Here is a 72,089-nt window from a genome sequence, read left to right as displayed (position 1 = left end):
TTTTAAGTAATACACCCGGCATCTGCATTGCCAAAATGCACACAACGTCCAACAGTACGAAACACACGAAATCGTTACAAGAGTGCGGATAGAAAAACAACTAGGCATCCGAAAAAGCCATAGGAGGCAAAATCCTGCGATTATGCAAACACCTATATTGGGTAACAAACTCCCCATTTCTTCCAACCGTATAAACACATCCGTAAATAGATCGCAGTCCTCTAAGCACTGGAGTGACAACTATGAATGAAGCAAAGCCGTACACTGATAGATGACATGCATAAGAGAAGAAACTTTATCATCAAAAACTTTGTCATTCCTACACAGCCACGACGATCATATTATAGCAATCGCTCTCACTCTGATAAGAACCTTAAACCTAGAATCCACCCCGTTTAGCCAATTGCCAAAAATATTTGCAATGCTTCGTGGATGGTATAAGGTAGAACCTATCTGAATGATTGGCCATATAGACCTAGCAAACCGATACTAGAAGAAAAGATGTGTTATTGTCTCCTCTTCATGACAGAAAACACATTTCGTACAACCATGCCAGTTGCGTTTTGCAACGTTATCCTTAGTAAGAATAATGCATCTCCGCCAGGAAGTAACTCAGAGCGAGGATGGAGGCGGGCGCTGGCGACTCCGCTCTCCGCGTCTCCGCCTGGCCGTTCATGGGCCGTTCGTGTCGTCCTCATGCCCGATGAAGGCGTGCCACCGGTGTCCGACCCTAGTGTCGAGTCGTCGTTGGAGGACGAAGAGTCGCTGGAGATCTTCATGGCATAGTCGAGCCATGACGAATGCCATGTGCATCCCGTGGATGTCTATGTTTCATTAACATAGCACCGTTTGCGATCTTCCTCCACTGATGGCCCAACAAACAAAAATTGTATGTGAAAGTTTTTACCGCACACGGTTAGTAAGAACAAAATGTGTGTTCCTAGCCACCTGGCATACGAGGAAATTAGACATCACAAGCAACTTTGTTCCGACAAAACCGTGTGCGATGTGCACGTCTAATCTTCAAATAGTGGACCCCTTCTTTCAGCCTTGTCATTCGTTTCTAGCCATTACTTTGGGTCAGATGCTTTGGGGCCCCGTTGCCGAATCCCTGCGAGCTGGTACTGCTGGCCGTCGCCATGGTCATGGCACCCACAGAATCTGTCGGTAGCGACGACACTGCCGATTGGACTGAGGTACAGCTCCGGACTTAATTAGGGATATGCTCTAGTTCGGTATTTAGGTTTCTAATTCCAATCATTTCCATTCTAGCTTCCCCATTACGACTGTGAGGATCTGCATGATGAGATAAAGCTATGTGTTGAAGGGCTACGAGAAGAAAACCAAGATCATTTGTGATCCTCTAAAACGCAGATGCTCAAGAAAGAAAACTCGTTTGCAAAGGACTAAAAGTTCGCACAGGATTAGGTGCCATAACCTGTCATCCACCCTTGCATAATAAAAATTAGGTAAATCGTGTTTGACTGGCATTTTTAACCGTATGAAGTGTTACTAGTGATCCTTTGTTCTTGGACAGAATAACACAACACAACTACTTCTTTGACCATACTGTTTTATTGGATTTATATGTAACTAACTTATACCAATATTCTCACACGTGTACATTGAAGTCAAATCACATGTTAGTATCTCTGATTATTTGACCCATCCCTGTCGCAATTTTATTGGACTAACGGTTGACTAATTTATAGCACTCTCACGTGTTCAAGTGAGACGGCAATACGTCATTTGCTTGAACGTTTGGAAAGCTCGGAACGACTAGCAGAACAAGGATCGCCCTTCTTGTAGCAAGAATCTTCATTCGGTAATGTGTAACTTTAAAAAGAACCCCATTTTTCTTAAAATACATTTTTCTCTGAACATTGTTGTTTTTGCTCAGTTAGAGATGGAATGCAACAAGCGGTGGAAAGATATCTCCGAAAACCTCTGAAAGTACCATTTCCCCCGTCAGGGTACAAGCTTTTAACATCCAAAACAGTGCAGTTTTAGTGTCCGTCTCGGATTAAAAGTCAGCCATGGCATGCGGTACCCATTCTTCCTGGCTGATGCTCACTCATGCATGCGGAGGAAGTTGCGCAGTAGGTACTATATCTTCATGCATCTGGCTTGGATACTCCTTTGAAACTGTGGCACATAGAGAAGAATGTTAGCCATATTCTTGACATTAGATTCGTGGAGCCGGACGTTGCGGCCCGCCGAACAACAAAAATTGTCTCGATTATTGTTTCTCTCTGAGAGTAGGTAGAAGAAAGGGGCTGCGAGAGCAGCCCCAACAAAGAACTAGTCGCTGTATTACATGTGCAAGAGACCGTGACAGATTGGTATCCATACTTTGCCGGTCTGCCTCCGCCAATGGGTTTGACCAGTCGTTTAGCCTCACTACCTGCTCTCTTATGAATGAAAATAATAGACCACGCTGGCCTTACTATTCCCCCCCCCCCCCCCCCCCCCCCCACACACACACACACACACACACACCCCACCTCTATAAAAAGCAGCCATAATAAGCCCAAAGAAGCAATCAAGCTGATCTTAGTAGAATACCACGTCTCAAGTTTAGCATGTCTCCAAGCACAGCCATGGCCTCCAAGCAGATAGTGTATATGAATAACGGACAGGGGGAAACAAGCTATGCCTGCAACTCCCAAATTCAGGTATCTTTTCCTATCTTGATTAACCCACCATTCCGTAGCCTGTAACATATGACTATTGGCTTCTTAAATTAAATTGTTTCATCGCGATCAACTTCACAATATAGCTTATTATACTACTGAGGTTGAAAGGAAATTCTTTGTAATTTAAGAAGCAAGGCAAAAAAGAACATTTAGCAAACAGATTAAACCAGATTTTCTAAAGAATTAGAACTCGACTGCAGGGCGGTGCGCAGAACAAGATGAAGCCCCCGATAGAAGCGGCCATCAACGATTTGCGCAGCAGCACCACCAGCTTGCTCCCCGCACAGATGCTGATCGCGGACTTGGGCTGCTCCTCTGGCCCAAACGCGCTAGAACTGGTATCGGTTGCCGCTGAGGCCATCAAGAGACACTGCGATAAGCTCCAGCAGCCACCGCCAGAAGTGTGCTTGTTCCTAAACGACCTACCTGGCAATGACTTCAACATCGTGGTGAAGAGCTTGCACACACTCCGCCAACGTAGCAGTTCTACTGTTACGACCGGCGTCATACCGGGGTCGTTCTACGAGAGGCTTTTCACTACTGGCTCAATGCATCTTTTCTGTTCGTCCAACAGCCTGCATTGGCTCTCAGAGGTATGCGTTTGGTACACTCCATGGATTTATTTTTTTGCATTAGTTGTCCATTATGTAAGAAAAACATATTTTACAGGTGCCTGAAGTTCTTTGGAAGAACCAGATTCCGGCATACGACATCGATGAGAATGTTAGGCGTGAAAGGCTCCCTATAGTCATTGAAGCTTATGCCCAGCAGTTCAGGAAAGACTTCAAAAATTTCCTAAAGCTTAGAGCCACGGAATTGGTCGAAGATGGCCATATGGTTCTTTCCCTTATAGGCAGGCGTCCTAATGACTCCACCTCTGAATTCTCTGATCTTTGGGAAATCGTTGCTAAGATTCTACGTGCCATGGCCTCAGAGGTACATCTCTTTATTATTATTTTCTATCATATCATTCTATCGTTTGGTAACAACTATTTAGACTCCTATCTTGTTTTTGGAAATTTACCTTTGTGTTGTATTGATAGGGTGTGATCGACAAGGCAAAGTTCGAATCTTTTTATGTGCCGATGTATGCACCTTCCGACCAAGAGCTGAGGGATATCATCCAAGAAGAGGGGTCCTTTTGCACCAAGGATTTGATGGTGCATGACTTAAAAATATTTGTAGACAAATCGACCATCAACGCAAGCTGGGCACTAAACCAAATCAGGGCCGTATTTGAGCCGATAATTGTGCAACACTTTGGAGACGTGATGGATGAGTTTGTGAGGACCGCGGAGCAGCGCTGGAGCCAGGAGGGAAGCTTGCAGGACGAGTTTGTCAGACACCAAACAGTCGCGTTTATCATGTCATTGACGAAGGCATGATGATGAGCTCTGGCGGGTTCTTTACTGCTTGTTTTCCGATGGTACACCGTATTGATGAGATTCAACATTTACCGTCTTTCAGGCAACAACTATAGAAACAGGAGGCATATTGGATGCAATAGTCATTAGTCATTAGACACGTAAGGTGTACTAATGCACTAGGACAGCTTACTAATTCCTGTATTCTAAATAAGACATGAAAATGTGCTATACGCTTATGTTTTCCTTCCAAATGATACAAATTCAGTTAAATTAAGACACAGAACATCTCGAGTTACGTACCGAAGATATCCACATGCTTGCTCTCCTTTCTTTGAATTTCTCCAGATTCAAGAAAGTGGGTTAAGTTATGTGTTGTGCTTACAAACATGTGACGAGCGGTTAAGCTTAAAAGCATGCAGTTGATGGTCAAACTTCCAAACCACTTTTGGTCTAACCCTCTGCAAGTCATAGAAAGTATGACGTATCAGCACACTAGTGGAGAATGGGCCTATTGTCGTGGGCCGTAAGAGCCTTTTATCTCGACCGGCCAGCCGGGACAACAGGAGCGCGACAAAAGGCCCAACATTTTGTCCCAGCCCGCTTACCAGCCGAGACATAAGGTCCACCACGTGGCAGCCGCGGGGCGCGCAGGGGACACCCCCTTTTATCGCGGCTGGTAACACATGCCGGGACAAAAGACCCTCTACGTGGCGCGTGCAGGGCGCTGCTCCTTTAGGGTTTAAGGGATGCAGCCACCCCCAACACCCCCCTTTATTTCATTTTTCATTTCAAAATAAAAAATTCATATATTTGTACGCTACTACAATCTGTACACGTTCATGCATTATATACAGATCGAGCAAACAAATATTCGTAGCAAAAGTCTATTCGTAGATTTTCCTTACATATTCATGGAGCTCACGACTACCGGGACTAGAGCCCGTCGTCTATTCGAACTATTACACGGGGATCATCAGAAGCGCCTATTTGGATTAAACAAGATGTTTTCATCTATTATTTCTCTCATCAGAAGTCCCGCCACTTTCTCCGCAATTGCTAGTAGGTGTTGGTGTGGTTGGAGCTTCTCCCGCATGAACTCGACCTATATAGGAAAATGAGATGAATATGACTATATCAATCTTGATAACGAAATATTGACGATAATAAATTAAAGTTGTGAAGTTATTGCTTACGTTGAATCTATTATCGTCATTCTCAGTGGTTAACATGTGAATGGATTCGCAAACGTAGTATCCACATAGATTTGTCCCTTGTGGCTGGGCACACGGTACATGAGTAAATGTTAGATTCTCTGCGAAGTTACCCTTACCTTAACCACCTTCTTGAAGCTTCTCCAAACCCTGCCAGGCAAAAAAAATGATTGAATGAGTGGATAATTAATTGATATCTCACGAAAGATATAGCGCGACAATGATTGAAATTACCTCTGGAGCAACTGCTGCAAGTTGCGGAACCCTTCCAGGCCTCTACTCAATGGGTCCCTTACTTCAACTACTCCCTTATCAACTTGAATGTCTAGCAGAATCCAGTGGAAACTGCACATATTTTTATATATATACGTCATGAATTACACTTAACATCGATCGATAAAAATTGAATGTCTACAACAGAGTAAGACCCTCAGTTGTAGTTGTAAGGAAACAATATTGAATCACATAAATTTTGCTCCATTATAAACCTTAGTAGGTTTCCCCCCGTTTCTTCGTCTTTATCCCTTACCGTGTTATGATGTACTTTATCTGGGTATATAAACCCAATATTGGTTATCTTCTTTCTTCTACATTCATCGATTTTCAGTCTACATAAGAGAGTACATAAGGATATAATGAGTATATGCAATGAACATGAACAACTGAATAAACGGGAACTTATATGTAATCAACAACTTACAAGCAATAGCAACTCATGAGAGATTTGTCGAGGGCGTCTAAATTGAATAACTGTCAGAGTTTGGAAATCTCGATATGGAGATCCTCCCTTCGGAAGTAATATTCATACGAGATATTCGCCACGATGTATCTTTGGTTCTCCTTGCACGCATCAAGGTACCACTGATGCAAATTCCGCATATATGTTAACAGTTCTTCTAGCCACTTTCTGCTGACCAAGTCGACCATGTATACAAATTTAGGGGCTATATCAGCAATGGGTAGTGCAACATCTTGGGAACTCGGCAATTCTTCCACAGTATAATTCATTTGAGCCGCTAGCGCCGCAGCTGCTTCCATATCGAAACCACCATGTCCCTGGTACACCGAGGGAACATCTAACACTTTGAGGGGTGGGATTGATTGAGTGGCTTGTTCTCCGAGCTGGGGAACATCCTTTATTTTTCTGCTTGTTGTCGCTTGTTTGGCCTTGAGGGGTGCACTTTTTGTACTTGATTTCTTCCCGGCTACACTTTTAGTTGATGATTTGCTCGTGCTAGCACTATTCTTCTCTTTGCTCTGCTCAATTACCTTCGCAAGTGTGCATGTATAGTCATCCTTCTTCTCATGTAAGTCATATTGCGATGGTGTGTTCAGAAAATTTTCAAGAGCATATGCTTTTTGCTTGTCGGTGTATGGTGCTGGGGGCTTGGGTTTTTCCTTATGAAAATGTTCATGCAGTTGTTTCTTTACAACGGCCTCATTTTCCTCGATAGTAAGATCGTAAGGATGGGGGGAGGAACCTTTGGTACTCTTGGGAGGGGCGACAGTCGACGGATAGGACTCTTGACACGCTTCCGCTTGGGTGCCTGCCGAGTCTTAGTGGGCGCAGGCGGCGGCGAGGACGGCTGTGGAGATGGAGATGGACTAGGGATGTGGTGGTCGTACTCATGGGGTGATGGCGACATGTGACCACTCGGAGGAGGTGATGGTGACTTGCGGCCACTCGGAGGAGGTGATGGTGACCTGCGACGACAAGTAGGGGGTATCCAGCCTGGAAGCCTTATGTTTTTCTTCTCCCAAAGAATGATGTCACCCAGTACGTCTCCGAGTGTAAGCTGACCTTCACGTCCAGGGATTTCAAGCTGCGATGACTCAAACAACGGTACAATTGAATCCACCCCGACACGAGCATAGCTAGCTGGAATCTCATTGCCATGACATAGTGCCGGCTCACCTTCAGATCCTAATGTAGGTAAAACAAAGCCGACCGCCACCTTAAGAGATAGGTTCCTGAACACCTCATGGAGATCACAAGGTGTATGCTCCTTGATTCCATCCACGGGGTAGCCAGGACCGCCATCTATCATCTGTGTACATTCAGGCGGGGCCTCCGAGTCAGCCACGCTGCTTTGCCGCTGAGATATGCCAGCGGTATTATCTGGCTCGCGCCGTCCTTTAAGTTCGTCAATCTCCCGCTGCTGATGGTCAAGTCGGCGTTGGAACTCGGTTAACCGGTCATTCTGCACCTCCTGCTGGCGTTGTTTTGCTCTCGCTCGGCTTCTATAAGTCTCCACGCTGCTGGGAAACCCAATTGACCACAGATATCTAGGGCCGAGGCCTCTTGTTCGTCCTCCCTTTTCGGGATTCCCAAGGACAAACGTCAGCAAGTCATTCTCTCTATCGGAAACAAACTTCAATTTTCCTGATTTAATATCTGCCGTCACTTGAAGCCATTTTTCCATGGGTACCTTAACCTTGCTGTCACTTTGAACAAGGTTCCATGTCCGCATGTCATACTCACACCTCCGGTTGTGCATAACCAAACCGAAACCAAAAACTGAACCGAAAAAACCTAACCGCAACCGATTTATGGTTTTTATAGTTTATGGTTACAGTTTCAATTAGTAAAACATCAAACCGAAAGTCCCTCGGTTAATTCAGCTTTTAACTAAAAAATCGCGGTTAAACCGAAAGAAAACCGAACACCTAGCCAGCAGAAAATCCCAATTTTTAGGCTAGCCCAACTTCGCGTATAACATTAATATAATGCCTAAAGTGAGTGGACTACACGTAAGCTGCATCAGCGTGGTGGCTATGGTCTTGATTGTACGCATGTGCAGCCATACAAAAATACATGTATATTCTGTTTCGTTCGAAATTCCTTTTTTTTTTCTTGTCTCTCTTGCAGAATCTTTTGTACGATCTAACAAAACATAAAAAATAAAACATATGACCATAAAAGTTAGTTTTGAATCCAAAATTCGTGTCAACTTTGGTTAGTTTGGTTATTACCGAAACCAAACCGTAGTTTAATGGTTATTACCGAAACCAAATCGTATTTTTATACGTAACCGTATTAACCGAAGTATTGAAACTATATTTACCGTATAACCGAACTAACCGAACTGAATTAACCATATTAAGCGAACGCATTGCCGGACTCACACCCATGCGCAAGGAACCAATTTCGAGCCCTCAGGTCCCAGTTTTCTCGGATGGGTTCTGGAGTGACCCCATTCCGCTGCATCAAAGCCTCTTGTTCAGCCCACTTAGGCATGACTTTTTTGTAGCCCCCTCGCCCCGTTTTATGGTGATATTCCTTTTCACTTGCATTCTTCTTGTTTTTCTTTGACAATGCCTATCGTACTTCACAAATGCATCCCAGTTATGCTCCTGCTAGGGCTAGATAGCCTTTGAATTTTGGAGGTGCGTTGTCCTGCTTATAATTTGCCCATAATCTTCCACTGCCAGAATAGTTCCCCCAACTTCTGAAGAGCCCACTTCTTCACTAGCGTCTTCTCCTTGTCCATCTCAATCTGCGATTGCAATTCTGGCAGGGTGAAATGTGCCATGAGGTCGTCAAAAAGCTTGCCTTTGAACCTATCAGCAATAAACTCACTTTCGGGCATCTCTTTGCTCTTGTTCCATTCTGTAACACTGATCGGGATGCGATCCCTAACCATAACTTCGCACTGATTTTTAAATGTCGTTGCGGCCTTTACGGGTTCCAACGGTTCGCCTTTAGGTGATATAAGTGTAATTGTGAAGTGGTCATTTTTGCCCAACTTCTTTGCCGAGCCTCATTTGTCCAACTTATCTTGGGAGGCCTAAAAGAATAAACATTAATTAATTCATATACATGGTCATATAGAATTCCATTAATGGCTCTAGTGATCATATACATGTATATATACCTCGCCATCACCGGAGCCCTCGGCTTCTGCATCAACGAAGTCGTCGTCTTCTCCATCAACGGAGCCGTCGGCTTCGCGGATTATGTCCTCGGCAATGTCTTCCTGTTCGAATTCTCGATGGAATGGATACATTGTTTTTGCAAAATATTAATCGATAAGTACATGATTAATTTTGAGTAGGGGTTCATAATAATAATAATGTCGGCGTAACGTAGAGGAGAGAGGGATGCCGCTGACGATGTAACGTAGGGGGTCATCGTAATGTACAGGGAAAGGGGGATGCTGGTGACCACATAATGAACGCAGGGGGTCGTTGTAACACACGGGGAGAGGGGGATGTTAGTGACTACATAGCGATGGTGAAGCGGGGTAACATTCGGATCAGGGGGAACAATTTTACATAGGGGCGATGTCACGGATCGGGGGAACAATTTTTACATAGGACGGCGAAGCGGGATAACATTCGGATCGGGGGAACACCTTTTACATAGGGGCGATGTCGCGGATCGAGGGAAAAAAATTTACATAGCGACGGCGAAGCAGGATAACATTTGGATCGGGGGAACAATTTTTACATAGGGGCGATGTCGCGGGTCGGGGGGAACAATTTTTATATAGCGACGGCGAAGTGGGATAACATTCGGATTGGGGGAACAATTTTTACATAGGGGCGATGTCACGGATCGGGAGGAACATTTTTTACATAGTGACGGTGAAGCGACCACATAATCAATATCCCTAAGTAAACTAACCCCTAACCCTAACTAAACTAACCATAACCCTAAAAAATTAAACTAACCATAACTAAACTAAAACTAACCCCTAACCCTAACTAAACTAACCCTAACCCTAATTAACCAAATTAACTAATTAAACTAATCACAAATTAAAAATGGGGGCCGGCCGGTGGCCTACCTGCGCGTGGGGGCGGCGACCGGCGGTGGCGTGGGGCGGTGGAGGAGGGTCGGCGTCGATGGAGGCTGGCGGTGGCGTGGGGCCGCGGCGGAGGCCGGCGTGCGGCGGAGGCCGGCGGTCGCGTCTGCGTGCGCGCGGAAGGCGCGGGTGCGCGCTGCAGGCGGCCGGTAGGGGCGGCGGCCGGCGGTGGCGTGCGTGCGCGCGGCAGGCGGCCGGTGGGGGCGCCAGCCGGCGGTGGCGCGTGGGCGGCGGTGGTGGCGTTAATTTCAGCAGCCTGGAGGCGTCAATTTCGTCGGCTGGCATCCAGTGTCGCGGGTGGTTGCTCGGGCCGGGATGGTGGGAGCTGATGTCTACGCCCCCTCCTTTTCCTGTAGACAGTGTTGGGCCTCCAAGAGCAGAGGTTTGTAGAACAGCAGCAAGTTTTCCCTTAAGTGGATCACCCAAGGTTTATCGAACTCAGTGGAGGAAGAGGTCAAAGATATCCCTCTCATGCAACCCCGCAACCACAAAGCAAGAAGTCTCTTGTGTCCCCAACACACCTAATAGGTGCACTAGTTCGGCGAAGAGATAGTGAAATACAGGTGGTATAAATAAGTAGTAGCAACGGCACCGTGAAAAGTGCTTTGCCCATGACAAGAAACAAGCAGTAGTAACGCAAGCAGTAGTAACGCAATAAAACAAGAAACAAGCAGCGATAGCGGTATTTAGGAACAAGGCCTAGGGATCATACTTTCACTAGTGGACACTCTCAACTTTGATCACATAACAGAATAGATAAATGCATACTCTACACTCTTTTGTTGGATGATGAACACCATTGCGTAGGATTACACGAACCCTCAATGCCGGAGTTAACAAGCTCCACAATTCAATGTTCATATTTAAATAACCTTAGAGTGCATGAAAGATCAACACGACTAAACCAAGTACTAACATAGCATGCACACAATCACCTTCACACTATGTAGGAGGAATAGATCACATCAATACCATCATAGCAATAGTTAACTTCATAATCTACAAGAGATCACAATCATAGCCTACGCCAAGTACTAACACGGATGCACACACTGTCACCATTACACCGTGCAGGAGGAATAAAACTACTTTAATAACATCACTAGAGTAGCACATAGTTGAATTGTGATACAAAACTCATATGAATCTCAATCATGTAAGGCAGCTCATGAGATCATTGTATTGAAGTACATAGGAGAGAGATTAACCACATAGCTACCGGTACAGCCCCGAGCCTCGATGGAGAACTACTCCTCCTCATGGGAGACAGCAGCGGTGATGGAGATGGCGGTGGTGTCGATGGAGGAGCCTTCCGGGGGCACTTCCCCGTCCCGGCGGCGTGCCGGAACAGAGAGTCATGTCCCCCAGATCTTGGCTTGGCGATGGCGGCGGCTCTGGAAGGTTTCTCGTACCGTGGTTTTTTCGTATCGAGGTTTTAGGTCGAGGACCTTTATATAGGCGAAGAGGCGGCGTCAGAAGGTCAACGGGGCGACGACACCATAAGGCGGCGCGGGCCCCCCCTTGGCCGCGCCAGCCTATGGTCTGGTGGGCCTGTGGCCCCCCTCTGGCAGCTCTCGGGTGTTCTGGATGCTTCCGGGCAAAATAGGACCCTGGGCGTTGATTTCGTCCAATTCCGAGAATATTTCCTTACTAGGATTTCTGAAACCAAAAACAGCAGAAAACAACGAACTGACCCTTCGGCATCTCGTCAATAGGTTAGTTCCGGAAAACGCATAAATATGACATAAAGTATGCATAAAACATGTAGATATCATCAATAATGTGGCATGGAGCATAAGAAATTATCGATACGTCGGAGACGTATCAGCATACCCAAGCTTAGTTTCTGCTCGTCCCGAGCAGGTAAACGATAACAAAGATAATTTCTGGAGTGACATGCCATCATAACCTTGATCAAACTATTGTAAACACATGTAATGAATGCAGCGATCCAAACAATGTAAATGACATGAGTAAACAAATGAACCATATAACAAAGACTTTTCATGAATAGTACTTTCAAGACAAGCATCAATAAGTCTTGCATAAGAGTTAACTCATAAAGCAATAATTTAAAGTAAAGCCATTGAAGCAACACAATGGAAGATTAAGTTTCAGCGGTTGCTTTCAACTTGTAACATGTATATCTCATGGATATTGTCAATGTAAAGTAATATAAAAAGTGCAATATGCAAGTATGTAGGAATCAATGCACAGTTCACACAAGTGTTTGCTTCTTGAGGTGGAGAGAAATAGGTGAACTGACTCAACATAAAAGTAAAAGAATGGTCCTTCAAAGAGGAAAGCATCGATTGCTATATTTGTGCTAGAGCTTTGATTTTGAAAACAAGAAACAATTTTGTCAACGGTAGTAATAAAGCATATGTATCATGTAAATTATATCTTACAAGTTGCAAGCCTCATGCATAGTATACTAATAGTGCCCGCACCTTGTCCTAATTAGCTTGGACTACCGGGGTTATCGCAATGCACATGTTTTAACCAAGTGTCACAAAGGGGTACCTCTATGCCGCCTGTACAAAGGTCTAAGGAGAAAGCTCGCATTGGATTTCTCGCTATTGATTATTCTCAACTTAGACATCCATACCGGGACAACATAGACAACAGATAATGGACTCCTCTTTTATGCATAAGCATGTAGCAACAATTAATTTTCTCATTTGAGATTGAGGATATATGTCCAAAACTGAAACTTCCACCATGGATCATGGCTTTAGTTAGCGGCCCAATGTTCTTCTCTAACAATATGCACGCTCTAACCATAAGGTGGTAGATCGCCCTTACTTCAGACAAGACGAACATGCATAGCAACTCACATGATATTCAACAAAGAGTAGTTGATGGCGTCCCCAGGAACATGGTTATCGCACAACAAGCAACTTAATAAGAGATAAAGTGCATAAGTACATATTCAATACCACAATAGTTTTTAAGCTATTTGTCCCATGAGATATATATTGTAAAGGTAGAGGATAGAAATTTAAAGGTAGCACTCAAGCAATTTACTTTGGAATGGCGGAGAAATACCATGTAGTAGGTAGGTATGGTGGACACAAATGGCATAGTGGTTGGCTCAAGTATTTTGGATGCATGAGAAGTATTCCCTCTCGATACAAGGTTTAGGCTAGCAAGGCTATTTGAAACAAACACAAGGATGAACCGGTGCAGCAAAACTCACATAAAAGACATATTGTAAACATTATAAGACTCTACACCGTCTTCCTTGTTATTCAACCTCTTTACTAGAAATTGTCTAGACCTTAGAGAGACCAATTATGCAAACCAAATTTTAGCAAGCTCTATGTATTTCTTCATTAATAGGTGCAAAGTATATGATGCAAGAGCTTAAACATGAGCACAACAAGTGCCAAGTATCACATTATCCAAGACATTATAGCAATTTACTACATGTATCATTTTCCAATTCCAACCATATAACAATTAACGAAGCAATTTCAACCTTCGCCATGAAAATAAAAAGCTAAGAACACATGTGTTCATATGAACCAGCGGAGCGTGTCTCTCTCCCACACAAACATTTATTCAAACAAAAACAAAAATAGAAACACACAGACGCTCCAAGTAAAGCACATAAAATGTGACCGAATAAAAATATAGTTTCAAGAGAAGGAACCTGATAATTTGTCGATGAAGAAGGGGATGCCTTGGGCATCCCCAAGCTTAGACGCTTGAGTCTTCTTGAAATATGCAGGGGTGAACCACCGGGGCATCCCCAAGCTTAGACTTTTCACTCTTCTTGATCACATTGTATCATCCCCCTCTCTTGACCCTTGAAAACTTCCTTCACACCAAACTCAAAACAACTCATTAGAGGGTTAGTGCATAATCAAAAATTCACATGTTCAGAGGTGACACAATCATTCTTAACACTTCTGGACATTGCTCAAAGCTACTGGAAGTTAATGGAACAAAGAAATCCATCCCACATAGCAAAAGAAGCAATGCGAAATAAAATGCAGAATCTGTCAAAACAGAACAGTCCGTAAAGACGAATTTTATTGAGGCACCAGACTTTCTCAAATGAAAATGCTCAAATTGAATGAAAGTTGAGTACATATCTGAGGATCACTCACGTAAATTTGCATAATTTTCTGAGTTACCTACAGAGAATTTTGCCCAGATTCGTGACAGCAAAGAAATCTGTTTCTGCGCAGTAATCCAAATCTAGTATTAACCTTACTATCAACGACTTTACTTGGTACAACAAAACACAAAACTAATATAAGGAGAGGTTGCTACAGTAGTATACAACTTCCAAGACACAAATATAAAACAAAGTACTGTAGAAAAATAAACACATGGGTTATCTCCCAAGAAGTTCTTTCTTTATAGCCATTAAGATGGGCTCAGCAGTTTTAATGATGCACTCGCAAGAAATAGTATTTGAAGCAAAAGAGAGCATCAAGAAGCAAATTAAAAACAAGTTTGAGCCTAACATGCTTCCTATGCATAGGAATCTTGTAAATAAACAAGTTCATGAAGAGCAAAGTAACAAGCATAGGAAGATAAAACAAGTATAGCTTCAAAAATTTCAGCACATAGAGAGGCATTTTAGTAACATGAAAATTTCTACAACCATATTTTCCTCTCTCATAATAACTTTCAGTAGCAACATGAGCAAACTCAACAATATAACTATCACATAAAGCATTCTTATCATGAGTCTCATGCATAAAATTATTACTACCCACATAAGCATAATCAATTTTAGTAGTAATAGTGGGAGCAAATTCAACAAAGTAGCTATCATTATTATTCTCATCATCAAATATAGGAGGCATATTGTAATCATAATCAAATTTATCCTCCATAACAGGTGGCAACAAAAGACTACTATCATTATAATCATCATAAATAGGAGGCAAAGTATCATCAAAGAAAATTTTCTCCTCAATTCTTGGTGGACTAAAAAGATCATGCTCATCAAAACCAGCTTCCCCAAGCTTAGAATTTTCCATAGCATTAGCAACAATAGTGTTCAAAGCATTCATATTAATAACATTCCCATTAGCATGCATATAAAGTTCCATGGGTTTTTTAATTCTCTCTTCAAACACATCATGTCCTAATTCAAGATAAAGTTCATAAAGATCTCTCATATTTTTGTTGTTTTCCATTATGCCTAACTAGTGTAAACAAGAAACAAAAAGATGCAATTGCAGGATCTAAAGGAAATAGCTTCGAGTACTTACAACGGCGAAAATAGCTTAGTAGCCAAGATCCGGAGTGTGAGTACCTTTTACCTTTCCTCCCCGGCAACGGCGCCGTGAAAATAGCTTGATGTCTACGCCCCTCCTTTTCCTCGTAGACGTTGTTGGGCCTCCAAGAGCGAGAGGTTTGTAGAACAGCAGCAAGTTTTCCCTTAAGTGGATCACCCAAGGTTTATCGAACTCGGGGAGGAAGAGGTCAAAGATATCCCTCTCATGCAACCCTGCAACCACAAAGCAAGAAGTCTCTTGTGTCCCCAACACACCTAATAGGTGCACTAGTTCGGCGAAGAGATAGTGAAATACAGGTGGTATAAATAAGTAGTAGCAACGGCACCAGAAAAGTGCTTTGCCCATGATAGTAAACAAGCAGTAGTAACGCAGCAGTAGTAACGCAGTAAAACAAGAAACAAGCAGCGATAGCGATATTTAGGAACAAGGCCTAGGGATCATACTTTCACTAGTGGACACTCTCAACTTTGATCACATAACAGAATAGATAAATGCATACTCTACACTCTTTTGTTGGATGATGAACACCATTGCGTAGGATTACACGAACCCTCAATGCCGGAGTTAACAAGCTCCACAATTCAATGTTCATATTTAAATAACCTTAGAGTGCATGAAAGATCAACACGACTAAACCAAGTACTAACATAGCATGCACACAGTCACCTTCACACTATGTAGGAGGAATAGATCACATCAATACCATCATAGCAATAGTTAACTTCATAATCTACAAGAGATCACAATCATAGCCTACGCCAAGTACTAACACGGATGCACACATCGTCACCATTACACCGTGCAGGGAGGAATAAAACTACTTTAATAACATCACTAGAGTAGCACATAGTTGAATTGTGATACAAAACTCATATGAATCTCAATCATGTAAGGCAGCTCATGAGATCATTGTATTGAAGTACATAGGAGAGAGATTAACCACATAGCTACCGGTACAGCCCCGAGCCTCGATGGAGAACTACTCCCTCCTCATGGGAGACAAGCAGCGGTGATGGAGATGGCGGTGGTGTCGATGGAGGAGCCTTCCGGGGGGACTTCCCCGTCCCGGCGGCGTGCCGGAACAGAGAGTCCTGTCCCCCAGATCTTGGCTTCGCGATGGCGGCGGCTCTGGAAGGTTTCTCGTACCGTGGTTTTTTCGTATCGAGGTTTTAGGTCGAGGACCTTTATATAGGCGAAGAGGCGGCGTCAGAAGGTCAACGGGGCGATGACACCATAAGGCGGCGCGGGCCCCCCCTTGGCCGCGCCAGCCTATGGTCTGGTGGGCCTGTGGCCCCCCTCTGGCAGCTCTCGGGTGTTCTGGATGCTTCCGGGCAAAATAGGACCCTGGGCGTTGATTTCGTCCAATTCCGAGAATATTTCCTTACTAGGATTTCTGAAACCAAAAACAGCAGAAAACAGCAACTGGCCCTTCGGCATCTAGTCAATAGGTTAGTTCCGGAAAACGCATAAATATGACATAAAGTATGCATAAAACATGTAGATATCATCAATAATGTGGCATGGAGCATAAGAAATTATCGATACGTCGGAGACGTATCAGGAGCCTTAAATACGCCAGACCCTTTTATCGCGGGTGGTGGCTCCGGCCGGGATAAAAGGGTGCCTTTTGTCGCGGCACGTGCCAACACCCGCGACAAAAGGGGGGCCTTTTTTCGCGGCCTGTGCCACCACCCGCAACAAAAGGGGTTGATCTGTGGCATCTCGAATCCAACAGATCTGGCCGTTTTGATCCAACGACCTGGAGCTCAATCTGTGTACTTGGGCTCCAGGCCAATGGTAGCCTTTTCTGGTTTTTTCTAGTGCTTTTTCTGTTTCTTTTCTAGTGCTTTTTCTGGTTTTTTCTAGTATCCCGCCACGACGCCGGCCGCGCGGGAAAGTTTCCCGCCACGACGCTAGCCGCGCGGGAAAGTTTCCCGCCAAGACACCACGCGGGAAAGTTTCCCGCGTACACGCCTCTATAAATAGCTCCTACGTCCATGTCTCCCACTTCTCTCACCGAACCCTAGACCATTTTACAATGTCCCCAAAGCCGCACCCGCCGCCGGTGGAGGTGGACCCGCAGCTCGCGGAGATAGAGGAGTGGGAGGAGCTGCAGCAGCAGCTACGGCAGGAGGCGGCAGCCAGGAGGGCAGCAGCGGATGAGGTGGACCCGCAGCTCGCGGAGATAGAGGAGTGGGAGGAGGCGGCGCTAGCGGCTACCATAGAAGCATTTGAGAGGCAGAGTCTCCAGGAGCTGCATAAGCGGCGGTGTGGGGCGAAGCTGGATTGTGAGGAGATGCATAAGCGTCATCGTGAGGAAGAGCTGCAGCAGCTGCGACAAGACGCGGCAGCCAGGAGGGCAATAGCGGATGTGCAGAAGAACAAGGCGAAGTCGTTATTTTAGTTTAAGTTTAGTTAACGTATCTAGTTATATTCCAATAAAGTCGTAGTCGTTATTTTGGTTTAAATTTTTAGTTAACGTATCTAGTTAAATTTAAATAAAGTTGTTGTCGTTATTTTAGTTTAGATTTAGTTAAAGTAATTTGAGCAAGCACGTGGATGGACCTTTAGTCCCGGTTCGTAAGCAACCGGGACTAAAGGGGGTGGGCTTTAGTCCCAGTTATTTAGTCCCGATTGCACAACATCGGGACTAAAGTGGATGGACCTTATGAACCAGGACTAAATGCCTTTTTTCTACTAGTGGAGCATTATATGGGGTGGTGGATTTCGACCGAGATGGTGGGTTAGTTTATATACCTCTTTTATCCCGGGTGGGTGCTCAAACCGGGACAAAAGATGGGGGGCTTAATCTAGGGGAGGCTTATCTAGTGTTTGCCTTATCTGGGGGGGGGGCTTATCTGGGGGGGAGGGGATTATCTGGAGGCACGCCGCTATATATAGCCCCTCCGGTGAGAGCAGAGAGAGCAGCCTGGGAGCAGAGAGAGGAGAGGCAACAACCAGGAAGGAGGGGGGAGTAGAGAGAGCTTCCCGGGAGCTGGTATACACCCGGCGACGGTGACCTGGAAGGAAAGAGCCTCTCCGGCGAAGCTTCTTGAAGATGTCTTAGATGGCCAACCGTCTTAGACATCTTTGGAAGCTCCGCCCGAGGGAACTCTTCCCGCAAGCAGGACTCCCGCCCGGAAGCTGCTAGTATATATACACCTAACAACCAGTAGCTCAGGGTACAAAAGGAGGGGAGAGCAGAGAGAGCTTCCCGGGAGCTAGTATATATACACCCGACGACGGCGACTTGGAAGGAAAGAGCCTCTCCGGCGGAGCTTCTCGAAGATGTCTTAGATGACCAGCCGTCTTAGAGATCTTCAGAAGCTCCGCCCGAGGGAACTCTTCCCGCAAGCAGGACTCCCACCCGGAAGCTGCTACTATAAACCCAACAACCAGTAGCTCAGGGTACAAGATGAGGGTTCTCATTATTACATAAATGTAGAGATTTCCTTGCGAACTATTAAGAATACATTATTACATTATAGGTTTAAATACCTCCAACATCGCCATCTAGGGATGTGGTTTTCTTCTGCACCGTAGCCATGGAGAATCTTCATCATTTAGCAAGATGCTTGGGTCAATTTTCACCGTGAAGGGCGTAATTTCTTTAAACTTATTATAATCTTCTGACATGTCCGTCTTGTCATCCACTCCCACGATGTTTCTTTTCCCCGAAATAACTATGTGATGCTTTGGCTCCTCTGTTGATGTATTCTTTTGCCGATTTCTTCTTCTCGGTTTGCTAGACATGTTCTTCACATATAAAACTTGAGCCACCTCATTGGCTAGGACGAATGGCTCGTCCATGTACGCAAGATTGTTGAGATCCACTATTGTCATACCGTACTTATCGTCTACATGTACCCCGCTGAGCTTCACCCATTTGCACCGAAACAAAGGGACCTTAAAAGTAGGTCCATAGGCAAGTTCACATATCTCCTCTATGTACCCATAATGTGTGGTGATCTGCCCATTCTCGTCTTTTGCATCAAAGCGGACACCACTATTTTAGTTGGTGCTCTTTTTATCTTGGGTGATCGTGTAAAATGTATTCCCATTTATCTCGTACCCTTGGAATGTACAAATGTTTGAAGATGGTAACCTGGCCAACAAGTACAGCTGCTCTCCAACAGTGGTGTTACTCATGAGAAGTGTTTGCAACCAACTGCCGAAGGTCTTCATGTGTTGAGTCGGGCTGGCCCGGGTTTACTTCTCGTACAACATTCTTGTGTATCTCGATGTACGGAACCACCAAGCTGGAATTGTATAGAACTTTGTAGTGTGCTTGATTGAAAGAAAGTTTGTCCCTGCACACCGTTGCTTTCCTTCCTAGTGTGCCTTTTCCAATCAGCCTCCCCTCATACTGAGATTCAGGAACACCAATCGGCTTAAGGTCAGGAAGAAAGTCAACACAAAACTCAATGACATCCTCTGTTCCGTAGCCCTTTGAGATTCTTCCTTCTGGCCTAGCGCGGTTATGAACATATTTCTTTAAGATTCCCATGAATCTCTCGAAGGGGAACATATTGTGTAGAAATAATGGACTGACAAACTTTCTGGATCCATTACCTTTTGAGAAATTGCATTGAGGAATGCACATATCTTCACAATGGCTAGTCGAACATTTTCTGGTAGAAGTCCCCTCAATGCAAATGGAAGCAATTGTGTCATAAGCACGTGGCAGTCATGAGACTTTAGGTTCTGGAATTTTTTCTCCTTCATATTTACTATTCCCTTTATATTCGACGAGAAACCAGACGGAACCTTGATACTGAATAGGGCTTCAAAAAAGATTTCATTCTCTTCTTTGGTAAGAGCGTAGCTGGCATAACCTTGAAACTGCCCTGGATGATTTCTGTTTCGTCCTTTATGACGTTGTTAGTCCTCCTGTGCTTCTGTTGTATCTTTTATCTTCGCATACACGCCCAGAAAATCTAGAATATTCACACAAAGATTCTTTGTCAGGTGCATCACGTCGATTGCAGAGCGGACTTCCAGAACTTTCCAATATTCTAGCCCCCAAAATATAGATTTCTTCTTCCACATGGGCGCGTGTCCATCAGCGTCTTTCGGAACAGGTCGTCTGCCTGGACCCTTTCCAAAGATAACATTTAAATCCTTGACCATGTCAAATACATCAGCACCACTACGGGGGGACAGGCTTCGAACGGGGTTCTGCCTCGCCATTTAAATGCTTGCCTTTTTTCCTTAAGGCATGCCTGCGCGGAAGAAAATGACGATTGTACGGGTACACATTTTTCCTACTTTTTTCCAAATATTTACTTTCAGTCTCATCTAAACAGTGTGTGCGTGCATTGTATCCCTTGTTCGTCTGTCCTGAAATGTTACTAAGAACAGACCAATCATTGATGGTTACGAATAACAACGCTCGTAGGTAAAATTCTTGTTCGGTGTGCTCATCCCACACACGTACACCTGGTTCGACCCACAACTCCAAAAGTTCATCAACTAATGGCCTTAGGTACACATCAATGTCGTTGCCGGGTTGCTTTGTGCCTTGAATAAGCACTGTCATCATAATGAACTTCCACTTCATGCACAACCAAGGAGGAAGGTGGTAGATACATAGAGTCACGGGCCAGGTGATGTGACTGCAGCTCTGCTCCCCAAAAGGTTTCATGCCATCTGTACTTAGACCAAACCATAAGTTCCTTGCCTCACCTACAAAATCTGGAAACTCTCTCTCAATGTCTCTCCACTACCGACCATCAGCGGGGTGCCTCAATATCGCGTCTTTCTTACGTTCTTTCATGTGCCATCGCAACAACTTGGCATGCTCTTTGTTTCTGAACAAACGTTTTAACCGTGGTATTATGGGAGCATACCACATCACCTTCGCAAGAACCCTCTTCCTGGGTGGCTCGCTCTCAACATCACCAGGGTCATCTCTTCTGATCTTATACCGCAATGCACCGCATATCGGGCATTTATTCACATTATCGTACTTCTCACCGCGGTAGAGGATACAGTCATTAGGGCATGCATGTATCTTCTGCACATCTAATCCTAGAGGGCAGACAAGCTTCTTTGCTTCATACGTACTAGCGGGCAATTTATTCTTTCTTGGAAGCAGCTTCTTTAATATTATCAGCAAATTTTCAAATCCCGAGTCAGTCACACCGGCCTCTGCCTTCCATTTCAGCAATTCCAATATGCTACCCAGCTTTTTCTGCCCATCTTCGCAACATGGGTACATCAATTTTTGGTGGTCCTCTAACATCTTGTCAAACTGCAACCTCTGCTTATTTGTGCCACAGTCTCTCCTTGCATCAGAAATGGCCCGACGAAGATCATCATCACCATACTCATGTGGTGCCCGTTCTTCACCTCCTTCTTCTTCATTGTCTTCCATTGCGGTATCATCGTATTCAGGGAACATAGATCGGTAGTTGTCATTGTTATCTTCTTCATCGTTGTATTCCATCATAACCCCTTCTTCTCCGTGCTTGGTCCAAACATTATAGCCCGACATGAATCCGTGCCGAAGCAGGTGGCTCTGAATGTCTCTTGAGCAAGAGTAATCCTGCTCATTCCGACATTTCAGACATGGACAACAAATAAAACCTTGCTTCCCCTTGTTGGCCTCGGCCACAAGCAGGAAAGATTTCACGCCCTCTCTGAAAGCGGGATCACATCGGTTACCGTACATCCATGGATGACTCATCTGTACCATAAGTACAATTATGTATCAAATGCAATGACCATGCTAAAATTAGTACTGTGCGGTCTATATATACGATAAAATAGTTGCTAACCTTTTAGGAAAAGAAAGAGGAGAAATCTTATTAAATAAACTCAAGTGGCATCCTCACAAAGATTTCATCAAACACCTCTTGTGCACATGAAGAAAAAAATAGTTAGCATAAACCTCTACCTTCCACCGCCAAGGAAAAAAATGCAGGGAGAGATGGGGGAGGGCTGGCTGTATATATATAGGCCTGGACCTTTTGTCCTGGTTTGAGCCACAAACCGGGACAAAAGGGCTGCCAGCAAGCCGCAAAAGGCCTCAGACCCTTTTTCCGGCCCAACCCTCCAGCCGGGACAAAAGGTCCCTAACAAACCGGGACAAAAGGCCCCGTGCCCTCCCGCTAGCTTCGTGGTGACGTGGCCTATCCTTTTGTCCCGGCTCCAGACTGGGCCGGGACAAAAGGCCTGGACGGAAGGCCCTTGTACACCCAAAATTTGAAACCTGGCTCCGCCCATGCATTCACCCATATTGGGTAACAAACTTCTTAGCCGTTTCTTCCAACCGTGTAAACATATCCGTAAAGAGATCGCGGTAGTCCAAGCGCCGGAGTGACAACCATGAATGGAGCAAAGCCGTACACTGGTAGATGACCTGCATAAGAGAAGAAACTTTGTCATAAAAAACCTTTTCATTCCTAAACAGGCACAACGATCATATTTTGGCAACCGCTCTTGCTCTGATAAGAAACTTAAACCTAGAATCCACCCCGTTTAGCCAATTGCCAAAAATATTTGCAATGCTTCGTGGAAGGTATAATGTAGAACCTATCTAAATGATTGACCATATAGACCTAGCAACCACCAACACTAGAAGAAAAGATGTGTTATTGTCTCCTCTTCATGACAGAAAACACATTTCGTACAACCATGCCAATTGTGTTTTACAAGGTTATCTTTAGTAAAAATTAGGTAAATCGTGTGTGACTGGCCAATTTAACCGTATGAAGTGTTACTAGTGATCCTTCGTATGTGTTCTTGGACAGAATAACACAACACAACTACTTCTTTGACCCTACTATTTTATTGGATTTATATGTAACCAACTTATACCAATATTCTCACACGTGTACATTGAAGTCAAATCACATGTTAGTATCTCTGATTATTTAACCCATCCCTGTCACAATTTTATCGGACTAACGGTTGACTAATTTATAGCACTCTCACGTGTTCAAGTGAGACGGCGCGCAATACGTCATTGCTTGAACGTTTGGAAAGCTCGGAACGACTAGCAGAACAAGGATCGCCCTTCTTGTAGCAAGAATCTTCATTCGCAATGTGTAACTTTAAAAAGAACCCCATCTTTCTTAAAATACATTTTTCTCTGAACATTGTTGTTTTTGCTCAGTTAGAGATGGAATGCAACAAGCGGTGGAAAGATATCTCCGAAAACCTCTGAAAGTAGCAAGTCAGGATACAAACTTTTAACATCCAAAATAGTACAGTTTGGGTGTCCGTCTCGGATTAAAAGTCAGCCATGGCATGCGGTACCCATTCTTCCTGGCTGATGCTCACTCATGCATGCGGAGGAAGTTGCGGAGTAGGTACTATATCTGGCTTGGATACTCCTTTGAAACTGTAGCACATAGAGAAGAATGTTAGCCATAATCTTGACATTAGATTCGTGGAACCGGACGTTGCGGCCAGCCGAAAAACAAAAATTGTCTCGATTATTGTTTCTCTCCGAGAGTAGGTAGAAGAAAGGGGGAGAGCAGCCCCAACAAATTAAGAACTAGTCGCTGTATTACATGTGCAAGAGACCGTGAGAGATTGGTATCCATACTTTGCCGGTCGCCATTGGGTTTGACCAGTCGTTTAGCCTTACGACCTGCTCTCTTATGAATGAAAATAATAAACCACGCTGGCCTTACTATTGCCCCACCCACCCACCCCTATAAAAAGCAGCCATAATAAGCTCAAAGAAGCAAAGCAATCCAGCTGATCTTAGAAGAGTACCACGTCTCAAGTTTAGCATGGCTCCAAGCACAGCCATGGCCTCCAAGCAGATAGTGTATATGAATAACGGACAGGGGGAAACAAGCTATGCCTGCAACTCCCAAATTCAGGTATCTTTTCCTATCTTGATTAACCCATCATTCCGTAGCCTGTAACATATGACTATTGGCTTCTCAAATTAAATTGTTTCATCACGACCAACTTCACAATATAGCTTATTATACTACTGAGGTTGAAAGGAAATTCTTTGTAATTTAAGAAGCAATGCAAAAAAGGACATTTAGCAAACAGATTAAACCAGATTTTCTGAAGAATTAGAACTCGACTGCAGGGCGGTGCGCAGAACAAGATGAAGCCCCCGATAGAAGCGGCCATCAACGAGTTGCGCAGCAGCACCACCAGCTTGCTCCCCGCACAGATGCTGATCGCGGACTTGGGCTGCTCCTCTGGCCCAAACGCGCTAGAACTGGTATCGGTTGCCGCTGAGGCCATCAAGAGACACTGCGATAAGCTCCAGCAGCCACCGCCAGAAGTGTGCTTGTTCCTAAACGACCTACCTGGCAATGACTTCAACATCGTGGTGAAGAGCTTGCACACACTCCGCCAACGTAGCAGTTCTACTGTTACGACCGGCGTCATACCGGGGTCGTTCTACGAGAGGCTTTTCACTACTGGCTCTATGCATCTTTTCTGTTCGTCCAACAGCCTGCATTGGCTCTCAGAGGTATGCGTTTGGTACACTCCATGGATTTATTTTTTTGCATTAGTTGTCCATTAAGTAAGAAAAACATATTTTACAGGCGCCTGAAGTCCTTAGGAAGAACCAGATTCCGGCATACGACATCGATGAGAATGTTAGGCGTGAAAGGCTCCCTATAGTCATTGAAGCTTATGCCGAGCAGTTCAAGAAAGACTTTAAAAATTTCCTAAATCTTAGAGCCACGGAATTGGTCGAAGGTGGCTATATGGTTCTTTCCCTTATAGGCAGGCGTCCTAATGACTCCACCTCTGAATTCTCTGATCTTTTTGAAATCGTTGTTAAGATTCTACGTGTCATGGCCTCAGAGGTACATCTCTTTATTATTATTTTCTATCATATCATTCTATCGTTTGGTAGAAACTATTTAGACTCCTATCTTGTTTTTCGAAATTTACCTTTGTGTTGTATTGATAGGGTGTGATCGACAAGGCAAAGTTCGAATCTTTTTATGTGCCGATGTATGCACCTTCCGACCAAGAGCTGAGGGATATCATCCAAGAAGAGGGGTCCTTTTGCACCAAGGATTTGATGGTGCATGACTTAAAAATATTTGTAGACAAATCGACCATCAACGCAAGCTGGGCACTAAACCAGATCAGGGCCGTATTTGAGCCGATAATTGTGCAACACTTTGGAGACGTGATGGATGAGTTTGTGAAGACCGCGGAGCAGCGGTGGAGCCAGGAGGGAAGCTTGCAGGACGAGTTTATCAAACACCAAACAGTCACGTTTATCATGTCATTGACGAAGGCATGATGATGAGCTCTGGCGGGTTCTTTACTGCTTGTTTTCCGATGGTACACCGTATTGATGAGATTCAACCTTTACCTTCTTTCAGGCAACAACTATAGAAACAGGAGGCACATTGGATGCAATAGTCATTAGTCATTAGACACATAAGGTGTACTAATGCACTAGGACAGCTTACTAATTCCTGTATTCTAAATAAGACATGAAAATGTGCTATACGCTTATGTTTTCCTTCCAAATGATACAAATTCAGTTAAATTAAGACACAGAACATCTCGAGTTATGTACTGAAGATATCCACATGCTTGCTCTCCTTTCTTTGAATTTCTCCAGATTCAAGAAAGTGGGTTAAGTTATGTGTTGTGCTTACAACATGTGACGAGCGGTTAAGCTTAAAAGCATGCAGTTGATGGTCAAACTTTCAAACCACTTTTGGTCTAACCCGCTGCCCGTCATAGAAAGTATGACGTACCAACAGTTGCCAAAAAAACAAGAAAATATTCGGTAAACATGTAATATTCAGCAAACAAGAAACAAATTAATGAAACCCGAGTTTCATTTCTGATAACACACAAGTTACGAATCAAAATAAGATAATTTCATGAGAGCATTTTTCCAAATTGTTACAAAATGTCATAACATGCAATTCCCAGAACTCTTAGCATTTGTGTACTCTGGTACTCTGGAAATCTGGCTATGCTTGTCTTTGCGTAGAAAAGGCCTATAAATGGCAAGGGGGGGGGGCACTTAAGCTAATCTTGCATGCATAACCAAAAGCCAAGGCGGATCGTAAGTAAGCTGATTGCATACCCATACTGTGGCAAGCCCGCAACGGAGCACTAAGAACTTCAGTGCAATCTGTTATGCATGAGGAGGAGATATACATGAACCAACCTGATGGTTTTGTTGTGCCTAGTAAGGAGGATCTTGTTTGCAAGTTAAAGAGGTCCCTTTATGGTTCTAAACAGTCTCCAAGACAGTGGTACAAAAGGTTTGATTCATTTATGATTGCACATGATTTTAAGAGATCTCAGTATCACAGATGTGTTTATATCAAGTTTGTTAATGGATCACCTTTTCGATAAAGGATGCTTTATTACTTTTGGGAAAGCAATTACATCCAGCCTCTGCATAACCAGGATGCACACAGCCGTTCAAAATGTCTGGATTCAAAAATATATAAAACTAGGCGGAATACATATCGGAACGATGAATCATATAACGCCTAGGGTGTGGGTGGTGCTTCAATCCGTAGACTATGCTGCCACCCATGTAGGGAAAAAGTATCCCTCGCCGTAGCCTCCAACCGTGTACAGACCTCCGTAAATAGGTCTCGGTTCTCCATCCGCTGAAGAGGTAACCACAAACGGAGAATACCTGTACATCTGTAGATGACCTGCAACAAAGAACAATTTTTATCGTTAAAAATCTTGTCATTTCTACTTAGCCAGAGTGCCCAGATAACTGCTAGCGCCCCCACCCTAAGAAGCAGCTTAAACCGTGAATCGATACCGTGAAGCCAGTTGCCAAAGACATTGGCTACACTAGTCGGGGGATACAGGGTAGATGCGACTTGGATGACTGACCAAATAGATCTCGCAAAATGGCACTGGAAAAAAAGGTGTTTAATAGTTTCATCTTGGTGACAAAAAACACACCTAGAACTTCCATGCCAATTCCGCTTGACAAGATTATCTTTGGTAAGAATAACTCCGCGACGAAGATACCATCCAAAAATTTTAATTTTTAATGGTATTTTCATCTTCCAGATTTTCTTATTAGTATCAACCGGTATATCAGAATGAAGAATCGCATTGTATAAAGATTTGACTGAGAAAGTGCCATCTACATGAAGATTCCATCTAAATTCATCCGGTTCAGGTGATAGGTGAATATCTCCCAGCCGTTGAATTAAAGCATTCCATGCCAATAGCCTTTGTCCAAGTAAAACCCGTCTGAACGTCACATTCGGAGGTGAGGTAGCCATTACCGTGGCAATGGTATCACCTTTGCGACGAACAATACTATACAAGGCGGGATACTGTTCACTTAAGGAAGCATTGTCTAACCAAACATCTTCCCAGAACCGTATCTCGTTCTCCATTCTTAATAGAGAAAGTACCATGGCGAAAGAATACAATTTTTGTCGCCATGAGACCAGCCTGTAGTGAGAGTCCCTGGGTTTCCAAACCACTTGGGATAGCGCCTTCGAGCCAATATACTTTCTACGAAGAATAGTTTGCCAAATCCCATCCTCAGTAAGAAGCTTAAAAAGCCATTTACCCAGCAGAGCTGAGTTCTTGACCTCCAGGTCTTGAACTCCCAGTCCGCATTGATCTTTGGGACTACAAACTACACTCCATTTAACCAGTCGATATTTCTTTTTCTCGCTGTCCCCTTGCCAGAAGAATCTGGATCGATAATAATCGAGTTTATGCAGAATTCCTTTTGGCAACCGGAAGAATGATAACATATACAGTACCATATTTGTCGAGTACCGAATTAATGAGAACCAATCTTCCTCCGAGGGACAACAATTTACCCTTCCAACTACTAAGGCGTTTTTGTAATCTTTCTTCCACAATTTTCCATTCAGCAATTGTAAGTCTCCGATAATGAATCGGAATACCCAAATAGCGAATAGGAAATTGGCCTTGCCCACAACCAAACAACTCTGTATATAGAGTCATATCGTTTTGGGCATCTCCGAAACAGAACAATTCACTTTTATGGAAATTGATTTTCAATCCCGACAACTGCTCAAAAGCCGCCAAAATTAATTTCAGATTGCGAGCTTTTTCGAGATCATGATCCATAAAAAGAATTGTATCGTCGGCATATTGAAGGATAGATAAACCCCCATCAACCAAATGTGGGATCACACCTTCAATCTGACCATCAGACTTGGCCCGCTCTATGAGTATCGCCAACATATCCGCTACAATGTTAAACAACATCGGTGATAACGGATCCCCTTGTCGCAACCCTTTTCGTGTTTGGAAATAGTGGCCGGTGTCATCATTAACCCGGATTGCCACACTACCTCCATACACAAAATCATAAATTAGAGCGCGCCACTCCGGAGAAAAACCTTTCATCCTAAGTGTCCGCTGCGAAAAGACCACTTGACCTTATCATACGCCTTTTCGAAATCTAATTTTAAAATGACCCCATTTAATTTCTTAGAATGCATCTCATGTACCGTCTCGTGCAACACTGCCACTCCATCAAGGATATTCCTTCCTTGCATAAAAGCGGTCTGTGATGGTTGAACAACATGATCGGCAACCGTATTAAGTCTAATGGTGGCCACTTTCGTGAAAATCTTGAAACTGACGTTTAATAGGCAAATAGGTCTATATTGTTGAATCCTTTCTGCCTCATTAACCTTCGGTAACAAAATTACTTCACCAAAATTTAGACGAAATAATTCTAGTTGTCCTGTGTGGAGATCATCGAACAAGTCTAGAAGGTCCGATTTAATAGTATCCCAAAAAGTTTGATAAAACTCCGCTGGAAAACCATCTCGGACCCGGTGCTTTATTGCATTCCATTTGGAAAATTGCCTTCCGAACCTCATCCTCAGAATAAGGTGCGGTTAGTAGGCCATTTTCTTCCATAGAAACTTGGGGTATATCATCCGTTAAGTCCTCGTTAAGAGAAAAAGAGCTTTCCTCCGGAGGACCGAACAGGTCTTTATAATAATTAGTAATGTATGATTTGAGCTGCTCGTGGCCTTCAATCACCCCTTCCTCTTGGATAAGAGAATGAATACGCTTTTTCCGATGTCTGCCATTGGCTAATCCATGGAAATATCGCGTATTCGAATCACCCTCCAAAATGAATTGGGCTTTGGATCTCTGATACCATTTGAGTTCCTCTTCGCGAAGAAGACTCGCCATCTATGCATTGGATTGATTCTTAAGATCAATCTCTTGCGTGGACAGCGGTCTCACTTCCGCTACGGCCTCAAGATCATCAATCACTTTTGATAAGCGAGCCTTTTCTTTTTTAAGAATACCAGCCATATGAGCAGCCCAACCAGAGAGATGTTTGCGCATAGCCCGCATCTTATTATTCCATCTCAATATTGGCGAACTACCCCCGACTGGTCTTTCCTAAACCATCTTAACCATCTGATGAAATCCATCACGATGTAACCAGCCAAGTTCAAATTTGAACGGCCGCTTACAAACAGGTCGAGGATTCCCAGTAGTTAGAAGGATAGGAGCATGGTCAGACAGTTTTTCAATACGTTCTAGTGCACGGACAGACACCATAGGATATTTATGTTCCCATTCGGTATCCATCAACACGCGATCTAGTTTCTCGTATGTGGGTTCAGGCAAGCTGTTGGCCCAAGTAAACTGTCGACCGGACATGAAAACCTCTCTTAAGTCTAAGCTATCAATGACAGCATTAAACAAGAAAGGCCAATGTCCATCGAAAATGCCTTTGCTTTTCTCATGAGGAAATCTCAGCAAATTGAAATCCCCTCCAATTAAAATCGGGTGCGGATTATCTTTTGCAAGATTTACCAACTCACGTAAAAAGTCAGCCTTAAAAGCGTCTTGGGCAGCACCATACACAGCGACCAGACTCCAAATGAAACCATCTGCTTTGTTCTGAATATCGAGTTTAATGTGATACTCGCCATCGGAACTAGCTAAGACGGTCATGGTGTCTATACGGACGCCAAGTAAAATACCCCCAGATCTGCCACGAGGCGGGCGAGAATACCACTGAAAGTTAATCCCGCCTGATAAACGGTCGAGGAAACTCTGTGAGAATTTTCGCCTACCCGTCTCAGATATAGCAATAAAATCTAAATCATAATCTCTACAACCATCGGCAATGTGAGAATGTTTAGCCAAGTCACCAAGACCTCTCGCTATTCCGAAACATGCCATTCATCGAGAAACTATTTTAGATTTAGTATTTTTGCCATATCTACGAGACTTCTTACCAGCGGACGATCGAGAACCACGTGCAGAAGCGTTTAGATCATAAACAGAACTAAGCTCTGAGTGTTCTAAATCGACCTCTGTAACACTCCCAACTATAGCCGAGAGAATCTGACCATCTAGGATGTCATCATCATCATCATCATCTACAATAGAAGTGGCGAGGCTCGGTGGATCCATTTGAAGCAACCGTTAAACGGTCAAGCTCCGTTTGTCTCAACACATTAGCCGATGCTAAAATCTCATCGGACCGACTACCCAACGAGACCCCTAATTTACATAAATTAGAAGAAATCCGAGTATCCGAAAAAGAGGTAAACGACTTGGCTGTTTGTTTAGTACTCGCCGTGTCGAGGTTCAACTCCGCCTTGCGCCGCATAGCTCTCTCGCATCACGTCTTCATCCGTGACCCTCGCGCCATCCTCCGCCACCGCATACCTCCCACTCCTCCTCACCGTCGGCTGAACAACCGGTGGAGGAACCGTGGGCTGAGGCTGCGGTGCGGCAGCAGGCGGAGACGGGCTCAAACGTGGTGAAGCAGGCACCGAGCCCGACAGCGAAGATGTAGTAGACGGTACAGGGGTAGCTGGCGAAGAAGCCCCCTGCACCGAGCCCGACCGCGACGCCGCTGCCCCCCCAGGCGAAGGGGGCGTGGAAGATGGGCTGGGGCTCCTCCCCAACCCGGCCTGCACCACCGTCGGAGAGTGCAGTGAAGCAGGCACCGAGCCCGACAGCGAAGATGTAGTAGACGGTACAGGGGTAGCCGACGAAGAAGCCCCCTGCACCGAGCCCGACCGCGACGCCGCTGCCCCCCAGGCGAAGGGGGCGTGGAAGATGGGCTGGGGCTCCTCCCCAACCCGGCCTGCACCACCGCCGGAGAGTGCAGCTGGGCCGGCGATGCCCCCGTCATGTCGTCGCTGCGTCCAGGGCGAGTGCATGGCAACTGCTGCATCGCCAGGCCCTGGGCCGGCTCCTGCTGCAACCGCCCCGCCGGTCCAAAGGCCAGCTGCTGCAAAGGCACGGAACCACCGGCCGGCTGCTATCGCCCTCTCGAACCGACGTCACGCTCCCGCTGCTCCGTCGGAGTAGTCACGGCCAGCTGCTGCCCCGGGGCCGCCGTGTCCACCGCCGAAGAAGGGGAAGTCCTCGGCTGTACCCTCTCCGTCTGAGCTGAGGTAGAAGACGGAGCGGGAACAACTGAGGGACTACCCACCGGTGTAGACGACGAAGCGGGACGAGTCCTCCCCGCATAAAAGTCCGGACGCGAGACGGAGAAGACGCCCTGGTCGTAGACGGCGGAGTGGCCACCAAATGCGGCGACACCGTCATGGCTCGAGCCACAATCTCCCGCCCCCTGTCTGTCCTCGGCGAGTGGTTAAACGGGGTCAAAGCCACCTGAGTAACCGGTACCGAAGCTGTGTCAGATGAGGTCCTAGGTGCATGGCCATCGACCTCCATGTGTGAGGACCCTGGTGCCATATCCGCCGCAGGATCATCAAACCCCTCATCCTCAAAACCATGAGACACATCATCATCATCGTCGCCCTTCCAGAAGAAAGGTCGAAACCGAGGATCCGGCTTATACTCCGGAGCCTCCCGACGAAACCGAAATCTATACCCGTTAAGCTGTAGACGAGCCAGGACCTCTAAGCATGGTGGCCTGTCTTTAGACTTATCTTTCTCCAAAACAGAAACATTCCTCATGGCCACCTGAATCCGAACTATCCCCTGACTCCGGAGGGTATACAAGTCCACATCAAGAGTAGAGCCAATAAAAGTACCAATAGCCCATAGACCCAGGAAGTGACGGAGAGAGTCTGGCACACCTTCGACATGCACCCACACGAGCTCCATAACAAACTCAGGTGTAACATCCCGATGAACCCAAGAAGATACACTAACTCGTGCATTTATCTTAGGCACACTCATCTCGCATGCCATCGATCCTCAACAAGTCATCAGCTGTAGGGAGCGCAATCAAATAAGCATTGTTACCATGAGGCACCGCCTCCCACTTCCAAGTGGGGTTCCCCGGACACATACGAGCCAAGAGACTCTGGACATCTGCCGCAGCGACATTCCCCTCCCCTGACACTTGTACCAAGGCTGTAGGTGCTCCAGAGTATGACAACTGCGGCTTATACAGTGAATCAGGGATCTGAAGGTCAAGCGTAGCATCATTACCACATCCAACAAAAGAACTCATGGGCTTCGGAGTCTTCAAAACAGGGCACCGAATGGTCGGGTGTGCCCCAGAGTCACAGACCAAACAGTAGTGTAGCACCTTGCAGTTCTTTGTTGCATGAGTATTGTCCGCACACTTCCAACAGCGACCCACTTTCTTCGGCTTCACAACAGGTGCAGCGGCGACTGGTGCAGCCGTGGGCAGCTGCTGTGGTACAGGAACAACCTCGACCGCAGGTGCAGAGACCATACCCACCGGTACCGAAGTATCCTGCATCATCCCCTGCATTGTGGGCTGCGGCGCGAAGGTCCCTCCTCCCACCGCTCCCACCGCGGCGGCAGGCTTCTTCTTTCTCCTCTTCTTCAGCTGTCCCGGTTGCGCCGCCTGCTGAGCCACAGGCTGCTGCTGCGACTGAGGCACCACCGGCTGCTGCATAGGTTGAGGATACTGATAATACTGCCCTTGATACTGTGGATACAGCTGCTGCGGCGGGTACTGTGGTTGTTGCTGGGGCATGAAACGCGCAGCCGGCATGCGCGGCGGTGGAGGGCGATACCCTACTTGAGGGCGAGGCGGCGCAGCAGATGCCGGCGGCATGAGGGCACCTGCCGGCCATCCTTGGAAACCTATATAATTATTGTTATATATTGATGATATGTTGATTGCTGCCAAGATCAAGATAGACATCACTAATTTGAAAGAACAATTAAGTAGTGAATTTAAGATGGAGGACCTTGGTGCTGCTAAGAAAATACTAGGTATGGAAATTACCAGGGAATGAAAATCTAGTGTGTTATTTCTTAGTTAGCAAAATTACATTAAGAAAGTCCTTTAATGTTTTAATATGCATGATGCCAAGTCTGTTAGTACACCTATTTTTCCTCACTACAAATTTTCAGCATTGCAATGTTCTAGTACTGATAGTGATATTGAGTACATGTCACGAGTTCCATATTCTAGTGTTGGTTCCTTGATGTATGCCATGGTTTGTTCTCGCCCTGATTTATCATATGCTATGATTTTGGTTAGTCGATACATGGATAATCCTGGTAAAGAACATTGAAAATTTGTTCAGTGGATTTCCAGGTACCTTCGTGGCACATCCAAAACTTGCTTGAAGTTTGGTAAGACGGTTAGGGACTCGCAGGCTATGTGGATTCAGATTGCTGTCGACTTGGATAAGAGAAGGTCCCTCGCAGGTTATGGGTTCATTGTTGGTGGATGTGATGTGACTTGGAAGGCACCGTTACAACCTACAATAGAAGCAGAGTATATGGCTTTTGCTGAAGCTTGCAAAGAGTCTGTTTGGTTGAAAGTTTTGTATGTTGAGCTTCTTTGTGAAGATGATTCTTGCATTAACTTGTTTTGTGACAGTCAAAATGCAATATACCTTACGAAAAGATCAAATGTTCCATGAGAGGACAAAGCACATTGATGGCAAGTACCATTATATTCATGATATTGTTGCTCAAGGTAAACTGGAGGTATGCAAGATAAGTACTCATGATAATACTGCTGATAGGATGACAAAGCCAGTTCATGTTTCCAAGTTTGAGCTTTGCTCGAGATTGGTTGGTATAACTGTTTAGACAAAGTGGTTGTTGGCACCAACAAGTGTTTTCTTTGTTGTTTAGGAGATTGTTGAAGTTCATTCTACAAGATGGAATTTGTCTCGAGGTGGAGTTTGTCATGTTGTGATCAAAATTCATATTAAAGGGAGGCTAAATTCTGATGAGTGGAGCGAGGCCCGTCACCGGAGGCTTGGCTAAAGCGGAGCGAATAGCCCCCTCGGTACCCACGGGGGGGGGGCGATAGCCCCCCGCTGTACAAATCGATGCCACCGTCTACATATACCTCATGTAAGCCACCTGCTAGGGATTATCAGCAATGATCAGATGGAGGAGGTGCAGGATTTCGAAGTTGGCGCCAAGGATAAGGAGGTGCCCAAAGCCGCGGTGTCATCGAAGCTGGCGTCAAGGAGGAGGAGGCGCCCAAAGCCGCGGTGTCAGTGCCGGTCGCCGAGGGCAATGATCGGCTAGAGGAAGGAAGTGCAGGATTTCGAAGTCGGTGTCAAGGAGGAGGAGGCGCCCAAAGCCACGGTGTCAGCGTCGGTCGCCGGCAACAATGATTTAATGGAGGAAGTGCAGGATTTCGAAGCAGGTGTCAAGGAGGAGGAGGCGCCCAAAGCCGCGGTGTCAACACCAGTCGTCGACGACAATGATCTGCTAGAGGAAGTGCAGGATTTCGAAGTTGGCGTCAAGGAGGAGGAGGTGCCTAAATCCGCGGTGTTAGCGCTGGCCACCGACGACAATGATCGCCGAGAGGAAGTGCAAGATTTGGAAGCTGGCAACAAGGACGAGGTGGCGCCCAATCCCAGCGTTTCGAGGAAGATTGCGGAGGAGAAACGCGAATTCATATGGGCGTTCGTCGGCAGGCTCTACTCCATCTTTGCATGGTAATTTTTGTGTCAACCTCCATCGCGGCCCTATTTTTCAAGCTCCATCGTATACTGGATTTTTTCCAGAAACATACCATGGTATCCTCGGGAACGTATATCGCCATTCTGCTCACCGTTCATGTGGGTAAGAGCTATATCTGCTCCTCCTCCTCCTAAGCATAGCATAGTTTTCTTTCTAATGTACGTATTATGTTCTGATCATTCCCCATAGTGTGGTATCTTATGACCAAGTTCCGCAAAACCTCTCCCTGCAATGTTGCCTTGATGGGCATTTTTATCATTTGCGCCAACATAACTATTCATCTTATCATGCCAAGCCACTCGAAGGATCTCCACAATCCGTGATGGGACCGAGGCAGACAACTCCACTCTGTTGTGGACAGGATTCAGTCGTGGGTGGTCTCCGAGGTAGATCGCTTTGGGATCTGAGGCAAGCCCCACGCGGATCAACCACTACCGCTCCCCAGGGTTCTAGGCGCAGGGATCGTCTGTGCAGAGTTTGTTGCGCCAACCAGGAGACATGCAATCAAGGAAAGAAGGAATTCATGTAGAAGAGGGAGCGAGTGCGGTCACTAGCGATGGCTCCATCTCGCCTACAGACCATGCTAGCGCACCGGATCATCAGGACAACAGCGTGGGAGAAACCATGCACATCTCTCCGAACGAGATCCATCAGCATGCCATGGGCCGTGGTTTGGCCACCCCACCGCGCTCTAGGGCATCTGTTTCTGCACCATCCTCTCCAGCAGAAGGTTTCTCCACTCCAACAGGCCAAGACACATATGGGCTAGCCGCTAAGCCTCTCCAAGCGATCATATCCAAGCTACGGGGCATATCCAGGCCCCGGTGACGCCGCTCCCTGATGTTCAGCGAGGAAGACGGAGGATGTTGTTTGTTCCTGAAGACGAGAGAAGAAGGAGCACCTGCATCATCCACAAGGCAAAGGGGAAACCAGCTTCCTATGTCAAGAATGCGCAAGCGATGCTGATGACAAGGCTCGGCATCTACGAGGCAGATAGAGAGCCACATGTGGATTGTTTGGAGCAATATGAAAGATACTTTGAGGAGTCGCTCCCAACATACAAAATAGAGGCGCTAGCAAACTTGTTCTTCCTGGAGACTGTAGTGATACTGGCAGTCACCGGGTTTTGATGTATGGCGTTTGGTGGACCCTCGTAGTTTGGTTGTTTAAATGGATTTACAAAAACATAATATTGTAGTGTGGAATCCTTGGGGACTTAACACCCCCAACCGCGGTCGCTGGTCAGAACGGTAGTGGAGGATGCAGATGCATCCATCGTTTGCATGGTCGAGTCCAAATTGGCAACGGTGGATAGGTTTACGGTGATGAGCATATTGGGACCAAATTTCGATGCTTTCGTGGCTATTCCGGCGGTTGGCACATCGGGAGGCATTATTGTGGCTTGGCAGTGCTCTCAGGTCCAAGTCACACATTCGCAAGTGGACAATTACTCAGTTACCATCACACTGAAGTTTGAGAACAGGGATCCGTGGTCGCTTACGACGGTATACGGGCCAACACACAAAAACTTGAAGGTTGCTTTCCTAGAAGAGTTGACAGTTGTCAGAGCAGGGATTCAGGGCTGCTGGGCAACGATGGGATATTTCAATCTCATCCTCGAAGCCACGGATAAAACCAACACGATGGGATATTTCAATCTCATCCTCAGAGCAGGGATGATGGGCCGCTTCCGGCGTTTATTGAATGACTTGGAGCTCAAGGAGCAAGATCTGATTGGGATACGCTACACGTGGAGCAATGAGAGGCAAAGTCCAACGCTCGAGAAGCTTGACATATGGTTCTACTCGGTCGATTGGGAAGAGGGACATCCAGATTGCTTACTGCAGGCTTTGTCCTCCTCCCTTTCAGATCATTGTGCCATAATGATGTCCACCAATGTCTCGTATCATCAGAGATCAAGGTTCCATTTCCAGTCCTTCTGGCCAAAGTTGGAAGGCTTCCAAGAAGCGGTCGTCGCTGCGTGGTTTTCAGTGGAGGAGCACCATGATCTCTTCTTCGATCTGAGCAACAGGTTGCGTGCGACGGCACGGCTAATCATGAGGTGGATTCAGCGGCGGGTAGGAACTATCAAGGAACAATTGTTGATGGCAAATCAAGTGATATTGCAACTAGACAAAGCAATGGATAGATAACTAAATAAAGACGAAAGGTGGCTGAGGGGTCAACTGAAGAAAAAGATGTTGGGGGTTGCATCCCTATAGCGAATGATCGCAAGACAAAGATCAAGGATTGCTTGTCTGCGAGAAGGGGATGCCAAAACCACTTTTTTCCATCTCCACACGAGCGCTCGGAGACGAAGGAACCACATATTCATGCTGCAAAAAGCGACCGTCACCCATACTGAGCCTCGGGAGATGTGCGACATCGCTACTTCGCATTATGTTGAGATTCTGGGAACACCGAGGCCAAGCGAACACGTGTTGAATCTCGAAGCGGTGCAATTGCCCATTGTCGATTTGTCTGCCCTGGAGCTACCTTTTTCTCAAGCTGGGATTTGGGAGGTGATGCGCAACCTGCCACCGAACAAAGCCCCTATGCCGAATGGTTTCTCTGCTCGGTTGTACCAAGTGTGTTTGCCTCTGATCAAGGATGTGGTTATGAAGGCAATAGCTTGGTTTGATTCAGCTGATGGCCGGGGGTTAGGGAGAATAAATGATGCTTACATCACCTTGCTGCCAAAACATGATGTTGTAGTGGAAGTGTCCGACTTCATACCTATAAGTTTGATTCATAGTGCCACGAAGATCGCTTCAAAGGCAATGGCAGTTAGACTGGCGAAGCCTCTGCCCCTCCTAGTGGTCTGTAACTAGAGTGCGTTCGTGCAAGGGAGGACGGTCCAAGACAATTTCTTCATGTGAAGCAATCTGTGCAAAATCTGCATAAAAGGAACATCCCGGCCCTGATGCTTAAACTGGACATTGCCAAAGCGTTTGACTCTGTTGCTTGGTGCTTTCTTTTGGAGGTTATGAGATGCAAAGGCTTCGGTCCCAAATGGCTTGAGAAAGTGGTGTTGTTGCTGTGAACCTCTTCGACTCGTGTCGTGGTTAATGGACGCCGAGGAAGCAATTCTGGCATGCTAGAGGGCTGCGTCAAGGCGATCCAAGCTCCCCGATGTTCTTTGTCCTGGTGTTCAGTATTCTAAATGCTAATTTCAAGTTGGCGGAAGAGGTTGAGATTTTTGCTCCCCTGTGGAATTGTGGAACTCGGCGCATGCTTTCTTTCTTTGTTGATGATGTGGTTTTGTTGATCAAGCCAACTATGGAGGAGGCCTCGGCTACAGTGGAGCTGCCACGGTTATTTGGCATGGCTTCCGGTCGACATTGCAATCTTGCTAAGAGATCTATATCGCCGATCAGATGCAACAATGTGGATCTACAGCCTATCCTCAACGCGCGTGGTTGCCCCGTCAAGCACTTTCCAATCAAGTACCTTGGGCTGCCGATGTCACCGTGTAGATTGTCTAAAGCTGAGCTACAACCTTTAATAGACAATTGCGAGCGGAGTCCCAAACTGGAAGGCTTCCCTGTTGAGGAAGAGTGTGAGTTTAGTGTTCATAAATGAAAAATTGCTTGCCTCCCCTATTTACCATATGCTACCCCTCGATTTGCCTTCATGTTCTTCAACACTCTGAACAAGCTTCTCCGGGGTTTTTTCCGTTCCGTTGTCTCGGGGGCAAGGAAATTATAGTGTGTGGTGCCATAGGACAAAGTGTGCACACCAAAGGATCTTGGTGGTCTAGGAGTGAAGAACCTAAAGTTGATGAATCGTGCCCTTCATATGTGATGGAGATGGATGGAGATAGATGAACAAGACAAACCTTGGGTAGACCTAAGTTCCTCAATTGCAAAGGAGGCCGAGGAGATGTTCCTCACGTGCACCAAGTGTGAGTTGCGAAATGGTAAGAAGCTTAATTAAGTTCTAGCTTAATCGGTGGATTGATGGAAGGAGTGTGGATCAAATAGCGCCGAACCTGGTGGCCTTCGTGAGACCCGCTGGAAATAGGATGATAGTCGAACATGCATTTATGAACAATAGTTGGGTGGCTGAAATCAGAGGAGCACCATCCATTCCGGCGATCACCGAGTTTCTGGACCTCTAGGACTTGCTGAGGGAGGCTAGTTTAGAGGAAGGGGAGGATTTGATCATGTGGAAAGTGTCTACTACAGGAACATACACTGCAAAATCTGCATATGAGGTTTCTTCACGGGAAGAATGAGGGCACCGACAGCAACGCTAGTGTGGAAAGCCGGGGCACCTCTAATGCATAGCTACACTTAGCTCGCCATGCAAAACCGTCTTTAGACGGCGGACATGCTACAAAGGAGGGGTTTGGAGCATCCGGAATCCTGTATGCTTTGTTATCAGGAGCCAGAGACAGCTAACCATATTACCCTGCAATGCTCCTACTCAAGGCAGATCTGGTTTGAAATTCTCCTGCCTTATAGGCTCCACCGTTTCACGGTAGGGGTAGCTGATGAAATTGCAACTTGGTGGAGTGATCTGGCGGACGTCGTGCCAAGGAATCACCACAAGGAGCTAAATTCTTTAGTTGTCCTAGTGGCTAGGTGCTTGTGGTTAGAAAGGAACAACATGGTGTTTGACAAGTTCGGGACGATGCCGATCGAGGTTTGTCGCAAAATCATGGAAGAGTTCAAGTTGTGGAAGCAAGCAGGCTTATGTGGAGTGTTAGGAGAGATTGCGTGACTTGTATGTGGGGTGGAGATTCATATCACTTGTGATTTGTGCCCTAGTTGTCCTTGTAAAAACTTTATCTCTATCTAAATACAGAAGACGCGCAAGTCTCATGCGTGTTCTTGAAAAAATACCAAGCCACAAAGGTAACTTCTGCCACTGAATTCAGCTAAATATTCGTTGTAAATAGTCTTTGACACACAAATTTCTTTACTAGGCAACGTCCTGGTTCTGCTTGGATTTCTTAGCACCGTCGCGTCGCTCAGTTTGATCTTGTTCAGTCTGTGGCCACGTTTCTACTCATTCCGCCTATCCTTTGCGGTCCCTGCACTAGTTTGTGTCGTTACTCCGGTTCTAGCGGAGTTCCGAAAATATCTAAAGGTTCTCTCGTCCACATGATTGGTGATATGAATTCTGGGAAATTATATGTTTTTACAGGTAGCACTTTGTCTAGTATTGTTGCTGCTGTTATTCCTGATGAACCTAGTAAAATTAATATGTGGCATATGCGTCTTGGACACATGAGTGAACATGGCATGATAGAATTGCACAAGAGAGACCTGCTAGATGGCCGCAATTTGAGTAAGTTTGTGTCATGTGAGCACTGCATTTTTGATAAGCATAAAAGAGTTAAATTCAATTATTTCATTCATACCAGTAACGTGATTTTAGATTATGTGCATGCTGATGTGTGGGGACCTTCCGCAAGACTTCTCTTCGTGGTGCAAATTACATGCTTACTATCATTGATGATTACTCCTGAAAAGTGTGGCCTTTATTTCTGAAATATAAATCTGGTGTGTTTGATGCTTTTAGAAAGTTGAAAGTTATGGTCAAGAAGCCAACAGAAAAGAAACTTAAATTGCTTCGTGGAGTTTTATTCTATTGTTTTTAATGATTACTGCAGCGATGAAGGCATCATCATGCACCACACTATCCCATACACTCCTCAACAGAATGGTGTGACATAGAGGATAAACATAATCATCATCTCCAAGGCTTGCTGCATGTTGTCTAATGCTGGTATGTATAGACGTTTTTAGGCAGAAACAGCATGTGCCGCTTGTTACTTGATAAACAAAACACCTTGCATTTCACTTGATAAGAGAACTCCTAAAACAGACAGAAAGAAAACTTTTGCTAAAAATAGTGTCAGATTTAGCAGTTTTATCCAAGTATGATGAGATTCCGGAGCAAATCCTTGAGAAAGGTACTTGGAAAAGTTGATACATTTAAGATGTACCATCGCGTCGTGGTGCAAACTGCTAATTCGGCGTTGTAAAACAATTTTAGTGCACAGAAATTTGCAGTGGCTATTGAAGATGCTCTAATAATAGGACAAACTACTTTTCATTTGGCGCCCATCACTAATACAGATCGGACCTTTTGGAGGTCTTCATCATATAGTCGAGCCATGACGAATGACATGTGCATCCCGTTGATGTCTATGTTTCATAAATATAGCACCGTTTGCAATCTTCCTCCACTGATGGCCCACCAAATAAAAATCGTATGAGAAAGTTTTTATCGCACACGGTTAGTAAGAACAAAATGTGTGCCTAGCCAACTGGCATACAGCGAAATTAGACATCACAAGCAACTTTGTGTTGACAAAACCGTGTGCGATGTGCACATCTAGCCTTCAAATAGCTGACCCCTTCGTTCAGCCTTGTCAGTCGTTTCCAGTCGTTACTTTAGGTCATATGCTTTGGGGGCTTTTGTTGAATTGCGAGCTGGTACTACCTGCCGTCCCATGGTCATGGCTCCTGCCGGATCTATCGGCAACGACGAGACTGCCGATTCGACCGAGGTACAGTTCCGGACTTAATTAGGGATATGCTCTAGTTCAGGATTTAGGTTTTCTGCGACTGCGAGGATCTGTATGCTGAAATAAAGCTATGTGTTGAAGGGCTACGAGAAGAAAACCAAGATCATTTGTGATCCTCTAAAACGCAGACGCTCAAGAAAGAAAACTCGTTTGCAAAGGACTAAAAGTTCGCACAGGATTAGGTGCCATAACCTGTCATCCACCCTTGCATAATAAAAATTAGGTAAATCGTGTTTGACTGGCATTTTTAACCGTATGAAGTGTTACTAGTGATCCTTTGTTCTTGGACAGAATAACACAACACAACTACTTCTTTGACCCTACTGTTTTATTGGATTTATATGTATCTAACTTGAAGTCAAGTCACATGTTAGAATTTTCTCACACGTGTACATTGAAGTCAAATCACATGTTAGTATCTCTGATTGTTTAACCCATGCATCCCTGTCGCATTTTTATCGGACTAACGGGTGACTAATTTATAGCACTCTCACGTGTTCAAGTGAGACGGCAATACGTCGTCTTCGTCATTTGGTTGAATGTTTGAAAAGCTCGGAACGACTAGCAGAACAAGAATCGCCTTTCTTGTAGCAAGAATCTTCATTGGACATTTTTCTCTGAACATTGTTGTTTTTGCTCAGTTAGAGATGGAATGCAACAAGCGGTGGAAAGATATCTCCGAAAACCTCTGAAAGTAGCAAGTCAGGCTACAAGCTTTTAACATCCAAAATAGTACAGTTTTGGTGTCCGTCTCGGATTAAAAGTCAGCCATGGCATGCGGTAGCCATTCTTCCTGGCTGATGCTCACTCATGCATGCGGAGGAAGTTGCGGAGTAGGTACTATATCTTCATGCATCTGGCTTGGATACTCCTTTGAAACTGTGGCACATAGAGAAGAATGTTAGCCATATTCTTGACATTAGATTCGTGGAGCCGGACGTTGCGGCCCGCCGAACAACAAAAATTGTCTCGATTATTGTTTCTCTCTGAGAGTAGGTAGAAGAAAGGGGCTGCTCGCAGCCCCAACAAAGAAGTAGTCGCTGTATTACATGTGCAAGAGACCGTGAGAGATTGGTATCCATACTTTACCGGTCTGCCTCCGCCAATGGGTTTGACCAGTCGTTTAGCCTCACTAGCTGCTCTCTTATGAATGAAAATAATAGACCACGCTGGCCTTACTATTCCCTTCCCCCACACACCCCACCCCTATAAAAAGCAGCCATAATAAGCCCAAAGAAGCAATCCAGCTGATCTTCGTAGAGTACCACGTCTCAAGTTTAGCATGGCTCCAAGCACAGCCATGGCCTCCAAGCAGATAGTGTACATGAATAACGGACAGGGGGAAACAAGCTATGCCTGCAACTCCCAAATTCAGGTATCTTTTCCTATCTTGATTAACCCGCCATTCCGTAGCCTGTAACATATGACTATTGGCTTCTCAAATTAAATTGTTTCATCACGATCAACTTCACAATATAGCTTATTATACTACTGAGGTTGAACGGAAATTCTTTGTAATTTAAGAAGCAAGGCAAAAAAGGACATTTAGCAAACAGATTAAACCAGATTTTCTGAAGAATTAGAACTCGACTGCAGGGCGGTGCGCAGAACAAGATGAAGCCCCCGATAGAAGCGGCCATCAACGAGTTGCGCAGCAGCACCACCAGCTTGCTCCCCGCACAGATGCTGATCGCGGACTTGGGCTGCTCCTCTGGCCCAAACGCGCTAGAACTGGTATCCGTTGCCGCTGAGGCCATCAACAGACACTGCGATAAGCTCCAGCAGCCACCGCCAGAATTGTGCTTGTTCCTAAACGACCTACCTGGCAATGATTTCAACATAGTGGTGAAGAGCTTGCACACGCTCCGCCAACGTAGCAGTTCTACTGTCACGACCGGCGTCATACCGGGGTCGTTCTACGAGAGGCTTTTCACTACTGGCTCCATGCATCTTTTCTGCTCGTCCAACAGCCTGCATTGGCTCTCAGAGGTATGCGTTTGGTATACTCCATGGATTGTTTTTTTTTTTGCATTAATTGTCCATTATGTAAGAAAAACATATTTTACAGGCGCCTGAAGTCCTTAGGAAGAACCAGATTCCGGCATACGACATCGATGAGAATGTTAGGCGTGAAAGGCTCCCTATAGTCATTGAAGCTTATGCCGAGCAGTTCAGGAAAGACTTTAAAAATTTCCTAAATCTTAGAGCCACGGAATTGGTCGAAGGTGGCTATATGGTTCTTTCCCTTATAGGCAGGCGTCCTAATGACTCCACCTCTGAATTCTCTGATCTTTTTGAAATCGTTGTTAAGATTCTACGTGTCATGGCCTCAGAGGTACATCTCTTTATTATTATTTTCTATCATATCATTCTATCGTTTGGTAGCAACTATTTAGACTCCTATCTTGTTTTTCGAAATTTACCTTTGTGTTGTATTGATAGGGTGTGATCGACAAGGCAAAGTTCGAATCTTTTTATGTGCCGATGTATGCACCTTCCGACCAAGAGCTGAGGGATATCATCCAAGAAGAGGGGTCCTTTTGCACCAAGGATTTGATGGTGCATGACTTAAAAATATTTGTAGACAAATCGACCATCAACGCAAGCTGGGCACTAAACCAGATCAGGGCCGTATTTGAGCCGATAATTGTGCAACACTTTGGAGACGTGATGGATGAGTTTGTGAAGACCGCGGAGCAGCGGTGGAGCCAGGAGGGAAGCTTGCAGGACGAGTTTATCAAACACCAAACAGTCACGTTTATCATGTCATTGACGAAGGCATGATGATGAGCTCTGGCGGGTTCTTTACTGCTTGTTTTCCGATGGTACACCGTATTGATGAGATTCAACCTTTACCTTCTTTCAGGCAACAACTATAGTCTATAGAAACAGGAGGCACATTGGATGCAATAGTCATTAGTCATTAGACACGTAAGGTGTACTAATGCACTAGGACAGCTTACTAATTCCTGTATTCTAAATAAGACATGAAAATGTGCTATACGCTTATGTGGCATGCCAGAGGAAAAAAGTGTCAAATGTTGCCTTAGAACTGAAAACGCCTCGCGCCCGTGTCGCCCGGGCGACACCGGGGCGATACCGCGCCGCCGCCGCCTACAGTCCCCCGCCGCCTGCTCCTCTAGCCGCTGCTGCCGCCGGCCCTTGCCGCGGTGGCGGGGGCCCAGCCCCCGAAGGTGGACTGGGGTGGTGGACGCCGGAGATCGGCGCCATGGCTGCTAGGGCGGTGGTGGCGGCTCATCTGCGTGCAGCGACCAGGGCGGCGCCCCTGGTCGGGGTGGTGGCGGAGACTCTCCTCCGGCGGCGCCTTGTCCGGCGGTGAAGATCTGGGCCAGATTGGGTGGCGTTGGGGAAAACTCCAGATCTTGATCTGGGTGATTCCCGTGCTGCCTATCCGGTCTTCTTCGCTGCATGGTTGGGCCGGTTCTGGTCGGGGTCGACCCTGCTTGGTCGTCGCCGTTCTCTTTGCTGCCTCTTGGCCGCTGGTAGAGTGCGGCGTCCGCGGCGGAGCAGGTTGCCGGCGGGCGGCGGCGAGGGGGCCTGCCGTTCTGCCTAATAAAGGTGGCAGTCCTAGGGTTTCTCTCGCGCCAAGTGAAGATCGTTCGGAAGCTTCTTCCCACCTAGCTTGCTGGATTGTCGTGTTCCGGAAGGTCCTGCCGGCGAAATTCATTGTGCGATCAATCCCTGAAGATTGCTTGATTGGGTGTTTTCGGTCGAGCGCACCCATGTTTTATCTGACCGTTTGGTTTCAGAGGGAGCGCTTCGAAGCTCTGCTGGCTGTTAATATCATGGAGCTTGTTTTCTTTCCATGGTGCTGGCGGAGAAGGTCATGAAAGTCAAGATTGGTGGAAGAGCACTGGTGGTCGGATCTTGGTGGTGAGATGGATCTGGCTTGGTGTTCCGGGCTTCACAGCAGCGGTATGAAAGTGGGGGCGACAACACATATGAAGTTTAGAGTCCTACCTTTCAGGGTGAAAACCCAAGATCTGGCCTTAACTGGTTGTGCCTGGCAATGACCTTGTTGGAGGCATTGTTTTGAGAGCGGGGACTACCTTCAGGTGAAAACCTAAGATCTTTGATCGGGCGACGATAGTGTTAGAGCGCTGTTCCCTTCTTGAAGGCGTCGGTTTTGGAGAGTCTGTATTTCAGGTGTTGTCTTGGCGGTGGATGTATTGCTGTTGTTAGGCCCGAGATACTGTAGCGGGACTTTTGTTTCTTAGTTTTCTTTTCTTTTTTTGGCTGTGTGCATCCGTAGTGCCATTAGGGTGGTTCGTTGTTGCAGAGGCTAGGTGTAATTGGTATCTTTTGATATTAATATATTCCCTTTATCGAAAAATACGCTTATGTTTTCCTTCCAAATGATACAAATTCAGTTAAATTAAGACACAGAACATCTCGAGTTATGTACTGAAGATATCCACATGCTTGCTCTCCTTTCTTTGAATTTCTCCAGATTCAAGAAAGTGGGTTAAGTTATGTGTTGTGCTTACAACATGTGACGAGCGGTTAAGCTTCAAAGCATGCAGTTGATGGTCAAACTTTCAAACCACTTTTGGTCTAACCCTCTGCCAGTCATAGAAAGTATGATTTACCAACAGTTGCAAAAAAATCAAGAAAATATTCGGTAAACATGTAATATTCAGCAAACGAGAAACAAATTAAACTCGAGTTTCATTTCTGATAACTCACAAGTTACGAATCAAAACAGTGTTGTAGAACGATAGAGAGAGATATGCGGAATACGATGGATGTTGTATTGAGCCTCTCGGGCGAGTATATATAGGGATACAAGTCGGGAGCCAAGAAGGCTATCCTAGAGATAAGGTAGGAGATGATTACAAATCATATACTACCAAATACACATATACCAAATATATCTCTAACACTCCCCCGCAGTCGTAGCGGTAGTGACGTGAACAATGGAATCATCTCGGACGGTCAGACTGGAGAGAAACCGAAGGTATGAACCAACGGGAGGACACTCCCCCGCAGTCGTAGTGGGAGCGTCGTGGACGATGTCGCGTCGCGGATGCTTGAACTGTAGAGGAAGCCGAGGTTCTCGTGCGAGGTGGTAGCCCTTGTGCCGATGTCGAGGTAACCGAGAGCGTGGGTGATGCAACCTTGGTCGGGGTAGCCGCACGAAGGGATGCCGTGGTCGATGTCGTGGTCGGGTGCCGGTGTCGAGGTATTCGCACATGAAGCTGCAATCGCATAGTGCGCGAGGAGAGTGACGGAGACGCGTCGAGGCAGTCGTGGAGATGGTCGATGCCGAAGTCGACGCAGTCTGAGCCGTCGAGGACGAGGTGCTGCCCTAGTTTTGCCAGAACTAGGCGCACGTCGGGGACGAAGGCATACTCTGGTTTTGCCAGAACCGAGTACGCAAAGACGAAGTTGATGAAGGCAAGGCGCCGATCCGAGCTTGCCAGGCCCGGGGACGCGTCGGGGACGAAGGCACTTACCGGTGTTGCCAGTACCGGGCGTGCAGGGGCAGGGAATAGTACAATGTGCGCGCCATGTCGGAGTAGACTAGCAGAGGAGGTCTCGACGACGGGTATCAGAGTATAGGAGCAGGTGGCGTAGTCAGGGAAGAGGCGAGGACGCTGGCGGCAAAGCTGTAGTGTACGAAGATGTAGAATGTGACTAACCCAGCGGTGACCCGGGGTGGTCATGCTGGACGCCTAGACGGGCGTTGCGGTGGTCGGCGAGCCCAGCGCGATCGGGAGTGGTTGGCAAGCCCAGCGGCGACATGGGGTGGAGGCGCGGCGGCGGTACACGAAGTAGGCAAGGAAGAACCCGGCGGCGTGATGAAGACCATGCGCGGACGGAGGCGACCCGCGGCGAATGGGCGGCACTGTGGTGGCCTCGGACGTCGGTGCGCCGGGGACGGCGAAGGTGACCGCGTGCGGCGACGCCACGGCACGAGGGGGCGGCGTAGCTGCAGGGCGCGAGTCGATGCAGCGGCGGGAGGCCACCAGTGATGTACACGCCTTGGAAGACGTATCGGAGGCCAGTGGCGTGGACCAAAGGCGGCGGCGCTGCGGCCCGAAGGGCGACGCAGCGGCAGCCCGTAGCTCGATCGGTGGTAGGCGTGTGCTCGGGGACGTGCTTGGCAGAGACGTGCGCGCGGTCGGTTGATCATACCGATGGCGGCGTTGCATGCGCCATGGCATGGACGGCGGCGCAGATCGAAATCGATGCGCTGTTTGTCGGTGTTGTCCCGGGCGATTGCGGCGAAGACGGACCGGCGATGGAGACCGTGCAGACGTAGGCAGCCGGTTGCGACGAAGAAGGCGTCCCATGTGCGCCGCGTGCAGCCGTGCCGCACGGTTGTTGGAGGCGGGCCGGCCGAGGCGGTGACGACACGGGCGAGCCGGCCGCGGCAGCCTACCAAGGCAGGCGCTGCAGCCAGCCAGCGAGTCGACCGCAGTGGCCGGCGTAGGGCGGATGATGGAGGAGAGCTGGTGCGAAGTCGACGTCGAGGTTGGAGTAGAGGCGCGTGATGACGGCGGCGGTGGGCCGATCTATGATCGGCAAAACCAAAAAAGAAAACGCTGGTCGAGCGATCGGCGCGCAAAAAGAAAACCAATCTACGGATTGGAAAAAAAATACTCGAGGGCAGCGGATCAACAGATCGGCGGACGAACCGCCATACGGGTTGCGTGGCCCCCGGAGTAGATCATGGAGATCGACCTCCCCAGGGGCGGCGCGGCGCGGAAGCTTTGGCGGCGGCTAGGTTAGGATCGGCGCCTCTCTGATACCATGCAGAAGGATAGAGAGATATGCGGAATATGATGGATGTTTCATTGAGCCTCTCGGACGAGTATATATAGCGGTACAAGTCTTGGGAGCCAAGAAGGCTATCTTAGAGATAAGGTAGGAGATGATTACAACGAAATTGCATGGGTGAACCTGGGAGCAAGCGCACCCTATATGAAAAAAAATATAATAATTCAGAAAAAGGTCAAAAAAATTCAAATGTTTTTGGGAATCAAAGATGATCATGTATTGTACTCGTATACGAAAGATTCACCATGGAATAACTTCTCTTGTTTCCTGGGTGAAAAAAACAGACTTGAAGATCCTATATTAAAGTACTATTCACGCTATATTCGTCATAGATTTGTTATTTTTTTGCCTGAAGTCAATGTGAAACATTTTTTGGCCAAACAAATTTATACGAGTACAATACTTGATTATCTTTGATTCCCAAAAGGATTCGAATTTTTTTGACTTTATTTGAAATTACTATATTTTTTAGAGTATATAGGGTGCGCCTGCACCCGAGAGCCAAAAGTCCGGGTCAATGATTACAAATCATATACTACCAAATATATCTCTAACAAGTGTAAATAAGATAATGTCATGAGAGCATTTTTCCAAACTGTTACAAAATGTCCTAACATGCAATTCCCAGAACTCTTATTATTTGTGTACTCTGGAAATCTGGCTATACCTGTCTTTGCGTAGAAAGCCATATAAATGGCAATGGGGTAGAGTTTAATCAAGTATGCAACACTACATAGAGTAGGTGCAATTATAACTGCAGCTCAAAGTATCGAAGCGAGATAATGACGTTACAATTAGAGTAGGTGCTCGTTTCTGAAAAAAAAAAATAGCATTTACCACAGAGTGGTATCGAAGCGAGATAATGACGTTACAATTAGAGTAGGTGCTCGTTTCTGAAAAAAAAAATAGCATTTACCACAGAGTGGTACCACAAATTTCGGCACTTGTGCCAAAAAGAAGGCACATACCTACACACAGCTTTAGTCGTGCATGTGCGGTTCGCACAACGTAGCTACACAGTTAAAAACGTTAAAAAAAACTAATTTTGGCACTTAAGCTAATCTTGCATGCAAAACCAAAAGCTAAGGTGAATCGTAAATGACATAGGTATGCCTAACATGTATGCCGAATAAAGTACCCTGGATCTATGAGAAAGTATAAAGTTCTTTGGGTTATGAAAGTAGAGTTGTAATAGGAAACTTGTATTAATATAGGAAAGGCCCCAGACGGCTCGAACAGTTTGTAACGACACGGAAAGCCTCGGCTTCGCCTCGTAAGCAACGCGAATGACGAAGGTAAATGAGTCCAACCCGATCTCGACGATTTTGCTCCTCACCTTCCCGCCAGTTTGCATGCATATATGACGATTTGGAGGAGTTGACGGAGATAACTTTCGGGAGCTTCCGCTTCCTCATCGGGAAAGAAGGATCGCATCGTCTCGCGACACGGATTTCTTCGGGACCGTTGGCGGTCAAGCCCGATTTCTCTAGATCGTCAACATCATCCGTCGAGTCAGGCGACGAGGAAGTTTCGCCGCCACGCTTCACCAAGCCCGCAGACGGCGGGGCACTCGCCGATCTGTTCGGTGACATCACTTTTGGGTCGTTCACAGAAACCGATCTAGATAGCGACTCGGAAAGCTCTACCAACTTTGACTTCACCAACATCAACAACGCTACTGCTAGTAGGGAGGTCTTCGCCGATCTATACGATGGTGTCACCGACCCCGAGGCTAATGAAAACACAACTGCAACATATCACCAGATCTGTGTAATCACGGGACCAGGCAATGAAGAGGATCAAGAGTCCGAGGCTTTCGACGAATTGGGCAACCCCTACGTTGATCCCGCGGATCTCAAGCGAGGAACGGGAAATAAATACATTGGAACTGAGCCGCGAGAAAAAGTACAGCTGTCACAGGAAGTATGGGATAGAGCTGTGAGAGCCATGAACGACACATAGCCGATGACTACACAAGCTTCGCTGCAAGCGCTACAAGCATATTAAAATCGCTATTCCAGACGTGAGTTAGAAAAAATGTAGCGGAAACTTGACGAAAGAAAAGCTGCAGCGGATGCATCCAATGAGTGCAGGGCCAACCTAAGTCGACACTCGAGGACCTCAGGAGATAGTCACAGGAACACCCGCGCAAGAGCAAGATCTCGGTTGGCAGGTATACCCGAAGGAGAACGGGAGAACCTGATTTAAAACCTTGACATGTCCTTCATGTCAATAGACACGAGAGGGCACATTATCCCGAAAACACCAGAGACAAGATATATGGCGACACACACATTCCTAATGGTGTCTAGGCCACCTCAAGGAGATCCTAGATCATCACTATACCAGATGGCTATGGCAGGAGTCGGTGTTATGGGTGCAACGAAAGCAGGAAGCTAAATAGCACCACAACCCGAAAGTGCTCCACGTCGGAACAGCCCAAGGAAAAATAGTCCCCGACGCACTGTGGCAGCAACGCGAGATGCTCCAAGAGAAGGCGATACAAGGAACACAGTAGCTCAAGCTCGAGTCGACAGAGCACGTGAGGAGAGAAGTCGAGAAAGCAGAACACGTGAACATCGGCATACACCAGAAGATAGTGATGAGGACTTGTGCGGACTCTGTTGCTTTACCTGAAGGGTTCGCAAGACTTGAGTTCCCACTAGCTTCAAGTTACCGGACAACTATAAAAAGTTCGATGGGTTGCAAGATCCATAGGATTGGTTAGTCGATTATCTGGAGACAGTAAAGTTGATGGGTGGAACAAGAGCAACAGCTATGCAAAGCATTCAGGTCCACCTCAGTGGAGGCGCAAGATCCTAGATGAAGAAGCTGCTGGAGGGATCCATAGATAGATGGGAAACTTTCGAAGACTTGTTCGTGAGAAATTTCTAGTCCACTTGCAAAAAACCAGCATCAATAGATCAGCTAAGGACTTGCAAGCAGAAGTCGGATGAATCGATGAGAACATACATCCAGCGGTGGAGTATCATCAAAAATTCGGCTGGGCACGTGTCTGATGAAAGAGCAATCAACACATTTGTTGCAGGGATATGAAGGAGAGGCCTAATCGAAGAGTTGGAAAGATCCAACCCAAGAACAATTGCAGAACTCATGGAAATAGCAAATCGGTGGGCCGATGGGGAAGATGTTGTTCATAATAAATGACAGAGGTCGCCCGAAGAAGATCGCAATAGAAACCACAACCAGAACAGGGGATGTTTTCGCAACTTTGCGGAATATGACGGTCCCGACCAAATAGCGGCTAGCTTCCGAGGAAACAGTGGAGGAAATCACCGTGATGACTATCACAGGAGCAATGATCAATGAAGTGACCATAGAGATGTACCGAGTTCCAGCAGACAAAACAATCGGCCGAGGTTTCCAAGGCCATACAATGTGTCACCAGAAGATTTGCTTAATGGGTTGTGTCAGATGCATTTTTACATCGACAATGATGGAAGGAGATAGTCAGGTCACCTCCAGAAGGACTGCCGAACTTTTCAAGCTCTGCGAACATGCGGAGCAGTAAAGAGAGGATATGTGCAAGGACCTAGGAGTGAAGTACATGTACCTCTTCCACCACCACCCAAAATTACTAGTACTGCAAACCAGCATCAGTTGCTAATTGCGGGGCCTCCAGATGTCAATAAAGATTTCACACCTACAAGAGGAGCAGTGTCAATGATACAGAAGGGCAGACCTTCTAATAGGTCATAGAAGCTAATTTCTCGACAGGTGTACATGGCAGTAGCGGCACCTCCACCAACTACTGAGTACCTCAATTGGTCGGGACAGCCAATAGGATTCACTATAGAGGACCACGCACCTCAAGTTCCACGACCAGGACATTCAGTGATGATACTACCAACGGTTATCGAGAGATATGATGTCTCCCGCTTATTCATAGATGGAGGAAGCAGTCTAAATCTCATATACGCGGATACATTGCGGAAGATGAACATCTCGCTGGCTAACTTGGCACCAATGGACACGCATTTTCACGATATCGAACCCGAAAAACCAAATTATCCTTTGGGCAAGATCGCACTTGACGTGCAGTTTGGAACAAGAGAAAATTTCAGAAAGGAGAAGCTGGAGTTTGAAGTCGTTGACTGGCCGTCGCAATGTCACGCCCTCTTGGGACGACCTGCATATGCTAGGTTTATGGCTGCGCCGCATTACACATATCTGTTATGGAGGATCCCCGGACCTAAGGGTCCAATAACAGTCAAAAGAAGTTTTGCCCTAGCGGATAAGTCCGACAAGGACTTTCACAAGCTTTCCGAAACATTCGAAATGCAAGGTGAATACGAGGCGTCCAAGCTTACCACCAACTACGACGTGTTACCAGACAGAGGTAGATCCTTGCAGGAGCAAGCTTTCGACACCTCCAAGGATTTCAAGGAAGTGCAGATCCACCCGACAGAACCTAAAAAGATGACATCCATCGCGACCAACTTGGATAGCGCATAGGAAAGCACGCTCGTCGAGTTCCTACGTGAGCGCTGGGAAATCTTCGCATGGTGCCCAGCTGACATGCCAGGAGTACCTAGGGAACTTGCTGAGCACCCTCTTAATCTAGATCCAAGAGCCAGACCAATTCAACAATCTTTGCGGCGTTTCTCTGAGCCGAACCGCAAAGCTATGTTATCTGAGATCCGTCGACTCAAAGAAGCAGGTTTTATCAAAGAACTACACACTGAGGCCACATGGGTCGCTAACCCAGTGCTGGTCCCGAAAAAAAAACACTGAAGTCCTTCGCATGTGCGTCGATTTCACGTGTCTAAATAAACATTGTCCAAAGGATCACTTCCCCTCCCTAGGATTGATCAAATTATCGACTCCACGATAGGTTGCGAACATCTTTCCTTCCTGGACGTGTATTCTGGTTACAATTAGATCCATCTAAAAGAAGACGATGAAGTCAAAACAGCTTTCATAACCCCGTATGGCGTATTTTACTAGAGGACAATGCCTTTCGGGTTAAAAAAAACACAGGAGGTATCAAAGGTTGATGCAGAAGTATCTCGCCACGCAAATCGGCAAAAATATCCAAGTATACATTGATGACGTAGTTATCGCAACAAAGCAAAAGGGAACTTTTGACAACCTTGATAAGTTCCATCTCAAGCTGAACCCGACAAAATGTTCCTTTGTCGTTCCTACGGGAGAACTCCTCGGATACTTGGTGTCGACTAGAGGAATCGAGGCTAATCCAGAGACAATACAAGCTATCTTGACGATGCGAAAACCAACCAAGCTTCAAGAGATACAACAACTAACTGGATGAGTCGTAGCTTTGAGAAAATTCATCGTAAGGTTGGGAGAAAAAGCGATGCCATTTTATGCGCTCATCAAGCAAGGACAAAGGTTCGAGTGGAACGAGGAAGCAGACAAAGCCTTTGAGCATCTGAAGCGTACAATTTCGACACCACCGGTATTGGTGGCACCACGAGAAAAAGAACCTTTGTTGTTATACATTGTGGCCACACCTCAAGTGGTCAGTACGGTCCTCGTGGTAGAGCAAGAAGAAGAGGAAAAAATCCATCGAGTCCAGCGACTAGTATATTTCCTTAGGGAAGTCTTATCACCGTCCAATCAGCGCTACCCGCATTATTAGAAGTTGGCGTATGGATTCTTAATGTCAACAAGAAAGCTAAGACACTATTTTTCGGCATATCTGATAATAGTGGTAAATGAGACGCCTCTCTCGAACATCTTGAACAATCCAGAAGCTACAGGATGTGTCTCCCTTTGGGGAATCGAACTTTCCCCTCGAGACATCACATACGAAAAAAGAAAAGCAATCAAGCCACAAATTTTGCCGGACTTTGTTGCAGAGTGGATGGAACTCCAAAAACAGGACCTCCAGATTTGTCGAGTACCTGGCATATGAACTTCGACGGGTCCAAGAGATTAGAAGGAGTTGGAGCAGGTGTAGTACTTGTGTTACTGCAAGGCGACAAGATGAAGTATATATTACAGATGACCTTCCCCAACGCATCAAACAATGAAGCAGAATATGAAGCTCTTATTCATGGGATGAAGATTGCAAAAGCATGTGGCGCTACTCACCTCAAAATTTTTGGTGACTCTCAGTTGTATGCACAACAGGTGATGAACAAGTGTGATGCAGTTAATGACAACATGATAGCACACAAAGAGGTATATAATGAACTCGAGAAAACCTTTGACGGCTGCGAAGTACATCATGTGAGCAGACTCAGTAATGACGAAGCCGACGTTTTGGCAAACATCGGATCACAATGTTTGCCCATACCACTTGGAGTTTTCTGGGAGGAAATGAGCGAGAGATCAACCAAGTCAAAGAAAACGACAGCACCGAAGTAGACGAAGAAAAAGTACAAACCCAAGAAAGACTCAGGGGCTCCCGCAGCCCCAGAACCACATATTTCGGATGGAGAGGAAGAGCTAGAGGAAGTCATGATGATACAAATCCATTGGATGCAAGTATACTTGGCATATATCACAAAGAAAGAAATATATGAAGATCCAGTAGAAGCACGAAGAGTTAATCGGCGATCTAAGGCGTTCACGCTGATCAAGGGAGAACTATACAAGCGAAGTATATTGGGCATGCTGTAGAGATGTGTTACACCCTAAGAAGGACGAGTCATATTGAAGGACATACACGAAGGGATATGTGGCCATCACACAAGTAGTCGAGCAATCACAGCCAAAGCTTTTCGAGCTGGATTTTACTGGTTATCAGCCATAGAGGACGCGAAGAAAATCAAGTGCACTTGTGAAGCTTGCCAAAGATTCACGTCTAAACCTCATTCTCTAGAAGCATAATTAATGCCAATACCTTCGACGTGGCCTTTTGCACAATGGGGACTAGATATGGTGGGAAAATTACACAAGTCTTGACCATGAGGACACGTATATTTGCTTGTAGCAGTCGCAGATTCACCAAGTGGATTGAAGTGATACCAGTAATTTCGGCAGATGCAACATCAGCAGTAAAATTCATCAAAGGGATAGTTTATCGGTTCGGTGTCCTTAACAGCATAGTCACGGATAATGGCAGCAACTTCACCTCCCGAGAATTTAAGGATTATTGTGAAGGTGTAGGCATCAAGCTGCAGTTTGCGTCTGTCGCACATCCGCAATCCAATGGCCAAGTCGAAAAAGTACATCATGTGAGTGACATGCAGTTAACGTCCTGCGAAGTACGGCAACGGCATCAAGAAACGCCTGCTGGCACCACTCGAGAAAGCGAGACACGCTTGGCTCTATGAGTTACCCTTATGAATAGCTCGCAAGTTTTGAAACGCACTCTTTTCCTTTCAGGGCACCGAGTGGGACTGAAAGGTCTTTAATGAGGTGGGTTGGCGACGCTACAATATACACTACTAGAAAAAGGCCTAGCCGTAAGATCACTAGCAGTGGCGCACCCGTCTAGTGGTGCTCCACTGCTATATAGCACCGGCGCACCAAAAACAGGTGCTCCATTGCTATGAAAATACTAGTGGCCCACCATAACAACCATGCACCATTGCTATATTTTTTTATGATTCATCCCCACCCCAGACTTAACAGTGGCGCACCTAATATAGGTGCGCCACTGATACGTCCAAAACGTATCTACTTTCCCGAACACTTTTGCTATTGTTTTGCCTCTAATTTGTGTATTTTGGATGCAACTAACACGGACTAACGCTGTTTTCAGCAGAACTGTTCTGGTGTCTCGTTTTTGTACAGAAATCCAACTTTCAGGAAAAACCTCGGGATTTTGACGGAAGGCCCTATTTTCCCAGAATACCGACGGAGCAGAAGGACAAATCAAGTGGAGGCCCGAGGGCCCCACACCATAAGGCGGCGCGGCCTAGGGGGGGCCTGCGCGGCCCTATGGTGTGGCCCCCTCGGCCGGCCTCCGACGCCCTCCTTCGGACTATTTATCGGCCTCGACCTAAAAACGCACGGGGAGAAGTCGAAGTTGCAAGAAACCCTCCAGAACGCCGCCACATCACGAAACTCCGTCTCGAGAGCCAGAAGTCTCCGTTCTGGCACTCCGCCGGGACGGGGAATTGGAGGAGATCATCGCCATCATCACCGCCAACGCCTCTCCATCAACCAGCCATGTTTCCCCCATCCATGTGTGAGTAATTCCCCCGCTGTAGGCCGAAGGGGATGGTAGGGATTGGATGAGATTGGTCATGTAATAGCATAAGATTGTTAGGGCATGGTGCCTAGTATCCGTAGATGTTACTTTTATGATATTGTTGCAACTTGTTATGCTTAATGCTTGTCACTAGGGCCCGAGTGCCATGATCTCAGATCTGAACATGTTATTGTTTCATCATGATATTCATTGTTTATGGTCTTACCCGCAAGTTGTATACACATGTCGCCGTCCGGAACCAATGGCCCCGAAGTGACGAAATTGGGACAACCGGAGGGGATGGTAGTGACGTGAGGATCACATGTGTTCACGGAGTGTTAATGCTTTGCTCCGGTACTCTATTAAAAGGAGTACCTTAATATCCAAGTAGTTTCCCTAGAGGCCCGGCTGCCACCGGCTGGTAGGACAAAAGATGTTGTGCAAGTTTCTCATTGCGAGCACGTACGACTATAATTGGAACACATGCCTATTGATTGATTAGTACTTGGATACCATTTTATTATTATCCGCAAATGCCCCGCTATGATTGTTACATGAGTTTCTCTCATCCATGCAACGCCCGTTATCCGTCCCCGTGCCTACAGTATTTTAATCCTCGCTGTTTACTAAAATCGCTACTCGCTGTCTTTGTTACTCTGTCGTCGTTATTTTACTACCGCTACTGCTATAAAACTCGTTACTACCGATAAACTCTTGCGAGCAAGTCTGTTTCTAGGTGCAGCTGAATTGACAACTCCGCTGTTAAGGCTTTCAAGTATTCTTTGTCTCCCCTTGTGTCGAATCAATAAATTGGGTTTTACTTCCCGCGAAGATCGTTGCGATCCCCTATACTTGTGGGCCATCAAGACTATTTTCTGGCGCCGTTGCCGGGGAGCATAGCTTTATTTGGAAGTTCACTTGGATTGATATTGTTTGCTGCAAATTCTCCATCATGGGTAAACCTCGCGATACTAAGGTCGCCATATTACCATCCACTACAAGAAAAGGTACAACTCCGAGTACCTCTCGCTGCTCTTGATTCACCATCCGTGATAAGTAAACTTGTTTCACCACCACAAGCTTCAAATGCCGGTACTTCTGCTGAATCTGAAAATTCCTCTTATAATATTGATGATGCTTCGCTGTGCTTGATGCTAGTGGTTCATTGGGAACTTTTCTAGATGCTACAATTGCTAGGTCTAGACAAATTGAAAATACCGAAACTCCCGATGTTACTACACCCGTTAATTCACCCGAACTTGAATACTCTAGTGATGATCTTGATGAAAATTATGTGGAACTTGATGATGATTTTATTGAAATGCAATGCTACTACCGATGCAAGAAAAATTAAAAAGTTGCTTGCGTAACATGCTCGTTAGATATAAACTCGTCTCCCGATCCTAAATTTGCCACATCTCCTATAAACATTAAGGATAAAGATTATGATTTTTCTCTTGATGTATCTCATATAGCTATTGTTGAGAAAACACCCTTTTGTGGTACTGAAAAAGAAAGTGTTGTTGAACACATGATTGAGTTATCTACTCGAGTAGCTTGTTTTCTCGATGATGTTAAGAAGCGTACTTACTTTGTTGCTAAAATCTTTCCATTCTCATTAAAGGATGACACTAAAACTTGGTATAATAGTTTGCCACCTAGTTCTATTAAAAGTCCAAAAGAATTGCTTGATGTTTTCTTCCGTAAATACTTTCCCGCTAGTGCTCAACATGTTGCTTTGCAGAGAATTTATAATTTTGATCGTGGAGATGGAGAGAAATTGCCTGAGGCTTGGGCGAGATTTTGCTCTCTTATTAGAGCTCGGCCTGACCATGATTTGGAAAAGCATGATTTACATGATATATTTTATAGTGGACTAACCATTGAGTCTAGGGCATACCTGGATAGTTGTCCTGGTTGTGTTTTCAGGAAAAGAACTCCGGACGAAGCTGAAGAATTATTGGCTAAAATAGGCCGGAATCATGATGATTGGACTACGCCTGAACCAACTCCAACGCCAATATTGAAGAAGAGGGGTTTAATTAAATTTAATGATGAAGATATGAGGGAAGCCAAGAAGTCTCTCAAGGAGAAAGGTATTAAATCTGAAGATGTGAAGAATCTTCCTCCCATAGAAGATATATGTGAGATAATTCCCCCTTCATCCATGATTGAGGTAAATTCCCTTCGGCGCTTTACTAGGGAAGATATTCCGTATTCAAAACCTCCTGCGCAATGCTTAGATGAGTTTGATAATTATATTGTTAAGCAAGAAATTTTTAATATGAGAGTAGAGAATCATCTAATGGAAAATTCTCAAGCTATTAGTGAATTGCATGATATTGTGGAGAGAACCTCCAATGATGTTAAGATGCTTGTTAAACAATTTCATATGGTTCAAACTCAAATTGATCAACTCACTAAAGTGCAAAATGACTTGCTAGGAAATAATTCTAAAGAAAAACATGCTTATAAAGTAACAACTAGAGGTGGTGTCTCTACCTAGGATCCTCTATATCCTGAAGGGCATCCCAAAAGAGTTGAACAAGATTCCCAACGAACTAAAACTAGTGCTCCTTCTAAGAAAAAGAAGAAGAAACATAAAAATGTTGTAGAATCCTCTGAACCTGTTAATGATCCTAATAGTATTTCTATTCCGATGCTGAAACTGAAAGTGGTAATGAACATGATAAAGATAATAATAAGAATGATACTCCTGATAAAGAAGAGGTTGAAGAAGAACCCGAAAAGCATGCTAAAAATAAAAAGTATACTAAAGAAGATTTTATTGCTGAGAAACATGGTAATGAAAGAGAACCTTGGGTGCAAAAGCAAATGCCTTTTCCTGCTAAGAAACTAAAATCAAAGGAAGAAGAACACTATAATAAATTTTGTGATTGGATGAAACCTTTATTCTTGCAAATCCCTTTGCTGATGCTATTAAATTGCCTCCTTATTCAAAGTATATGAAAGATATTGTTACTAACAAAAGGAAAATCCCCAATGAGGAGATTTCCACTATGCTTGCTAATTACTCTTTCAATGGCAAAGTTCCAAAGAAGTTGGGCGACCCGGTATACCTACTATTCCTTGTTCTATTAAGAATAACTATGTTAAAACTGCTCTATGTGACTTGGGCGCCGGTGTTAGTGTTATGCCTTTTTCTCTGTATAAGAGACTTTACTTAGATAAGTTGATACCTACTGATATATCTTTGCAAATGGCTGATAAATCTACTGCTATTCCTGTTGGTATATGTGAGGATGTTCCTGTTCAAGTTACTAATAACTGCTTGATATTAACTGATTTTGTTGTGTTGGAAATGCCTCGAAGATGATAATATGTCTATTATTCTTGGGAGACCTTTTCTTAACACCGCAGGGGCTGTTATTGATTGCAATAAAGGAAAGGTTACTTTCAATGTTGATGATAAGGAACACACCGTCTATTTCCCCAAGAGGATTGAAAAAGCGTGCGGAGTTAATACTATTTCTAATGTGAGAACTATCAAAGTGGAAACTATCGATTGTCCTATATATGAGCCTAAAGAAGAATATCAAACTCTTGTGATTGGATCCATATCAATACAATTCAAGGTAACATGATTGATTTGAGGTTTATTTCTTCATATGCTATGTAAAATTTATTTGGTGGCAAGACTTGATCAACCTTGTTAACAAATACTTTTTATGTGCATAGAGGAGGTTAAACAACATCTCTTTCTTCCTCCACTTGCTCTAGTTGCTGTAGCACCTTTATTTTTCAAAGTTCCTTAGTTAATTGGAGATTTCAAAATTTTCCTGGCCAGTAATAATAAACTTAATACCCAGAAATGTGCATTTTTCAAAGTTTTCAAAAATTCACGAAAATTACACCGTTGGTCCTATTTTTCGACGAGGCACCTGGGAGTACCAGAGGATGACCTGTGGGGCACCACAGGGTGACACACCACAGGTCGGCGCGGCCGAGGAGGGGGGCGCGCCACCCTGTGGTGTGGGCCCCTCCTTGCCCCACTTCCTCATCTCTTTCTCCCAGCATCTTCTCTCTCCCAAAAAAACTCGAACCAACTTTCTCTCACTTGCGTTTTTGCTCAAGAGCTCAGGATTTTTCGATCTCTTTGCTCAGCCCAGATTTCTGTCTGAAATTTGGCACATTTGCTCTCCGGTATGTGACTCCTTTGATTATCCAAATACAATTTTGTTTGGTTGAGTATATATTGAATATTTTGCTGCTGTAGGTAACATGTTTAGTGAGCTTGCATGCTTGTTCTAAGTGGTAGAAACTAGTTTTAATGCATGTTTAATACTCTAGCAAGTTCCTATGGTAGTTTCCCTCAATTATATGTCACCAAATCAAGTTTTATATTGTTTGTTAAAAATTTCAGAAAATGGAAGGGAGTAGGCACCAACTTAACCAACAAGAGTTGGAGGTGCCACAGGTCATGAGAGTTCACCGAGAAGAAGGAGTATATCCCACTTACTATCCGTGTGCGGATTTCATGAGAAGTGCAGGGATCTTGCAGGACGTTCAAAGTTTAATCTCTCGTGCAGGATTGGATGATTTTGTTGATGGGGAACCATGCCAATATGTAAAACTGACTATGTCGGTAGTGCAGGATTTTAAATTCAATTGGTCACAATCTAATCCCATGGTTCAGTACAAAATTTATAATAAAACTGTCAACTTGCCATTCAGTGATTTTTGTGCAGCAATCAGAGTGCCGCAATGGGGATCATGCGAGAAGATAAAGGGATCGCCGCAAGAGTTCTTGGACCTCTTCAAGATGATTTGTCATGGAAGAAGCTTCTCAGAGGATGATGAATAACATTTTACAAGAAATCTTGGACAAGGACTAAGAAAGTTGAAAAATTAGTAGGATTGCCTGCACCTTCTCTGTTTAACCTTGATTCCAGGGAGGATTGGTCAGTCACGGAAAGTGCGGTTAATGCATACATAGAGGGAGGAAGCCATCGTGCACGAGATAACACAGATGAGGTCGAGGAACACCTCGACCCGTTGTCAGATGCAGCAAGCTCTTCGCATCAACACATTGGGCATGAGGAACCTCCACGCTTTTCTTCTGCATCGGTACCTTATTATGACTACTCCATGTATGATCCACCGGCGTGGAACCCAGACCCTCGATGGGATTGAACTCTACTTAGGCCAAAAGCCTAAGCCTGGGGGGAGGTATACCAGCATCACTCATTCTTTGCATATCATGATTGCTGGATACTTGTATATACTTGTTTAGTCTCTTTGAGTGATTTTCTAATGAGAGGGAGATGATATTTGGGGAAGTGCTGCCTGAAAACAGATTCTGGACTGTTACTAGAAAAATTTGTGCGCACATCCAGAACGTTATTTTGAGCTGCCAATTTTTGTGCAGGTTCCCCAGGTTGTTATCTAACTTTCATTAGTTGAACACTTTTCGAGCTGAGCAACGTAAGATTTTTGTAAAAATCGATTTCGTACTCGCTGTCAGGTTTTGGCAGATTTCTGCCATCTCGCTTTTCTGTGTTTCTTTTAGTTTGCTATTTCTTGTTTTCACTTTGTTTCTTTCCCAAAACACAAAAAGACTAAAAATATTTCTGTTGTTTCTCTTCACCATTTGTTTATCTTGGTTTCTTGCATTTGTTTCGCTTTAATTGTTATTTCTAGTTTGCTATAAGTAAACCCAAAAAGATTTTGTTCTGTTTGCTTGTTTCCTTTTGTTCTTGTTCTCAAAATCGAAAACACCAAAAATATTTGCTGTTCTTCTTTGGTTTGTAAAGTTCATCATGAGTTCAATGGTCTTCGGTGGCTGGAGCGTGTTTTTCATTTCATATTATCCAAGCTACACAAGTGAAAAGGCAATAATGACGATCTACGACAATCTGATTGTGGTGAGAGGCTGGTATGAACTCTATTTGTTTTCATTTTTGTACATATACTCATCCATGTGAGCATGCTTAGTTGGTTCATGTGAGGTATATGTTATTTAAGAAAGTCTAGTAGTTCATGATCTCTCATGATTAGCTCCAATTTATTAATATGAGTAGCATGTCATGGATGTTTGCTTGTATTGTTTTATTCATAAGTAAGTATGGCATTGTGGTATCCTCCTCTGAATAATTCATTTATATCGACTTGGCACATGCTCACGCATGCATATGACTGAACAAAAGTCAATTAAGCCTCAATGATTTACATTGCTTCAGAGTTCTTGTATCACTTTTATGCCTCGGTTAATTTATTTTGCCGCAAGCATGATTATGACGATTCACTGCTCTCTTGATTTTTTGCTCCCTAGTCTTTTGCTAGCCTTCACTTGTACTGAGCGGGAACGCTGCTCGTGCCTCCAAACACATGAAAACCAAGTTATTCCAGAGTGTCCACCATAAATACCTATGCATGGCATTTCAAACCATTCCAAGTAAATTCTCATGCGCTACCTTTAAAAACCTTCAAAATGCTTCTAAATTTGTGTTAATGTTTCATAGCTCATGAGGAAGTATGTGGTGTTTAGCTTTCAACCTTGTCATTTACTTTTGACGGACTCTCATATGGACTAGTGGCACATCCGCTTATCCAATAATTTTGCAAAAAGAGCTGGCAATGGGATTCCCGAGTCCCGAATTAATTAACCTAAATAGACACTCCTCCATGGTTTGTGATTGTTGGACGGCACCCGAAGGATTCGGTTAGCCATGGCTTGTGTAAGCAAAGGTTGGGGGGAGTGTCATCATCATAATAAAACTAAACTAAAAAGGCACTCCTTCATGGTATGTGATTGTTGGCGGGCACCCGAGGATTCGGTTAGCCATGGTTTGTGTAAGAAAGGTTGGAAGGAGTGCCACATAAAAATGCAAATAATTCATGGGAGCCGCTCTTGAAAGTCCGGTTGGCGAGGTAGTTGGTGTACCCATTACCATTCGTTGACAACAACAAACACCTCTCAAAATAATTTTACTCCTGCTTTACAAATGAAAAGCTCTAGCGCATGTTAATCCCTGCTTCCCTCTGCGAAGGGTCAATCTTTTACTTTTATGTTGTGTCTCCATCCTTCCTTTGAGAACTTTCTTGAGAGCACAACTGTCATTCTTAGTATAATATGCTTGTCTCAAAATATGATTGATTGTGGTATAACTTTGATGCCTTTATCTTTGACAATCACTACTTCTAGTCTTTCTATGAACTCCAGAGGTGCCCGGGCATTTATGTTTTGCCGATCAAATACAGGCAAGCGAGATACCACTCTATCATACTCTTTTATGAGCATTGCAATCCTGCTTATATACATGATTCATGATGCTTATTATTAATTGTTGGTACCTCTTCATGATTGACATAGCTGTTAGATGATCTTATTTGCATGTATCTTATTATGAGCTGCTTAAGTATTAGCCATATCATGAGAATATATACATCATATGAGCAAATGTGTTCGTGAAAGTTCTTTTATCGCTCAGTTGTTAACTGAATTGCTTGAGGACAAGCAATAAGCTAAGCTTGGGGGAGTTGATACGTCCAAAACGTATCTACTTTCCCGAACACTTTTGCTATTGTTTTGCCTCTAATTTGTGTATTTTGGATGCAACTAACACGGACTAACGCTGTTTTCAGCAGAACCGTTCGGTGTCTCGTTTTTGTACAGAAATCCAACTTTCGGGAAAAACCTCGGGATTTTGACGGAAGGCCCTATTTTCCCGGAATGCGACGGAGCCAGAAGGACAAATCAAGTGGAGGCCCGAGGGCCCCACACCATAAGGCGGCGCGGCCTAGGGGGGCCCGCGCGGCCCTATGGTGTGGCCCCCTCGGCCGGCCTCCGACGCCCTCCTTCGGACTATTTATCGGCCTCGACCTAAAAACGCATGGGGAGAAGTCGAAGTTGCCAGAAAACCCTCCAGAACGCCGCCACATCGCGAAACTCCGTCTCGGGAGCCAGAAGTCTCCGTTCTGGCACTCCGCCGGGACGGGGAATTGGAGGAGATCATCGCCATCATCACCGCCAACGCCTCTCCATCAACCAGCCATGTTTCCCCCATCCATGTGTGAGTAATTCCCCCGCTGTAGGCCGAAGGGGATGGTAGGGATTGGATGAGATTGCTCATGTAATAGCATAAGATTGTTAGGGCATGGTGCCTAGTATCCGTAGATGTTACTTTTATGATATTGTTGCAACTTGTTATGCTTAATGCTTGTCACTAGGGCCCGAGTGCCATGATCTCAGATCCGAACATGTTATTGTTTCATCATGATATTCATTGTTTATGGTCTTACCTGCAAGTTGTATACACATGTCGCTGTCCGGAACCAATGGCCCCGAAGTGACAGAAATTGGGACAACCGGAGGGGATGATAGTGACGTGAGGATCACATGTGTTCACGGAGTGTTAATTGTAATATCCCAGGTATTGGGGTTACAAAAATAGAGGAAACAGATGTGTGCATTGCATTCATGCATAGAAAATCTGGGGAATTTTCGCGCTTTAAAATAAAACAGTCACAGTAAGTGAAGTTTCACTTGACATTGGTGGAATTGAAGTAGCTCATCAAGTCAAGCGTTATAAACCTCAAAGTGACTTTGGTTAAAACCTTGTTTTGGGTAGAGATGATTTGATCTAAGGGGTTAGATCAAATGGAACTAATAATCAACACCACAACACTTTAATCAATGATCAACTGCTTGATCTCATAACAGATCATAATATGGTAATCATTGCCATAACATAAGAACATATGTTCAATTACAAACCTAGTAACAATAAAATGGAGAAACCATTATTGACTTATTCCTTTCATGTCCTAAACTAATCCTTGATCTTACCATGAACCTCATGGTATTCATTTTACTTCCTCTTGGAAACATGACAAGGAGATCAACTCTAGAAATATATATCCTTCTCCATTCCAAATAGTTAAGCATCAAACCTAGAGAGTTGAGAGTTCTATTTTAATTATTAGAAAAGCAATAACAAACCTTGAGCTAAACCCTGGATATACATCCAAGTTTTTAAATCATCATTTCTTGAGAGAAACCTAAGTTGATATCTCAGGCATTCTCCTAGGATATAATCTATTGAGACCACCATAGCCATGTCCAATCAAGAAACTATAAGAGAGATATTATACCCTAGATGATCAAGACAATACTTGATCTTAGAAGTGATAAACCTAACTCAGGAGAGATATACTTTAGGAAGCCAAACCTTGATCATTATAAATTGTGTAATAATCTTAAACCCTAAGAACTTGAGGTAGATATATTATGAACAAGTTGATCATGTATATTCCATGACCATGCTTTGGAGAAGTAGAAAAGTAAGCCATAAATTAAGCACTATAGGATAAGTAGGTATCATTCCCCACATGAAATCATGGGGAGATCACTAGTATGCAACCATAGGCTTATATCCTAACCTTATCTTGTGAACCACTTGGTGATCACAAGTAGAATTCTACCACATATACATTCCACTCATTCTTCATCTAAGAAACATAAGCAAAACCTTAGAGTAAAACTCCATACTTAAATGGAGAGAAATCATCCATTCATATGACCAAAGTTAACTATAAAAAAGAAACATAACTACTTTAGTTACTTTAATGATTAATTGAGGAAAATAATAGAATTAATTGGTAGAAGATAAAACCAATTCTCAAATCCTTAGTAACTAGAGAAGCACATAAAATATAAAGCAAGTAACCATATTACCATGGTTAGGGGAGATTAAGCCCTAGCAAATGCAATATGAGAACATTCCAACTCCATAACCAGAATTGTATCTCAAACCAAATTATAAACCACTTGGGTGATTACAACTATAAAACCAGATCCTAAGTGAGCTCCAAACCAAATGCCATTATATGAATAGGGTTAGAACCCTATAGTTCCTCATTAGTTAATCCTTATGTTTCAATTAGTAAACATAAGAAACACCTAATGCTAAATTCCATAATTAAAACCATAGGTAGTGATCAACCACTTATCTTAATAACCAAGACCCAACTATGAGGAGAGTAATACTTACTCAAAGTATTTCAAGGTGCTATTAAAATATACCACTAGTGCTAACTTTGAAATAGGATTATAATAATGCTTACAAGACATTAACAAAAAGATGCTCACATAAAATATTATGCAAGTAACCAAATTCTCAATATGAGATCAAGACCCTAGAAATAATTTAGCACATGAAATCATGCCATTAAATCACTTCTTAATAGAAATTCATAAGTAAACATTACTTTGAATTTATTCCTTGCATAGTAATATCAAATAAAACTTTATATATTACTAAGTAAGAGAATTATCATTTGGAAAACAATATGAATATTTACAAAGATAATATCCAAGTTCATGTCCATATGGGTATTTAAATTCAAGTTCCAATATTAATAATTCAACCAATGTTATAATACCATATTAACTTTCTAATATATCACTAAAGTAACTGCAGTATCTTGTACTAATCATTGTATGATTCACATAGTTAAGACCTGCAAAATAATAATGAGTTCAAATTGGAATTCAAGTTTGAATTATAAATAACAGAATTCAAAAATAGAAAACAAGAAGAAAAAGAAAACAGAGAAAAAAAATGGAGAAGGCTTACCTGCAGCAGCAGCCCAACTAAGTAGCCCAGCTGCCGAGCCCAGCATTGGCCCAGATCACAGCCCAGGAGCGACCCATCATACCGATTCACAGGAGGGGCCTCGTCTTCTTCCTCTCTTCGCATGGACGCCACCGAGACAACGTGAGAGGATTCGCCGGCCACCTCACCGTCGTTGATAAGATCGAGCGCGGACGCCAGCGACCAACTCAACAACGTGGACAAGAATTCCCGCGTCCGAGCTTATCTAAACACGACCAAATTCGTGCCAGAAATCATCGCCGACGTCACCGCCGCATCTGTGCCGTCACCGGCGACGTGCCATCGCCTCAGTGCTCTCCTAGGGCTATAAATAGGCCAAGCAGATCTCCGTGAACTCCTTGTTCTTCGACGCCACTCCATTCTCTCTCAATCCCTCTCTATTCCCCGCAAACAACCATGCCCTGTCGCCGGAGTTCATCACGAACCCGACCATAGAGGCAAACCCCGAGCCAACCGAGGAGCTCCGATGATGCACCGTGTCGAGTAGAGCCTCCAGGAGGAAGATAGCATCCAGGGAAGCATTGGGGGAGTCCAATTTGTCGATTCCCTTTCGCAGTTCATCTCCGGCATGGGAGAAATCGAGCTCGTTTCCTCCCACGATCGACGCCATCGACCCTCTAGGAAGAATCAGGGTAAGATTTCGCGTCTCTAGCACCTTCTATTGCATCCTTGGGCCGCCTGTAGCTCGGGTTTGGGGTCTCGCCGGAGTTGCGCCGCCGCAGACGCATTCGACGGTGATGCTCCGGTAGTCCCTTCGCAAAACCAACACTACCAGTAGCTTCCCTATCCACTGCTGGTTCGAACGGAACCAAAATCGTGTCCTCCCGTGCCCTAAATCGGCGGCGCCGTCTCCTCCTGCCCGCCGGTGTTGAGCCGCCGGCAGGGTCGACGTGGCCGTGGGGCCTCCCAGGTTCCTTGACCGGTCGTTGCCCGCGTGGCAACTGACCTGGTCAATGATCCCACTAGTCAGCCCCTATAGTTAGATCTGAACCGGTACATTTAGTATATTCCATTTAAAATTTAATTCCAGTAAATTGCTGCCACTTCAAATAAATTTAGAAAATTCAATTAAAGTCAGAAAAATGTAAATAAGATATTAAAAATTTTAGAAAAGAAAACTCTATCCAATAAAAATATAAAATGGATTTTTTATTTTTAATAAAAATTCAACTATTTAATACTTGTTAATTAAGCCTTTAATTTTAATTCCAAATTTAATTAAAATCCAATAATTAGGAAAACTTCAAAAAAATAAACAAAAATCAGTAACTAATTAAGGAAAACATTAAAATTAATTTTCCTTTTCTATTAATTTATTAAATCCTTATTAAGAGGATTTAAACCTAATTAATAATTACCTTAATTATTAAATTCATTAAAAATAATAAAATGTCAAATCCAATATTATTTTTATTTCAAACTTATTAATAACTTCAACTTTATAATGAAGTTATTAATCCAAGAATTATAGGGTAATTAGAAAACCCTAGTTCCATATGGTAGAAAAACGAGAATTCATCAATTCATGTGTAATCCTAAACCCTAGGTTCATTTAGAAACCTAACTTTATTATCACATGAGAACCTTAATTGCCTCCAACCTAAACCCTAGGTTGGAACCTATGATCATAATAGTTACTTAGTATCCGAGAGATACATAGTAGCAACTAAATACTTGCCTTGCCACATAAAATGTAGAAGACCCAACACTAAAATATGGGTATCCCATGTGTTCATCCTCTTCAGACCTAAATGATCAATTAGGGTCAACCAAGTGTAAACCCTAGATTCTATTACCAAAGCCATCATTATTAATTATCCCCATTTAGCATCACACCATTGTGATGAAACCAAATAGCAATCATGCTTATTATTTATCATTACATCACCATAGTCCACTGAACCCTACAAATACTTCATAATTATGAACCATCCTATTTAGGAGCCAATCATTCCTTACATAGTGGATCAAGTAGCAAAACCTAGACAACCTCAACCCTAACTGATATACTTCTTATTATTTAAGAAGTATGTTCTTCAAAAGTTATTCTTTTGAAGTAAACAGAAGAACCATCATCAACCCTGCTTATAAGAACCTATAAGTCCTAGCCAGCTATCACTAGCAAGATAAACCAACCTTGACCACAACCATGTATAATGAATTGCTTAGGATGCCTAGGCTTATCTTAACCAATCAAGCCTAATTGCTGATGAATCCAACTTGGTTGTGATCCATCTAATACTTACTCCGAGAAACTAATTGAAACCATAGTAAACCATAGAACTCCACAACCCTAATTATCATACTTGTTCTTTATTAAAGAACATGTTCTTCATAAGTTATTCTTTTGAAGTATATGATAATTAATCTTTAACCATGCCATATAGTGCTAAAACCAACCACTATTCGATTACGGGTTAGGATTATACCAAATGTTATTGTTGTGTGCTAATAGTGTTATTATTATGATATATTACGGCATCTGTTTATGATACCAAGTAATCACAATTAAATAAGAACCTTGTATGTGAATCACTCTAAAAGTGCAACACACCCTGAACTAAACATTACAACTCACTAATCCTAAATCATCGGGGTTAGATCACGCTTAGAGCGATTGCATCTCATACTTATGCATTATTGCATCCTTGCCAATCTTGTAAACATCGTCCTTACTAGGACGATGATGTTATTTCAGAATTTGGAGTTACTGCGTATCGAAGACCTTGCCTGCCTAATCTTGCGGTCAAGAAAGGCAAGTTCATCACTTGCTCATGTCATTTGAGTATTTCTATCAAATTACTTGCAAAGTATTATGGTTATCACTATTGCATAAAAACCAAAACCACTACTTTCATAACTATGAATATGACTATGTGGTGGGCAATGGAACCATGGATTGTGTTGATATGGTGGAGGTTCCATTGCACGGGTTTATATCCATCTAGGATTAAACAACAAATGTCGCCGAGTGATTCTTGTGCCGTAATACCCGTGTTAACCATAAGATCCGGAGTGGGACGGAGTAGTCAAAAGTGTTTCCACCTCTCGTTCATCAACGGATGCGCTTTACCGTAGACACTTGTATCGGTCAGGGCAAGCGGTTGGCTGGGGAAGCCTTAAGTCCCCACGGCATAGTCCGTAGACACTTGTCGCTCGAAGTGCAAGCGGTTGGCTGGGGAGGCCTTAAGTCCCCACGGTATTGCGGTCTATGATGGGTTGCTGCTACCGGCGAAGGAGTTTGGTTAACGAGTCCCAAACTGTTGTCGTGGTCGGGGTCCACCCGTGAGTGGGAATAATGGGACCGGCGAGGACCCAGGGTCGGGGCATGCAACAAAGGGTGGGTGTTCGAGGTAGCGGAGGAACATGATTGGCTATGACCTTATACCGGGCCTCACACCATAGGAAGTGTGGACGAGCTCGCGGCTCGGTTGGCACCAAGGTTAAGATCTCTTATGGGTAAAGCAACACACCTCTGCGAGTGTAAAGAACCGTGACCTGTCACTCCCTGTTCCGGGATATGGAAGCTGCGAACGCGGCCTGGAAAGGAGCTCCATGAAGTTCTAGTAAACCGGTGAAGGTCGACGGACATAGTTCTTCTGAATAAAAGCAACCTCTTGAAGAAATGGTTATGAAAACCTGCATTGGTATTAGACTTTCTGGTCTAATGCTGTAGCTAGTGCATTAAACACCTCTTTCCTATAATGAACTTGTTGAGTACGCTCGTACTCATCCCACTCTTAAATCCCCTGCTTAGATATGGAGGCATCGAAGGAGGATCTACAGTGCAACTCGAAGACCGAGGAAATCAACAACTTCTTCAAGAGACAGGAACCTGTCAGAGGAGTCAAATACCACATCCAACAAGGAGAAAACCTAGTATAGCCATAGAAGGGAACTAGCTTCCTAAACGTAGCTCCTACTTAGCTAGAATCTATTCTTAGCCTCTCTAGCTAGTTAAATACTCTACAAATAGAGTTCGTGATAGGACTAGACTACGAGTCGTTCTTACGGAGTTATCTGCAGTTTTACCTCATTGTAAAGTAGGAGGCTATGATGATCTTATGTAACGAGTCCGTGTGTAATTCTATAGACATGCCTTGGACCCGCATATGTTTCATGTTGTACCACTCGAGCGATATAATACTAGTGGAACGGTGTTTCACTGGTGTTATATCGGACTTGCATACTACACCATGCGGTGGTATGTCGGGTCACCACAGTTGGTATCGGAGCAAATGCTTTGACCTAGGATTAAAACCCTTTAAAGGAGACCTATAGGATTGGTAGTGTCTATAGGAAGTTGTCTTAGGTGAACCAAATCTTTTTATGACTTGAGATGGATATTCACTTGAGAATAATCCCGACACACTTGAGTCAACATTTCTTACTTATATTTCCTAAGTAATTTTAACTAGCTAATCTCAAATTATGTAGGATACTCTTAAGACCCTAAAATAATTATGAGTAGACCACGGTTGGTATACAATACATGGTAGTCCAAAGAGAGGATACAACCATAAGGAAGATATCCTATTGGAAGATGTGTACCAACACATGTTATGGTTAAGTGAGAATTATCCAGACATGTAATAGGAGTTATATCAATTGATGAAGATAATTAAGATATCCCAATAGAAGATGTAGACCAAGTTAAGTAATGAGTAAGTAAAACTATCTAGACATGTGAAACAATTGATAGTAAGTGATAACTATGAGTTATATGAGGTAGTATGGACCATGATGAGTCAATCATGGGAGATAAGGAAG

The 72,089-nt window shown here is 44.7% G+C and overlaps 3 protein-coding genes across 3 annotated transcripts; all 3 read left to right on the top strand.

Moving 5' to 3' along the window:
- The first annotated feature begins 2,582 nt into the window (after window positions 1-2,582).
- LOC124683524 (inactive anthranilate O-methyltransferase 1-like) lies at window positions 2,583-4,333 on the top strand. The gene is made up of 4 exons (XM_047218024.1): window positions 2,583-2,675; window positions 2,897-3,289; window positions 3,366-3,632; window positions 3,740-4,333. Exons 1-4 carry the CDS (start codon window positions 2,583-2,585, stop codon window positions 4,079-4,081), a joined length of 1,095 nt encoding a protein of 364 aa, XP_047073980.1. The 3' UTR covers window positions 4,082-4,333.
- Window positions 4,334-24,035: 19,702 nt separating this feature from the next.
- Window positions 24,036-25,806, top strand: LOC124683523 (inactive anthranilate O-methyltransferase 1-like). Its single transcript, XM_047218023.1, has 4 exons — window positions 24,036-24,180; window positions 24,402-24,794; window positions 24,871-25,137; window positions 25,245-25,806. The coding sequence occupies exons 1-4, from the start codon at window positions 24,088-24,090 to the stop codon at window positions 25,584-25,586; spliced, it is 1,095 nt and encodes a 364-aa protein (XP_047073979.1). The 5' UTR covers window positions 24,036-24,087; the 3' UTR covers window positions 25,587-25,806.
- Window positions 25,807-43,005: 17,199 nt separating this feature from the next.
- On the top strand, window positions 43,006-44,759 carry LOC124683522 (inactive anthranilate O-methyltransferase 1-like). The gene is made up of 4 exons (XM_047218022.1): window positions 43,006-43,125; window positions 43,347-43,739; window positions 43,819-44,085; window positions 44,193-44,759. Exons 1-4 carry the CDS (start codon window positions 43,033-43,035, stop codon window positions 44,532-44,534), a joined length of 1,095 nt encoding a protein of 364 aa, XP_047073978.1. The 5' UTR covers window positions 43,006-43,032; the 3' UTR covers window positions 44,535-44,759.
- The last annotated feature ends 27,330 nt before the right edge of the window (window positions 44,760-72,089 follow it).

This window comes from Lolium rigidum, chromosome 1 (genome assembly GCF_022539505.1).
Source record: "Lolium rigidum isolate FL_2022 chromosome 1, APGP_CSIRO_Lrig_0.1, whole genome shotgun sequence".
Lineage (NCBI taxonomy): Eukaryota > Viridiplantae > Streptophyta > Magnoliopsida > Poales > Poaceae > Lolium > Lolium rigidum.
The sequence above is the reverse complement of the archived record's forward strand: the minus strand, read 5'-3'. Positions and strand labels throughout refer to the sequence as shown.

Coding starts and splice junctions, on each gene's coding strand:
- LOC124683522 (XM_047218022.1), top strand. CDS start 43,033: ATGGCTCCAAGCACAGCCATGGCCTCCAAGCAGATAGTGTACATGAAT. Junction 43,126..43,346: donor CCTGCAACTCCCAAATTCAG/GTATCTTTTCCT, acceptor ACTCGACTGCAG/GGCGGTGCGCAGAACAAGAT. Junction 43,740..43,818: donor GCCTGCATTGGCTCTCAGAG/GTATGCGTTTGG, acceptor CATATTTTACAG/GCGCCTGAAGTCCTTAGGAA.
- LOC124683524 (XM_047218024.1), top strand. CDS start 2,583: ATGTCTCCAAGCACAGCCATGGCCTCCAAGCAGATAGTGTATATGAAT. Junction 3,290..3,365: donor GCCTGCATTGGCTCTCAGAG/GTATGCGTTTGG, acceptor CATATTTTACAG/GTGCCTGAAGTTCTTTGGAA. Junction 3,633..3,739: donor TACGTGCCATGGCCTCAGAG/GTACATCTCTTT, acceptor TTGTATTGATAG/GGTGTGATCGACAAGGCAAA.
- LOC124683523 (XM_047218023.1), top strand. CDS start 24,088: ATGGCTCCAAGCACAGCCATGGCCTCCAAGCAGATAGTGTATATGAAT. Junction 24,181..24,401: donor CCTGCAACTCCCAAATTCAG/GTATCTTTTCCT, acceptor ACTCGACTGCAG/GGCGGTGCGCAGAACAAGAT. Junction 24,795..24,870: donor GCCTGCATTGGCTCTCAGAG/GTATGCGTTTGG, acceptor CATATTTTACAG/GCGCCTGAAGTCCTTAGGAA.